A 72,089-nucleotide genomic window follows, 5' to 3' on the forward strand; every position below is an offset into this window, starting at 1 on the left:
AATATATAAACCTGACCTAGAAACCTCTCTTTATGGAAGAGAAACAGTAGCTTGGAAATGACATTTTGGTTGAAATTTCTTTTTCAGGTTGAGTCAGTGTTCATTTGGTGCAGACCTGATGTCACTCCCAGAGAATGGTTCTATAGAACTCTATGGTTTTCTAGACTATTATGGTATGTGTGGAGTTTACATGATAAATGATATGATATATTTTTTTCCTACTGATGTTATGAACATTGTTGTAATTTGTAAACAATTCTACTTCTTCATGTCCACACATCATGCTACAACATGGAATTTCCTCCTCAGTGAAGCATGACACAGGCATTGAAAATTAAATTGGGCTACGTTTATTCGAGCAAGGTCATTTCCAAGAGAAATTACAAATCAAAAAAATTAAATTATAATTCAACAGACATTTCAAGAATCCCATTGACCACAGACAACCTTCATCTCTTTAGCTAAAAGAAAAACAGATGAATAAAGTGGAATTTTTTTTTTACTTCTCAGTCAAAAATACAGTGTTTTCACAATATTGTATCAAAAGTTCCCAAATTGTAGAATCTCCTTCATCAGGTACATTAAGTAAGTAGAACAATTAACAAGAATTGTTCCAGATACAATAAATGCTCTCTTAATGTAAAATTTGCTCCGATATTCACTTGTCAGGATCCATTTTACTAAAATATATCTATAACGAGGAACTATAATACTGTACACTACAGTATGAAATAAATATAATTAGGAAATATAAAATGAGTCACATAAATAAAATGGTAGTTTAAAATAAAAAATAATTGGATTTTGTATTGAACAAAACAAACCATGGTAATACTGACAGATGGTCTTTGAAAAAAACAAAACAAAACAAAACAAAAAAAAACAGAAAATTGCACAAACAATATGTAAACTAGGAAGTCTAGCTATACTAATACTGATGAAGGTAATTCAAATAAGAAGATGAATGTTTGATTTTTTTTCGATGTAATACTTAAGCGGGTGCATGGAGGACACGCACTGACTTTACGGTACACTTTACAAGGATGGCACTTGCAGAAAACACAGGTGAAAGGGTTTGCATATAAGGCTTTTCTCGAACGAAAAACAAAAACAGGGATGCTCGACAAAGCCTCACACAATGGAGCCTTCATCATAACTGCCGTTCTTAGTCCATCTTTTTAAGACTTTGTAATTTGCTTTAGAACCATACAGGTATTATTTAGATAAAGACGCTTCATAAAAAAAGCCATAATGTGATCCAAAATAAAAATGTGGCAGGTCAGGAAAGAAAAGGTAAAAACAAGGATATCACAGTAAGTGATAGACAAAACGTAACACTGACACGCTACTGCGACTTCAAGCGCAGTGTATGTACATATACGCAATGCTTAATCTTTTCTAAATTTTTTTTTTTTACAATTATTATTTAATGTAGTAATTCATCAGAGTGCAATTCGAGGCTTGTGCTGTGACCACAATAAAAACACGGGGGTTATGGAAATAAGCACCACACAGCCTTCATGTTCCACTCTGTACACTTGTGAAACCTTTCCGTTGGTTCTCTTATAATACTGTAGATCATCATCACTTTTGTTTTTGCATAATGTGAACTCTCGAACTGTCCCACCCAGTTTGATGCCTGTTTTTTTGTTTTTTTTTGGACCATGGACCATACCAGTCCGAGTTCTACTCTTTATGTCTTAGAATACAATATTGAATAACCAAGACATGGCAGTGTGGTCACAAAAGTGAATCTGGCTCAAAGTCCCTCAATGCGAGGGAAGGAGCAAACAATACAAGCAAAAAAACAACACAAAAAAAAAACACTGGAAGCTTAATCCAAATCGCAGTAGTTAATCAGCATCCTCATTCTCGCCCTCGCCATCTGTCTTGCTCTCCGCCTTCCTCTCCTCCGAGCTCTCGTCTTCCGTTGCTCCTGATGCATCGTTCTCTTTTTCATCTTTTGCCATACCATCCAGGCTTTGACTCTCCAACCGATCCTCCTCCGTTTCCATTTCTTCCTCCTCCCTGAACATTGCCTCTCGTCTGTCCGTCACTTCCGGGTACACCTTCTCCGCCTCCCTAGCCCTATCCTCTGTGCCATCTCTCAAGATGGTGCTTCCTCGAATCATGTCCTCGCCCTGCTCCTCCGGATCAGAAAATCTCAGTGGTGCAAGTCCCTTTAGGTAAGCGTGGTGCATCAGCAGCTCCGTGGGCTCCAGAAGGCCACCATTCTCGTGGCTCTCTTGCTTGGCAGCCTCACGTTCCTCAGCCTCCCTCTTGCAGTAGGAGTAGCGGTGGTTCATGTGCTGTGAGTATGAACCGGAGTGTGAGAAGCGCTTGCCACACTTGTCGCACTGATAGGGCTTCTCACCCGAATGCAGGCGTGAGTGCTCGATTAGGTGGTGCTTGTGCTTGAAGGCCTTCTTGCAGATCTGGCACTGGTGAGGCCGCTTTCCTGCAGACACAAAAGGAAAGAGACAAACCAACAGGTTAGTGTGCTATCATGGCAGATCAAACATTACAGCAAGTCAGTGTTTCTGAGGTATATTGTTTTGTGGGTAAAACTTGTGTCAATGTGCTATGGTTAAATCCAAAAGAATTAATTTGATGCTATAGAATACAACACCACAATGAAACATTACAAGGATAGAAAGTATTATTACTATATATGACTTTGGTTTTTTTTTTATTAACAGACCCTCCTCTGTGCGACTGACTAGTAAGTGCATGCCAAAAAACGAACATAAATTGGTTTCACTGTGAATACACAACTGGGTTTATTTTTGATTTTATGCCATAAACAGGATAAGGGACTCAAGAGGGAAGCCATGATCCTGATGAGCTATTCTGAGGTTGTATGTGACCTCGCTGAATGCAGCCAAGAAGATCAGGTGATTATCACAGCATACCGCAAAAGGTGAATTCGAGGCAGTCAGCATCCTTGATGGAGCATGCTTTTTATGACATCATGTCTCCAGATTATAAAATGCTTAGGTCAGACAGCTCCCTCGTGATACTGTAATGAGGGCTGGGGGAGGTAGAAACTTCCCCTACACTGTATTCATTCACCAATTCCTTTGGCAGGAGCTGCTGTGCTACTCTTAAGCACAGGGAAATACAGTCAGTCTAATTAATGGCGCAGCATTTGGCATTTTCAGCTGTAACCCCATTTTTTTTTTTTACTTACGCATACACATCCCACGCACACATTCGCTATCGTCTTTGAACACATGTAGCATATACTTGGCCATGGAGAGCACTGGAATGCCTGCAGCACCTTCCATAGCTGCCATGCTTGAGATGACCCCCCCCACCCGCCTTCCCTCATCAAGTTCAAAAATAAACGAGAGAGCAGATTCCCCGCCCTGCGTTCCTGGGGAGGAATGCGAATGAGGTATGATGCAAGCCTGTGAAAGAGAGGAGTCCCCCAGGATGGGAGGTCACACCGTGGCATCGAAATGCCACACACACTTGTATGCACCTGGCTTATCATGGAATGCTAGCATGATTTGTAAACTCTGTACATGACAGGCTTCCATTCCTAACACTGATCAATATATTGCATTTAAGAAATACAGAAGCAATAAGCTGGAATAAATCCCTTGAACGTCTGCTGCTTACCACAGAACATTCAGTTTGCGAAAAGTGTTAACAGCACCTAAGCTAAATCAAACCTTTAATAGAGGCTCAAAGAATCAAGCATTTTATTGGTGGTCATGGATTTAATTGGACAAATAAATAAACAGAAATCAAGATAAAATGGGGGTATAAAAGGAAGTAAATGAGGTAAGAAAGGAGGAAAAAATAAAAAGAGATAACTTGGGGTGAGGGTAAAAAAAAGAATTGTCTAAATGTGATATACCTGTGTGCTCATATTTGTGTCTTAGGAGGGAACTGGTCTTCTGGAATGTTTTGTCGCACAAGTCACACGCGTACATACCACTTTCGGTCTTCTTAATCTTCTTCCGGGCAAGCAGCAACTCACTGTCTGTCAGGTCCTCCAGCCCTGACAAATAGTCTCCTGTGCTGTCCAGCAGCTCTCCCTGAGAGAGAGAGAGAGAGAGAGATTTTAGACTTTTAGCACAGAAATCCATGCCTGCCACCTTAAGAGAGACATGTCTTCTTGAACCCAAGTGTGGGCACAGCTTATTTCTTGAACCTGTGTATGACCTCCAAAAAGGCAACATATGGGCTTTTTTAATGACCATGAAATTAAGTCTGTCATGTTTGACCAACGGATTAGCAGGGGTTACAAAGTACACAAAGACATTATGAGCTATTCACATAATCTCATTTAAATGTATTTATTTATTTACTTGAAGCTGATTCACATATTACAAATTAAAAAAATGACTATACAAGAAAAATATGTTGCAATTATCCTCTGACCTACAGCAATATTAGCAGAAAGTCTAATTTACCTGGAAGCTTGTTTTCCGCTGGTATTTCCGTCGCTGCTGCATCTCAGCAAAGGTGGCTGCCCCTGCAGCATACGTGTAAGCCATGTGTGGAAGGAAGCCCATAGGATCAAGTCCTGGGTAAGGCCTTAGTCCTGGGATGCTGGCCTGTGCTGGGGACATGAATGTAGATGGAGGGAATGCTCCGTGAGGTGGTAGAGGGGTATAAATAGGTCCGCCACTGAAGGGGTTGATGCTAAAGATTGGGCTAGAACTTTTGTCTAGCTGGTTTTCGTTGCCTACATTGTTTGAGCCATTGAACTCCTTCTTGATGTGAGCTAAGTCCAGAGGTTCTGCCCCTTGTTCTCGTATAACATGGTCACCGTCTATGTTGAAACCATTTGGCTTAAGCTTCCTGTCAGATTTGGATAGTTGTTTTGGCAGTGACAGGTCTAGAGGTTCACCATGGGCATCCTCAGAGGTGAGACTTGTAGGAGTATAAGAGCTGCTGTGAGAGTGTTTTGAAGATGTTGAAGAAAGATTCAGGGGTGATGGGGTCTCGCCTCTCAAGTGGTCCACAGAGTCAACTGGTTTTTCATTTATGTGTCTTATGCTTGGTTTGGATAGCCGGTGCCCAGTTTCACCATTGGTAGTACCTTGGAGTTCGGCTGTTGAGTCACTATACTGGCCAATGGAAGCAGGTGATCTTGCAAGTGCTGATTCTCTGGCCAAACCATGGCTGCTGTCCCCACTGCCCCATTCGGGAGGTGGGGATCTTTTCCTGGACATGCCATGGAGAGACTGAGCTTTCCACTGAATAAACCACTCCTTTACAAACTCTTGAGGAAGTCCAACTGCAATGGAGATCTTTCTCAGTTCTTCTGAGCTGGGCTCTGTATTCATGGCAAAATAAGCTTTCAGTACTGACAAGTGATCTTTAAATGGGTTGATTGGGCTAGTTGTATTTCTATCTGGCATAGAAGAGGATACCATAACACTCTGTTGCTCTATGCCAGACACTCCTCTGTGGCTGACAGGTAAGCTTTCATTAGGTTTCAGGACTGCCTTTATCTCTTCGTTCATCTTGCAAAGGTAGCGCTCATGTTGGTGCAAGGGAATAGGGCCGTTGAACGACTCCTTGCAGTATTGGCATGAGAAAGATGTATACTGACCATCCCTCTCCTGGGCCTTCTCATCTGAAATGGCACCAATTATATGACTGTGCCTCTCTTTCTTAATGTCAAGAGCCCTTTTTTCTGTATCTTCAGTTAGGCTCTGTGGGGAAGTTTTGGCCTCGGTGACCTTCTCTAACGTGTAGTCAAGAATGCTCTTGCTAGGACTGTTGTGTCCAACTCCATGAAATCCAGCCTGGGAGGCCAGAGCCAGCTTGTGCTCTTCCTTCATGTAGCCCCTAAGCTTGGAGGTGTCCTCATGGTTGCTGTCCAACTTCTGCCGGCACACAGTGTTGTCGACAATCTGGAGGACCCGCTGAACCTTAGTTAGGTTACTGCTCAAGCCTGGGTAGGCTAATGCATGTGCATCCAGCCTCATAGCCAAGTGCTGCAAAGGGTTCTGTGACGAATTGTGCATCCCTAGGGGGCTCCCACCACGGCCAGTACCATTAAGAAAAGGGCCAGGCCCTCCAAATTCTGGCGGTGAAGCCATCATGAGCCGGCATTCATTGAAGTCCATGGGCTCAGCCTTTATATCAGGGTGGGCTAATGGGTCCTGGAGACCAGTGCACCTGCTGTTTTCCAGTTTGCTCCTTAGCTGAGCCAAGGCAGGGCTGCCTGGCGATGAAGCGGCAGAGTTTGGGGATGAGCCAGGCTTGGTGCCGACCCCATGTCGTACCCGTCCATTTATAGAGATGAGGCCAATGCATTTCTTGCTACTAATGTGTGAACTGTAAGAGCCGGAGTGAGAGAAGCGCTTTTTACAGTTGGAGCATTCATATGGCTTTTCACCTATAAGTAGAGAAACACAGGAAAAAATTAAAACAAAAATCTTAGACTCAAACAAGATCTTCAATTAAGGATGACAAATAAATAAGCCTAGTCGAATAATATGTATATAATAGTAAATAGCCAAAACAGTGGTGATGTAGACATGCAGTACATAATAAAAATAAAAGTTACTTGTTTTGCTGACGTAAAATAGTTGATCATCAAATATCTATTTCAAAACCTAACAAAATGGTGATACTTGGCTACTTACCACTGTGGATGCGGAGGTGCTCCTTCAGATGGTGCTTGTATTTGAAGGCTTTCCCACACTCCGTGCATTTGAACTTGCGGTTTCCAGCCCCTTCATTCAGCACCGGAGGCTACAGGAAAAACAACGAATGAGTGATAAGTACATGAGGAAAACCATTATTTTAGGAAGAACAAGATTAATTGCTTTAGTCATAAATCATTTTTGTTCCTAGATTTAAGCAGCAGACTGTGAGCTGAATCTCAAGCTATCTACTCACTCAAAGTTAATTGTAGGTACTTTCTTCTGAATTTGAAATTAAAATGTGGGCAGACCCTAGATGCACAAGCAAAACAACAGTAATCACTACTGCACCCCACTCACAGATACAAAGGTCTGTGAAAAACATGTAGGAGTCTAGGAGTGTGTATTCTTCAAGCAAAATGTACACAGCACACAGAACACACTTCTCCAAAAGTTCAATGTTAGTGGGAGAGTACAGCTTAAATGACTGTGCTCTGCGAATTACAGCTAATATAAAACATGCACAACAAATGTATACACTACACACTATGTAAAGAAACAACTAGAATTCTTGGTAAACCTGGGAATTAACAGTTGAAAATGTTCAGGAAAATATCCCTAGAGAGTGAATAAACAAACGTTTAATGTAATTTAGGGATTAGGCTAGGCTAGATCTCTGGAAGAAAAACCAGCCATCTGGACATGTTTAAGTTAGTCTGGAAAGGTGTGTGTGCGTGTGTATGAGAGAGATTGAACAAGATTAAGACAGATAAGAAGGCAAGCTGCGTAGTTCACATAGATCGCAACGTGGCTGAATTCGGAGCTTCAAAAGTTTGCCGTTGTGAATGTGAAATATCCTGTTACAATCCAATTAAATGCTTGAGAGCTTTCTTACCACAGACATTTTATCGAAAAGAATAAAGGTGCAATGGGTTTTTTTTTTCTTTCTTTCTTTCTTTCTTTCTTTCTTTTTTTTTTTTTTTTTTTTTAAAAAACAGCCCATATAAGCGCTTTCCAGCCACGCAGGCCTCTTGCTGCCCTGAAACCAGCGAGAAAGACCGAAACGAATGTCAACGTTGGGTGCATGTTTGGAGTTTGATTCCACTCCAACAGCAGCTGAGGCAGAAAGTCTATAGAACTCAATGTGCTAGAACATCCCACACATGCCTTACCGTGGGCAGACGACCGTGCACAGCTGTGGCTCCGGTGTGAGAGATCTGCATTTTAAGGAGGCTCCAGAAAAATGTTTAGTATGTCAAGCCAATAGAGCCAGAATTAACGGAAACCATATATCTATATCTATATCTATAAACAATGGGATGGTTTCAGGAGATTTCTTAATTTTAAGTTTTAAATATAGAGATGGCATTCCTAGTTTTGATTCCAGATACTGATATGCTTTCAATTGTCTATTTGAAGCACTACTTTTAAATTAAATTATAACTATTCCTCTTTTATGTAGACTTAGTTTCTGTTCCTTTATTATTATTTTTTATTTGTTTTATACTTTAAGAAGTACTTTTTTTTACCGTATGTACAATGGTAGCCCTCTCTCTCTCTCTCTCTCTCTCCCTCTCTCTCTCTTTTTTCTTTTTTGTTCAATACCCATCATTGGGCTGAGATAGTACAAAGAGACAGGAGTAGAGGTATAATAATAATAATAAATTCATAAAGTGATGACAAAGATCACTCTGCTCTAGACTCACCTGGTCCCTAGAAGGCCTGTGGGTGGCCATATGGCGATCCAGCTGCGTGCGGTACGCGAAAGTGTCGCTGCAGAGCTGGCAAGAGAAGCTCTCCTCGTTCTTCTCGTGCCGGTACTTGATGTGCTCCTTGAGGGCGGTCAGCCGCTTGTAGCCACGGTCGCAGTAGGGGCAGGTCAACAGTTGAGCAAAGTCATCTGGCGTCCTGAGTGCCAGATCTGTCCAGAAATGTGAGGAAAGTGAGAATTAAAAACGTTGGTTTTTGGATGCTACATTTCTGCATTGTTGATTATAAATAGAAAAGATGTCTTCTTTTGCAAATTTCTTCTAACTGAATTATAAAATGATTTCTGATTTTGATAATGTTACTCAGCTGTTTAAAATAAAATAAAATAAAATAAAATAAAATAAAATAAAATAAAATAAAATAAAATAAAATAAAATAAAATAAAATAAAATAAAAACACTTACCATTCTCATTGTCGTCCTGCCCGTTGGCCTCTGGAGTGCTCAGCCTCGTGCTCTCCTCTGGGTCTTCTGGGTAAATTATGGCCGTGTCTCCTCGTTGCAGGTACTCGGCGATGCTGGCTGGACATCCCTCATTGTCCTCTAGCTTCCTCTTGGCTAAGAAGCTCTCCAGCTCTGCAGTGGCATCAATACCCTTAACTGCACACAGGAAGCATGTGTGGGGGGAAAAAAATAACAAATGGAGCCATTGGTTTACGTTTCTTGTCACTGGAAAAACCCCAGCTGGACATTAGGAAAGCAACTGCTCTAAATGTGATGTAGCTAGGGACAAACCATTAGGAAGCCTTTAAAGGTGGAAGTATTTATTTAAGTTACAGTATAATGGCCACTTCAAAGACGAATAGGAGCCAGCGTGATCATCGAGCACTCTTTAGGCGTCCTCTTGCATGTTGAAAAAGGCTTTAAACATTTGCAGCATCGTGTGTAATTGGTTTATGTGGCAATTAGGTTCACTTGGGTAACCGATCTCACTTTGCACGGCCAATTGTATACTTAAAATCAGACTCCAAATCCAATAATGAGCCATGCGTTATGTATAATTGCACATAGCAGGGATTTTACGATAAACAATAAGATGTAGCGATGATTATCACTGAAAGATAAGTCAGCATTAAAAAGACAAGAAGTGTGAGGTTTAAAATATTCACTGTGTCTTAAAGGTCAACGAGATCACTGGTTCTATGAAAAAGTTACAAAGAAATAAAATAAAATTAATAAAAAAAAAGTTGTGGAAAGTGTCCCAGACTCCTTATTTTCTGACAGGTTTGCTGTAACAGTGAGCTACAACACAGGGACCTAAGAGAAGGCAAATGAAAATTTTATTGTCTCATTGTAAACCAATTGGAAAGTACATGGACAGAACAAATCAGATTTCATCCCAAACTCGATTTGGTCCAAAATGTGATTTGCGGTGCACTTTCTCTCAACTTACAAATGTTTACTTTCCATCTCCTTCTGACACACACGTGAGACAACATTAGCTCAAATGCCTCTCTGAGTGTGTGTGTGTCCTGTGAACGTATGTGTGTGAGACCACGATGACTAGTCTACAATCTTCTGTTAAGCGAACGTTTGAATCCGTGATCAATAAGAAGATAAAATGATGACTCGGATCTAATTTTCCAAAGTGGTGCATTGTAAATGTTTCAATTTCATGACATGCTGAATGGCGAGATGAAAATCTATTCTGCAAATGGTTCATCAGACACAGAAAGTAATAAGGACGGAAAAGAACTTAGTTCCAGGAATAAGCTAAAACCCCCTCTGGAATTAAAAATAGCTCATAGCCACCGAGGCGATGGCACAATCTGAAAAGCACGGTGTGGTGCGTTTCGCTAAAATCAGAAATGTGGGCTCACCTGTACCGTTTCCAGCTCCATGGAGGGAGACGACAGGGCTCAGAGGATTGTATTCATCTTTTCTGTCCTCTGGAGAGAGAGAGTAAGAGAGAGAGAGAGAGAGAGAGAGAGAAGTGAGAAGAGTGAGAGAGAGAGAGAATATTAGCTAATGTTGGGCTTAAGACAAACCACAAAGACGAGCAGCCAAAAAAGAAAGACCACAATGCATGAATCAACAGCATTAAATGTGCTAGCACCAGTCTGCTGGGCTCCTTCATAAACCCCTAAGATGTTCTGTATTTTTTTTTTCATCCTTTGATGACAATTCAACAATAAAACAAGGACAAAGCAACGTGTGTTTGCTGGAACAAACACAAAGAAAAGGTTTTTGGGTTTCGTTGCCTTTTCCCTTGTGCTAAATGACATGAATGGACAGCTCTCAAATCACGGTATATTTCAGCATGGAGTGCTCTGGCTTCTGAAGACGTCTTGCTCATAAACTGAACTTAAAAGTGTATTTGTTCCTCCTGCTCGCGCTCATGTGACCTCTTACCGGCAGTCACAAGTATCAGAAGCTTCCCCTTCAAAAGGAGGATATAGAGCACCTCTACCACAATAAGGAAAACAAGAAGAGTCCATATTCCACACACACACACACACAAGTGCTGTTTAATTTCTGAACTGCTTACAAGTTTCCTTCCTATTATCTGGGCATGACAACCGAAACTCTTTTTTTTTTTTTATTAATCTCACTTCTCCCCTAATTTGACATTTAAGTGCAGCTACTACTGAGAGACTTCTGCAGGACTTGAAAAAGAACAAATGTTTGAGAAAAAAATGAATTTCTTTCTGAAACAATTCATTCGCTAATCAGGGGCCCACTTCAGGGGAATCGGAATGTTCTGCGGATAAATGGTATCCGGAAGTCTGGAGTCGGATCAGAACTTCCCCTGAACTTGAAAAGTAGTGCTATTTTACATGAAGTGTGCTTGCTAAGCTTCTTGACCAAGCTCCTCTTGCTTAGCTAGCATGAGGACATTTCATGATAATGATTTGAACACATCATCATCATCGTCATCATCATCTGTTGGATCTTATAAAACGAATACTCAAACTAGTTTCCTCGAGAGACAAAAACCACCACAATATTGGAGGCTCAGTTCTGCTTGTGGTAGTTGCAGTTCATTTTTCAGTCAAGTATTGCTGTGGTGCTGAGTTTTATTTGACTTTGTTCTCTGTTGTGGTGTGAGAAAAGTAGCTGGTGTTGATGCCACCAAGTTATTTGAGAGAAGCTAGATAAAGAAGGATTAGCATGCTCCAGGTAGTCCACAGCCAACAGCTCTCTTCTTGCATCTTGCGTGAGATGAGATGCAGTGAGATTGTGTGCTGTATTATTTCTAAATACAGATCATCTAACAATAAATTTGGATGAGGAAAACCCGGTGCATAAACACTGTGCTGATGTTTTTACTGGCAAACGTATTGTAAAAAAAAAAAAGAGGAAGTTCTAGCCTGGGTATAGCTGAGCATGATGATTCATGCAACACTCAAAGCTTTCATGCTCACCAGCATGTACACCACTAACCTACAGGATGCTTTTTTGCATCTCAATGCCGAACAAATGTTCAGAAAGATATTCATTCTGGAATGCATTCCACGTTTCACCTGACGTTAGCGTTTCAAAGCTAATCCGAATAAGACCCTGTCCCTGTGCTTGGTTCTGTTTAAGAGCTGCTAATTAGGATGCCGGAGTTTATGTGACATTCAGTAATCCAGGATCGAGTTAGCAAAATGCAACAAAACCTGAGGCTAGTTCTATAGATTGAGTTTCGCTATTGCTATACTAGCAACTTCTGAGTTTAAGAAGAAAAAAAAGCATATGGTTAAGCCATTAGGCAAGACTGATCACTTAAAAAAAAACTCTGGGTGACCCGGTTAGGTTCTCCCTCCACTTCGTAAATGTCAGCACAAGCCTGTGAACTGTGCAGCCATTATGCATGTAAATGGATATCATAATATCATAATGCTAAAAATTTCATTTAATGCTCTTAATGAGGCCTTGGCCATGGCAGGCTTGTGCTAAATAATGTCTCTCAGATCCTAATTAAAAGAATTTGTCTTTTGAGCCTCGCTAGCACGAGCTTCGTCATTTAAGTCGATGGCTTCTGAAACAGAGAGAAAGGGGGATGGAAAGAAGATTTGAAGAAAGAGACAAAAGAAGAGATGTGTAGGAGTGGGAGATGATGCATAAGGTCAGGTGTAAGTAACTTCTAAAGCAGATGACTAAGAGGTGAGTTTTAACTCCACACAAGACGAGAGTCGGTTTCTCAGAGTCACCTCATAGTTAAATGAGGCAATGAGGCAACGAGGCAAAATGATCAGGGGGAAAAACACAAAAATTAATTATTAATCATGACAGAAAATAGATCAGTTTAATTCTACAGATGTGTAGACTTTATTTATTTCTTTTTAAATAAATGTTTCTTTTTTTTTATCATATTACTGGAGATTTTTTTAAGTGTTGAGAATGAATTGATATATTGCTAATAAATCCTACTAATTAAAGAGAATGATATGTTGGGAATTTTTGAGAAGTAGGATTCAGCTTAAGTTTAGCTCTCACCTGCACCATTGAGGTCCGTGTGTTGCCAGATGTCGTGGCTCTCATCCTCCTCGTCCCCCCTGCATGAAAGGAGGGCATGTGCCACTCGGGGTGATGGCTCCAGACTGGGAACACCGACCGGGCTTCCCTCTCCCTCCGAACCCTGCTGTCTGTCCTCTTCATCGGAGCTTAGCACTGCGAAAAAAGAGACAGGAAACCACTGACATTTATCACCAGTCATTCATCATTTCCACAGTTTGGATCTCTCTCCTGGTTTACACACATGGCTCCTGTTCAGGAGGGACAACAAAGCCAGGCATGGGACGGATGGAAATTCCTGTACACGCCAAAACAGTTCGTGTTTGTATGATGGATATGACAGTATGGCTGGTTAGGGAGTCTAAACTAAGCGAGTAAAGCTAAGCGGTCTGTCGAGTCATGTTCTTTTATTACCACCTTTTACACGTGAGTCTCTTGAGACGCATTGGATGATGTCCCAACAATCTGTGGTTTAAAAAAAACGTACAATATGCACCATAGTCAGGTTGTAATGCCTAGCTCACTGTTTGAAATGATACAAAACACGATACAGAAAAAAAGGTAGTTGGGAATAAAACAAATGCAGTGAGGTGTTGCAGTACAAATGGACATGACTTCATGGGAAGCGCCGGGTTGGGAGTTTCTGTCTCTGTACTCGGCAGCACCTTATCAACCTGGCACTCTGCCAACCCCGGCCAGAGTTAGTGGGAAATGGCTCTAATGGCCAAATCTGAGACCTAATTGCTGATGTTTGTCTCGTCCTCGTACGACGCACGGCTTCAAAAACATCACTCTGCCATGTTCATTTTTTCCCAGCTCCCTCGGTCCCACACCCTACCCCCTTAATCTGTCCGCAGGACCCCATTCATTTAACTAAACAGCAATGACCTGGCTTTCTTTTTTCTCCCTCTCGCAGGTTCCCAGGCGGAAAAAAGACGGCCTGTACCTCTAAGGACTCGCTGGGGAAAGGGGGAAGATTAGCCAGCACGTAGCCGATCATAATATGATCTTTGTGTGATTGGCGGCGGCTACATTTGCCAGGGCCAGGACAACTGCGCAACAGGTGCACATTAAAAAGGGGAGCGAGGGATGGGCGCAAAAACGCGCCGGCCGCTGGCTGAATACCAAAAGAGAGGGGAGAGGTGGAATAGAGAAAGAGAGAGAGAAAGAAACAGAGAGAGAGAGGAAGGAGGAGGAGGGGGTTGAGGAGGGGCGTGGGACAAAAAGATTTTTTAGTAAGAGGTGTGACCGGTGGGATTATTTAGCAGAGAGGGGGTAAAGACACCAAAGTCCTCTCCTTACTCAAATGAAAGCGAGAAAGAGAGGCTTTAAAGGAGTAATGGAAAGTAAGACATAAGTAGCTCTGTGTGTGGTCTGTATATACCTTGTACATACTGCAACCTTATATTCCTCTCTCTCTCTCTCTCTCTCTCTCTCTCTTTCTCTCTCTCTCAATCATCTTCCAAGACTTCAGAGCCAGAGAGACTGCTCTCATGTTTCTTAATAGCTCTAAAACTCCCGTTTATCCAGGTATGCAGTTGATGTTACACATAGCCCAAAGTTTCAGAAAAGAAGTTAGTTACATCTCAGTGGCTGGATGGTGGGAGTATAAGTCCAAGGGGAATGAAAGAGAGGGGGAGGGATGAGAAGGGAAGGCCGAGAGAATGAATCCAGAGGTCAGGGAGCTGAATATCAATAATAGGCGACCGCTGAGCTGTTTGAGTTTAAGAGGAACCGTGACACATGCCCACACAAAATACTGAACCAACCATCAGCCCATCCCTTTTACCGCTCAGACGTTTTTTTTTTTTGTTTTTTTTTTTTAAGGGATGAGCTTGTTACAAAGACGCCACATTGCAAATTACATTATAGGAGTGTGTTTTTCTTTTCAGCATTTGAGAAATTGCTCTAATTTCCTTCAGATTTTACCTTCCGGATCTTTCTGCCACAAATAGAACGGGAAAAATGTTTAGGTTTAAAGAATGGCTTCAGGAAGAGAAATATTTTGGACTCATGTCAAATGTCAAATGCACTTCGCTGGCTGTGCACAAGTAAGTGTGTGTGTGTGTGCACAAGCATGTGTGTGTGTTTGTGTGTAGCCATTACCACATGCAAGACACAAAAAGCTTGCAACACAAAAGCAATCCATCACACTGTTTACCTCGGAGGTCAAATGAGTCTGGTGGTGTGGCAGATGGGAATATGAGTGTGAGAGAGAGTGTGTGTGTGTGTGTGTGTTTGTGTGTGTGTGGGTTGGTTTGTGTGTGTATGTGTCTCGACAGACACATTTTAATGAAGCAGCGAGTGAGAAAATTAACAGCTAGACAAACAGCCAATGTCCAAAGACTTTTCTCTCTTCCAATATGACTAGAAGAATATATGAATATAATGCGAGTGGCTAGAAGCTGCCAATCAGATGCGTCCGTGTAATGGCTGCCCCACCCATTTAGCGATCCTATTGGCTGTCAGAGCTATCCTGCTATCCTGCCAGCTGTCCTGCCTTGTAATGTCTGCAGTGAACGGCCCATTGTGCTCGCCCCAGAGACAAAGAGGCCACCTCTCTCTCTCACTCTCTCTCTCTCTCTCTCTCTCTCTCTCATCTTTTTCTCTTTCCCAAACTCCCTCTCCCTCTATCTTCTGCATAGCCCCACCTATCATCTTATCTGTCATCGCTCTTACCCGGTCCTGTTTCTTGAATATTCCGAGGTCCCTGAATTAAGTGAAGATGCTGTACATGTGTTTAAATGCAGAGGAACAAATTTAAAGACTTCATATTTAAACAAAAATACATTGTCTCTTTCCACTGGCCTATGGTGTCACTCCATGGACCTAGATTCACACAATCCATAGCTTCACGCTGTATGTGTGTGTGTGTGTTTCTGTGTGCGCTCATTCCATACTTCCCAGCTGTTTACCCTTCTGACAGGTGTGTCCATGTGTGTGACCTAATGCATTTTTTCAGCATTCCCTCATGTCCATGCATGTTTTCCAAGCGCCAAAAGAAAAAGATCCGTCCTCACCGTCCTCACCTGATCGCCTTCGAACACCATCGCACCATGTGTGGGTTCAATCATATCCAAATTGGGATGGATTCTAGAGAAGCACGTAGGCTCTGAGTGTTTCGTTCAGGATCCAACAAGCTAAGATCACGTTACACCTCCTCGCATTCCACGTTCGAAGGTCATTCGGCCGTTATCCGTCTCCTCGTCATCTTCCTCTCTGTCCATTTCTATTTCGTTCTCCATCAAAGCTCCAAACACACACTAAAAAACGATCAGACGCAGCCCGAGACGAGGCACTTATCCGTATATCAAACGGCAGCCAGGTATGTCTCCTCTTCTCCCCTCGTCCGCTACGGTAATGAAAGCAGCCTGCACAGGCGGTGGAAAATAACCGCTCTCTCTCTCTCTCTCTCTCTCTCTCTCCTGTGCATCACCTGAGCGAGGGAGAGAAAGGAGGGGGGAAGGGAACCAACTAGGTGAGGCAGCGGTGCGTTTGAAAAAAAAAGAAGAAAAAAAGGTCGCTGCCTAGCGGCTACAGCCTGGAAATGATCCACATAAATCAAATCAAGGCAGCAGTAAGAAAAGAAAGTGATGGAGTGGAAAGACTGATGACACACTTTTCAAGCATACTGTGTCTGAGGTAGCTTTTATACACATGTAGTGAAAATCATAAATCTGTCTCTACACATTAGCTGATAGTTATCGAGACTTGTACTCTTAAGTCCTGTACCTGTACCTGTAGATTTGATTAAGCATCGTGCTAAAATATAGAAAGGGATAAAGATAAAAAAAAAGCAACAGTGAAACAACACCAGGGCCTAGTCTTGCATTAAACTGTACTCTTGTACAAAATAGGTGATTTTAAAAGTAGCAAAGCTAACAATAATCATTTTCTACCAGACAGTATGACGCTAGGGCTGCAGGGCTGTTTATTGGGTAATATTCTCATCAAATATAAAACAATTCCTGAAAAAGCTCAGTTTGATCAGGAATTAATCAGGATTTTTTTTTTTCACTTCTGTTGCATGTGTGTGTGTGTGTGTGTGTGTTTTAATGACTGAAACTCCAAAACCCGAAGATTAGACACAACTCTCCACCTCTACAGCTGCTCTGATCACATCCTTTCCCTCTAGTTTTTAAAAGTAAACATTAACAATGAAGGCGTTCGAGGTTCTCTGATATTTTTCATGTTTATGTGATGAGAAATCTTATTATACCTGATGAGAATGTTACGTAACAAACATCCCTAGAAGAGGGCCTAGAACTAGAAGGAGAGGGAAAGGATAGAGGTGGAGCTGTAGAGGTGGAGAGTTCTTGTGTAATCATTGGGTTTTGGAGTTTTAGTCTTGATCCAGTACTCATACAAATCATGGAACGACTTAAAAATAACACCTGTTCATATTCTACTACAGAAACTTCCCCAGATTCAGTCATTAAAACACACACACACACACACACATTTTTGCCTCGCTGATTAATTCGCTGTTTGATGCTTGAGAAGTCTGGCTTTGAGCGATTTAGACGTTCTTTCTGAGCTGAACTGTGTGTGAGGTGAGCGAGAGAGCCGCTGTTTGTTTTAAGGCCAGGCTGGCTGAGAGGTCAGTGGCCCAAGCAGGGGCACAAAGAGAGAGAGAGAGAGAGAGAGAGAGAGAGAATGAGAAAACGAGGAAGGCTTTGGTGCGTTCCACAATCTTCAGTGCAAACTCAACTATGCGTGAACCATTACAGGGAACCTGGACAAGGACGGCGGGTTGGATGCATCAAGGACAGAGAAAGAGTGTGTGTGTGTGTGTGTGTGTGTGTGCAGTGTTCTAGTTTTTGAATATATGTATACACATGCACTGTGTATAAGAAAAGACTCCAATGCTTTTTTTGTGTGTGTGTGTGTGTAGGGGGTTGCCATGCTCCTCAGGCCCAGCAGTGAGGAGGCAACAGTAGCCTGCCCCCTAATTGAATTAAACTCCCATTTGTCTACTGTAGAACCCCTATGCAACAGGCTAGGGAAGAAAAAAAAGGGGAGGAGAGACAGACTGAGGGAGAGAGAGAGAGAGAGAGGAAAAGAGAGATAGGGGCTCCTAAATTCACTCATGCCGCCAGACGGCCCACCTTACCCCCCTCTCCTCCCTCTCGCAGACCCACCATCTGTGCCCACCGCATGCACATGTTACCCCTCGCTCTCTCGACAACTGTTCTGGGCCTCCACCAGCCTCGGTGTGTGTATTTGTGTATCTGTGTGTGTTTGTCTGTGTGTGTGTGTGTGTGTGTATATGTGTGTGTGTGTTCTCTATGGCCTAGGGAGAAATACACAATAGCTTGCTACAGCGAGAATCCGAAAAGGCAGGAAGACGGGAAGAAAATGCACGCTACAGTCAGAAAAATGAAGAAACCTTCTCTTTAATTTCATTTAATCTGTGTATGCTTTAATATTTTCTGAAATGTAATCTGTCACTCTTTTTAATTCCTTGATTTTATTAGAAATAAACCTGCAGTTAAATAAGATAATAGACAATACGTGTCTCTGTATAACGAAGGGCTTATTTCACTGATTCCCCTCGCAAATTGCATTAGAACTCTTTAATGGGTTACTACTGGTGATTTTAGAGTAATGTATGTTTTTATTTTTAATAATAATAATAATAATAATAATAATAAAATCCCAGTTCAAATTTCCTGCTTGCATTTTGTTATTCACTAAAAATTCATCTTCTTGCCCCTACAGAGGATTAAACCAACCACTGATACACACACAACTTTCCAACACAGTAAACCAGGTGAGAGTAAAACTCGGCGGATAAACTAGCAGAGTCTACCATCTTCTTCTTCTTTTTTTTTCAACAGGGAGTTAATATGGGTCAATTAATATGCAAATCTCCCGGCAGATGCTCGGTGGCTCTCAGCGTGCGATCAGCCCTGTCGGTCACTGGCTGTTCAAACAGTTTCACCACTAAAAGCAACACCAGGTTCCCTTCACTGAGGCAAAGCTGCGAGAGCCCTTCCTCTTTTTCTTCCCACTTAACCAAAACTGCTTCATCGCCTCAATGTAAAATTGCTTCTTCTTTTTTTTTTTAGATTCAAAAAATAGCTTCTGCCCAAAAACTCTTTGTTTTCAATTTTTACATCCTTTCTCTCTCGACTTGTCTTTCACTTACCGTGAAAGATTTTTTTTTTTTGAACTTCAAAATCAAAAAATAAAATCGAGCTGAAAAGAAGAGAAAGGGAAAGGCAGAAATGTTAGCTAAAAGGAAGCAGCTTGGGTTGTGTAGAGATTAGGTTTCTCCCTGTGTGCCGCTGCCAGAGGTGCTTGTTGGGTATTTTCTATCAGCTAACAGCTACACGTGGGCCAAGTCAGGCACCTCGGAGTGCGATCTAAATGGAGGTTTGCAAGCAGAAGACAGGTTGCTCATAAAATATTCATGCTAGGAATAGTACTTTCCATCCATGCATCTATCCTCCCATCCTTCTATCCGTCCATCCATCTATCCATCCATCCGAGCCCTCGACAACCCACCCACACCCACACCTCTTCCTCTCCTCTAATCTTCCCCTCCTCTCCTTCTGCCCTGAGAGTAAACGCATGGCCGCATGAACCTGAGCTCCGCGGTCGTGTGGGAACATGCCAAAAAATGGAAATAAATGAAGAAGTTCAATCTGTGCCTTCGGGGCGTTGTGTTGTGTACACAAAACACGCTGTGTTTTTTTGATTTGTAACGTTTCGCACTTCAGCACTTCACTCTGTATGGCTCTCCTGAGGTACCTCGGAAATAGCGGTGTTTTTAATAATCGCCGCAAATGATTGCCGAGTGAGACGAGAGAGAGAGAGAGAGAGAGAGTAGGAGAGCGCTCTCGGCCATGTGATGAGAGGAAAATGATGTTCACTGGTTTTGGGTTGGGCAGCAAGTGCCTCAATTATAGATATCCAACTCCATAGATGACGCACAGGAGAGAGGAAAAAAGCGAGACGAAAGCTTCGCCCAAGCCATATAGCTGTCTGGATGTTTTTTCCCTCTTGGATTTTAACATCACCTCTTATTCATCTGCCCTTTCAAAGTCATTAGGACTTAATTTGCCTCTGTCTTTGATAGCTCTGTCTAAAACACGAAGCATCACGAACGCCTAGAACACTCCACTTCAAGCAGCAGGTGGAGCAACTGACAGCTACACACCTCTTTAGATTTCCATCATCTCTACAACATTCTTAGTAGCATCAATAACACTTGGCTTCAAATGGCTCCCAATAGGGCGAGTGTGTGTGTGTGTGTGTGTGTGTAAACATATATCAGCAATATTAAAGTGAATGTCTTCGACTGTGTATGATCCACATTATATTATATTATCTGCTTTTTACCGGTGTGTGTGTGTGTAGTATCATAGTACGGAGGGAAAAAAAAAACAGCGTTAAGCACATGCAAATTCGAAGGCGTGTAATCAGGGCAAAATTAATTTTGCTGCCTCTGATTAGAAACATTAATTAATCCGTTTGAGGTGCAGACCTAATCTGAGGTCGCATTACACCTCCTGTAAGATTAATTAGGACGTTACAATAACATACGCCGCTGCTGGTGCAGATTAGAGTAAGCCCTGTTTCTTTGACGCGATCTTTGAGCTGCTGAATTACTTTAACAATTAAGGAAGTGGTCGGTTTAGACTGGAGACAGGAGTAATTTACGCTTGATATGCTTTTTTTTAATGATAATTTTACATTTTCAAGTAGATTCATTGAGCTTGTTTATCCCAAACACACATGTAGGCATACGTTTGTGACGCATTGGGAAATAATGCGATGTGGACTGCACAGCAACTGGTAACTCCTCCAGTTACCAGCTGGCAGTGTAGGTGGAAGCCTTCTAAAGAGGTCAGTTCGAGTGTTGGTGTGTGTGTGTGTGTGTGTGCGTGTGTGTGAATGGGGACATCCCACCAAAGAGAAATAGAGCCCCCTTCAATCAGAGCAGCTCTTTGTGATGTTAATAAGGAAGTAAAACACATCTGTTCAGCACTCCCTCCCACACACATCCTCGCACACATGCACGCACACATACACTTGTGTCTGAAGAGACGTCACCTGAATAGCATCCCTGCCAGGTAGTGCACAAGGGAAGGCCTCAGTTCTGGCCTTTAGGTCCCTTTCCTGCCACCCCATGACCTCAAGCCCTGCCCTTTGCCCATTTAGCCACAGGAGGGAAATGAGCCAGAGTGCATCTATTGCGTCCTTTTATACCACGAGCCAGAAGGCGAATGAAGCTGATGAGACTTCCACTGTAGTCTCAGGATAACAGCCGGAATAAAAAGACGGAAACTAACAAACTATCAGCTTTTATATGAAAGCATAATTAGTCATTACGCTTCTTTTAAAGTGACTAATTCACTGTAAACAGATGCTATACATCTGGAATCATGCATTTTATTTATTAATAGCTTTGTTATTAACAAGAGACTGGAACATCTGGAGGTGATCCCTGCCTCACTGCGGGAGGGAGAGGATTAAAAACATCGCCAGGGAGTGAGAAAGCAAGTGTGTGTGTGTGTGTGTGTTACTGTTTACAGGAACACACCTGGGGTAAGGCAAGGTGATAATTAGCTAAAGTGGATAATTAGAATGTAGATTACTGTAATCAAAAGGTACTTTAGCTCTTACAGCTCGCTCCCCCTCCTCCTTAACCAACCTTCAGAAGCACATTCACTTCACACACTCTCTCTTTTCCAAACACACAGGACTTAATGAGGGGAATGAAAAACATTTTTATAATACTACAAGTTCTCACTACAACCAAGAGTACTTAATTTCATAATTACATTTTTCTATCTTGATTAAACAATAAACACACACACACACACAAGCATCTTTTTGGCTCGGAACACTACAAGCCAGACTTGCTTGAGATTTGAGATGCAGTAAATATTGAACAGGCCATTGTTCCTCCACTTCCTCCTGCTTGCTGAGGAGGACTCATCCCCTTGCTGCCTCCTGGGAGCACGCGGCGATCACATTAGCAGCTCCGACGGAAGTCATATTCATTCATTCAGATCTAAAGGCTTTTTCCCAGTACAGGAAAAACCTAGGTTTGAATTAAAGATTTCTGTGCTTGTGAATTATCTGTATAACAACACAGGGAGTGGCAGAGAGACGTGATAATCTATATTGTAGTGTTATACTGTGGGTGAGTGTGTGTCTCTATAGCCTACAGTGTTGTTACAAAACTCCTATACATATATAATATATAGGAGAGATAGAGATAGAGAGATAGAGAGAGATGTATATATATGTCCAAATTCATATATATAAAAACAGATTTTTTTACAGTTTTTTTTTTTACACATATATTTCTTTCACTACACACTCATGCAATCACTTCTGCCGCTCGTGTAAACATTCACCACTGCTATATTTTTTGGAGACAAAGGACAAAAAATAACACGAGGCCTGAGCAGAGGTCATCTCAAACTAGTGGAGCTCTGACCGTCTCCGAGAATGCCATGGAAAGAGAAACCCAGACTGATGCCAAAAAAATATGTTTTCTGAAAACACAAAGGCCCGTGAAACTGTCTGTTTTAGGGAGCTTTGCCATCGATGCAGGTGCCAAGAAAAACCTACTGTCTCGAAAACGTACTATTTAAACAATAGTGAAGGGCCTGTGGTTCATATCCTCCCTGAGGTTGCCTCTCCATTTTTAAGCCCTTGCATGCTGGTAACTCTATACGTTATTTAAAACTTAATCTACATGTACATTTTTTATCCCTAAAAAATACATTTTAAAGAAGTTAAGATGGGAAAATTACCTGATATATTTGAAGCTGTTGCTTCGGACTAATAATAATAATATTAATAATAATAATAATAATAATGATTAAAAAATGGTGCGTCACAAGCAGTTTGTTTTTTTCATGGTTATCAAATTGTCTCTTATCAGCAGCACAGGAGGGGAATAAGGTGTGACAGGCCATGGAGGACAAGTTCCCCTTTCAGAAGTGTGAGCACTGCGGCTGTGTCTTGGTGCTTTAGTGGCGTGTTCACACGGGAGGAACTTAATCAGGCTTTAACACCTTGACATTAGCGCTTCAGAGGCGTTAACCGTAACGTCAACTGCAATAGGCACACCTCTCACATGTGTTCTGGACTTTCTTATTCCTACAAAAAAAACCTCTTTTTTTTTCTGTATTTTCTAATTTTGCCGTATTTGGTTTTACGATTTGACAGAAGAGGTAACATTTCTGCCGAGTTTATTTTCCTTTTTTTCTGAACTGCCTCATAAACCAAGAATACATCCTCACCCACACACATTGCTCGGGCAGAATTTTTTTTTTCTGTGTTAATCAGATATTTTCCATTACCATTGAACACATTGAGAAAGAATTTACCATCTGACCAAGACACTGTGTCACCTGATTTGCACTTCCTCCATACTGAAGGAGATGCAGAAGGGAAGTGGGCAGTTAATAGGGTTATTATTGTCTATTAACATAGAGCTGCTTTGATTCAAAATTACTCCCTTAATGCTCCAAACCCACATCGTTAAAACGGGCACCGCTCTGATGAGTTCGTTTGTCGTGTTGTAAGAATAAAAATATATATTGGAATTTCAGATATTTGCCACAGTTACGGATTTAATGCTCGAGGAAAAAGAGAATACAGTGAGACAATCATTTTCATTTGTTTCTTCTTAAATAATATACCTATTATTTACAGTAATAGGACCAATTACAGTTACATACAGTTTTGTACCTCAATGGTTAACCCTGATGCTGTGTGTGAGTCAGAGTTCTATCTTTGGTGCCTGGGGGCGAGCCATTTAAAATAGTTTATAAAGGATATTTATTATTATCTATCATCGCATTTTGCTCACGTCATTCCTAGTGGTTTGCCTAAAATGACTCCTTCATATGAAAGGAGTTCAAAAACCAGGAGAAGCTGGTTATCAAACACTGACAATACACTGAGCATTTAAATCTGGTTAAAAGGTAAAATAGCACACAAGCTTCACAATCAAGAACCAGGAACATGATACGAGAGAAAATGTTGGTGAGAGAAATCATGATGAGATCGAGAAAAGATACAGACGAAGACATTAAGTGAGAACATGATATAGATGGACATGGTAAGAGAGAAAAACACACAATAAGACACTGAGGAACAACACGATACAGGAGAATACGGTAAAGGAAAAATCTAGTGTTGAAGAGAGGACACGGTGAGGGAGAACGAAATGATATGGGAGAGAACGTGGAAAGGGAGAACGTGATGAGAGAGAACATGATATGAGAGAACACCATAAAAGAGAGAATACTGTGAGGAAGAACATGATATAGCTGAACACCGTTAGACTATAAGGAAAAACGTAGAGTGAAAGAATACTGAGAGAAGACAGTGAGGAAAAAGGTGGTGAAAAATTGAAGTGTGTGAGTGTGTGCATGATATAGAGAGAGAGAGAGAGAGAGAGAGAGAGAGAGAGAATTCATATTATTCACCATCTTATAGTCTCGCCTATTCATTTCCCATGTCTGGCCAGATTTGCCCTTGAATACCACAGAAAATTTGAAAGCTATCTAAAAGTCAATGAAAGCAGTGAAATCCTCTGTTCAGATGCACAGTCTGGACAAATCCATTAAGCCTTATGCCAGTCAGAAGGAAAAAAACAGCAAATTAGTCAAAGCCCAGCAGGAGGTTTAAAAAAATAAAAATAAAGCTAGCACCAGGATGCTTTAGGTGTGTTCATTACGGTTATGTAAAGCGGGCAAACCTGCTCAGTTAATCAGAGAGGGAAATGCAAACCCTCGATCTGTTTGTCTCTGATAAGGCTCTTGCATGCACCGATATCATGTACTGTGTGTGCGTGTTTCTGTGTGTGGTGCAACAGATTGTGTGGGAGTTATGTGTTGTTGAGGTATTTCTTGTCTTTATCCTTTTCCTTAACTGAAACGTATCCACTCATTAGCTCTGCTCTCTCACACGCAGAGCTGGTGTTATTTGTGTATTGCGTTCCTTTCATTTTCATTATGGATATCTTCCCAGTCATCTGTTGTGGCTATTGCATTAATTCACAGCCACCTCATAGGGAGGGTGACACAGTCTAGTAAAATGTAGACTCGTTCTCTCTCTCCTTAACAGCAAGCTGCTACGCTGAAGCTGAAGACGAGCTGAACTCCGCTTTAATTGCATATGCATATACAGCACACTCGTGTAAATGTTGGCAATGATAAAGCTATTTCAGCCCTAGCAGCCTGCTGGCTTCTCATGGGGACTCGAGGCCTACTTCCAAAAAGCATGAATTATTTATCGACCTAGGTGGGAGTGCGACCCCCTTTTCTCAACAAAAGAACGTAACATGTTTAATCTGTAATATTTCCTATTAAACTGAAAATCCACCAGCTTCACACCACCTCAGTGCATGATTTAATAATGAGTTTGCTCACACACACACACTCTTCTCCAACTTGATCTTTGCCAGGTAGGTGAATGTAGCTGTAGGCCCTATGGCCCACACATCCCTCTGTGCTATATGGCAGATGCTGCCAGTTGACCTTTGACCCATAAGAGGGTGACTGGAGGGCACTTTTTTTTGTTTTCCATCCCACTACAGTACAAGTCAAACCTTACTGTAAAAGTCTAATCTCCCTCATTAGCTCCAGTCAGACTTTGGAATACTTTCATCCTCGGCAAATATTTAATAAGTTGTTTACAATTGTATTTATTCATGTTGGCACAAAATATGCCCAGATTGTAGGTTCACCATTTGAGTGTCTCGGTTTTGCATTTCAGAGCCCCAAGGAAATTTTTAAATCAAAGAACATAACAAAACATATTTTAAAATCCCAAATCCTGAAAATCAGCGTCTAATTGCAATGTTTCATGCATGTACCTTGAGAAATTTCGTTGTAGTAACAAAAGCTCAGTCATTCTCAGCCTGTACAGAAATGGCAGACCAATTAATAGACGAAGAGAGACGTTCTGCTGAAACAACAAATCTCCTAAGAGCGTTGTGCCATTCTTCCACCCCATTAGCTAACAAATAAATATTGGATACTGGATATTTGTCTGCTTTAGTGGTTTGGCAGGACAGATCTTTTTCCAATATACTTACAGAGGTACAATATTAATAAACAGCTAACAAATTGAGACTAATTACATTCCATCCCATATATTTTCAGAAACAAGTCTACAAAGGTAAAGAACGCATACGCGGATTACACCATCGAGCGAGAATTCGGGTACTGCTTCACACCCAGACAGGTTCCTCTCTCCTTGACACGTTTAGTATTTCTTGCATGTGACGAAACAGTGGTATTCTAGTCCACCTATTTGTACATTTCCTGAGAGAGACTTTTGCAGTAGTGAAACTTTCTAAGTCAGCAGCTAACAATCAAGTGGTCAGAACTTACCATAACAACTTTTCTCAAGGCGTACCACGCGTCCCGGCTACCAACGTTCGACTGCCGCTGAACAGCACGGTTAGACCCTCACATGATTTAAATGGGTTAAATCCTTCAGGCCGAATCAGTGAAGATGAAACAGCTGTTTGACATTGTGAACATCCAGACCTAAACAATCCAAATGTTCATCAAGGACCATGCTCACTTTAAAGCCAAGTGTTGTCTGATTAAAATTAGTTTTTCCTCAGGGACATATTTGCTCTTCTTTTTTTCTTTTGCTGCTGCATTTTTGGTTTGATCACTTTCACATACCTTAGTCAGTGGTCATTAAAAGACCATGACCATGTTTTCTCAAGATAAGGTGGACTAGCAGTGTAGGTAACTATCCTCTGATAAGAGGTTTGTTTTGACCAGTGAACCATAAACACTGATATGGGTCTCTCGTCACCTATCCTTGAGCCTAATGACTTAGATAAGTCTGCATCACGCAGCAGAACCTAACTCCTTTACAATGTTTTGTTTAGTAATGGAAAAGGGAAGGTTTGCTTGGCTTTGATAAGCCTTGATACTGTATACTGCATCCCAGACTTACCTAGATTGTATGAAAAGCAAACAGGAAGGTGTTCGACTGACTTACATGTAAAACATTTCCCACTTATTCAGCTGGTTTGCCTGATGCTATGACTACTGCTGAGACCTCAAGCGATTGATAAGTCTAAGCCAGTTTAGAGGTACTTCCACATCATGGTGTGAATCGTTTTACAGATCAGAAGATGATCGCTTAGACTATCCAACACTACCTTCAGAGTGACAGATGTATGTCTCCTACATGTGACCTGAGAAAATGACCCCTGAAATCCACCTGCCCCCAGGGCACCTCATGGGTATAATCCCCCCCCATCCAATTCGCCGTTGTGGATGGCAACGGTTGTCTGAAGTAAAAAGAACTGACAGCCGTTCGCTCCCCAGGGCAGAACTTTCCAGTTAAGTGAAGCTGTATGCTGGAGGTAGTGGAGGGAGAGGAAAAAAATCAAATAAATGACTCCTGAGTAGTCATTTGGTCTTCATTACACCCTCCCTTATGGAAGCTAAAAACCAAGGTCTTGCTCGTTCTCTTTTGCTCTGCCACCCACATACGTTTAATGGGCCTCTTAAAGTCTGTTACTTTATTGGCAAGTCATATTATGAAAGAGGCACGAAGAGTTGTAAATCTCCTGCCTTCCCCTTGTGAGAGCTTCAAGGGAAACCCTATAGATGTATAGATCATCACAGGGACAGAGAATTTTTTTTAAAAAGAAATCCAGGTCACAACAGCCAAACACCAATGCAGATTTGTCCAATGGAACGTTCCAGAAAGAAAATGAGGGGGAAAAAACATGCTGTAAATTTCAACCAAGCAATATTTATTGATTTAATCAAGTCCATACCTTGGATTAAGAGAAACAAGGTAACAACATAGAGGTCGGAAAGCTTGTTGGCTGTGGTAGGATAATAGCTCATTATAAATGGATATCTTCTTCTGACAAGTATTAATTTCCAAAGTAATCACATTAATTTTTCATCGTATTAAGATCAGTGAGTACTTAGTGGCTGTAAATTTTCTCAGAATATAAAAAAAAAAAAACTATAAATAATACATAGATATTAGATATAATCTAATCGTTAGAGTGCATAAAGAAAAAACGAAGACGAAATTGTCTTTCTGTGTACAGTTCTCTGCAACCAACAATAGACAAGAGACTGAACCTGTCACAAACTTTAGGAATAGTTACACAACAGATTAGAAAGCAGCAGCTGGAGAGCAAAAAGTGTGCACGGTTCCATCATAGGTGCGGAATGTGACAGTTCATGCTCGTAGCATTTTCCGCAAGGTCCATCGCTTGACTCAACGAATCGCAATAAACTTTTCCTGTCAGCGAGGTGCGTTTTGGAGTGCAGAAAGTCCCACTGGGGGGGAAGAGCCATTCTTGCAAGCTTTTCACACTCGTATTTTATTTCCTTATAGTGTTTGGACTCAGGCCTACAACATCCAGGTGGAGATGATTTCAAGGGCAAGCGCCAGAAATCTGCTATTGTAGCCAGAGATAGACAAGAGCAACTAAGCAAGTTCAACTCTTGGCGCTATACCCTCATTTTTCGTCCAACTTGAAAACATTTTTTCCCCTGTTTTTGGATCATGAGGTTATGTTCGTCTCTCTATTCAGACAATTGCAGGAGACAGTGACATGAAGTTCCCAAGAACAAACAAAAAACATAAATGTAATGCGCTTGTCTACATAACAGACTACAGCTGATAAACTGAAGTAATCAAGCATGACTGGCATTGACAAGGTCATAAACAACCATACTAGTTATGTTGAACAACTTTGCTGCAGCTGAAGCTCGATGTGTCACTTCCTGTTTGGTCATATGATTAGTAAAAAGAGAAGTAATATGAAGTTTAGGCTTTTAATGAAAACATACTTACTGACTTACTTTCAAATGTGTTCAAATGTACTTAATCATTTATACAGTTTATTTGAAGAAGCTTACACATATTATGCAAAATTTACATTTGCATGATGTCAAGGTTCATTTTTAATTCTTCCCCAAAACTTATTGAAAAGAGAAGTATCGACCTGTAGCTGTCTCTCCTGGGAGGAAAGCAGCTAGGTCTAGCAGAAGGCAAGCATTTAAACTTTAGCAAAGCCACTTCTTTAAAAGAGGAAGAACAATCTAAAATGGAGAACCTGCCAAATAAAATGCTGACGCTGCTGATGGTTAGGCTATTCACATTTTTTACACTGCAGCACTTTCCTGCTGAGAACAAAGCACCAATGAAATGTCCTCCTCCAGTGGTGGTGATCTACCTGGCTATTAAGCAGGGACTTCAAATTGCTTGGTGGTAGAGAGTCCAGCCAGGATAAGGCCATCATCAGGAAAGGAGGGCTGGTCAGGGCTTCCTTTAACACAGCAGGGTCTGTTAATAAACGCTCGGCCTTTTGTTCCCAGCACAGTTGGCAGGAGGCAGGCCAACAATACAGCAGCATATAATGCCCTCTCTCAAGGGATGCTAGAGGCTAGTACAGACGATGTTGCATTCACTCTGGGTTTAAAGAAGAGGGTCATGAACTACTTTTAACATCACCTCTAAAGCCATTGTTTTTTTCCAGTTCTTCAGACAAAGTGCCTTTTGACTCTCAAGTGGGTCAGATAGACAGACAGAGAGAGACAGGACCATTTTTCAAGGATCTTGGAAATGTTTGCTACAGGCAAAGGGTATCATTGGTGGGTACTGCATTCTTAACACAAGTCTTATTTTTAGGCATGTCTGAGTGACAGCTATCTTGGGACTGCAACAGAGAGAGGCTTGAAGATCAAAAGGACCACAGCTGCTTGTCCCACAACTCTGGTGATCACCCGCTGCCAAGGCCTTAATTTGCTGATACAATCTGACCATTGACTCCAGTTCCCTGCTGTAGCCAGAGGCTTAAGCCACAGCAGACGCTGAAATGTGATTAAACTTATGCTACAACTTAAGTCTAGACTTCATCCCTGCCCCTCAACCAATGATGACTGACACCGGCGTTATATGGCTCTTGGTTGCCAAGGCTCTCAAGCTGGCACTTGGTTCCCTCTCTCTCTCACTCTCTCTCTCTCTCTCTCTCTCTCTTTCACCATACTAAAGCAGAGTCCAAAGGAGATAAGTGACTTGTCTCAGGTGTTGTTACAGCTGTCAGACACCTTCCCCCTCCAGCACCAACAATAAAATGACTCCATGGGCAGGCTGTGGTTAGAAGCACTAGGAAGTGACCTCTTGATCAAATCCAGATGCCAGTGAAAGAATCTTAGAGAACTCAAGACTACAACTTCTTCAGAAGGTGGGACACAAATGTCAACCCACTACAGAAGAGTCATGCTGCTCCATTTCCTCCTTTAGCAAATTTTAGCCCTGTTTCTAAGGTCCCATTTTCCTAACTATTGTTACTCACTACCTACGATCAAGGAGAAGCAATGTTCCCAAAAGGCTATAGATGTCAGAAATCTGTGGACGAAGAAGAGAAGCCACTTATCTGACTGGTGAAGTCAATGGGCTATTAAACATTTTGAAAATCGAAGCGATCCCTCATCCCATCCATAACCAAAGAAAGAAGCAGACTGGGACTTGTGCCATGGCTGTGTCTTTTGAATCCTGGTGTGACCACTCAAGGTGCCATCTAAAGCAAGTGTGTGTGAGGACACTTCTCCCTCTCCCTTTTCCTTTCTCTTTCTTTCACCCTCCATCCTTCCTCACTCTATTAGACTGTGAGCTCCAATTAGCAATTAGATGGCTCCATTGTTGGAGAAACAATTTGTCACTTAAAACGTGACTCCTTAAGACGCTTGTGGCCTTTTTGGTCTAAAAAAGCGCCATTCGTCTGTGAGAGGCTTATTAGAGGAACCAAAATAGGGATCTTTGTGAGAAGGCCATTTTTCGTCTCACAATTAAGAGGTGGTGTTGAGAGGCCCGAGAAGAATTGTTACTTCCATCTCCAAATGCACCTCACGTTCACATGAGCCCTCTCAACACCACCACCGTATGTACACGGGCACGCACATGCAAGCACACTCTCTGACATTGCAGTCAGCCATGTCTTCACCGGACACCCAAGTGTGTTTCTCTTGTTTAGCAGTTCCTCACACGCTTTTTTAAAATAGCACCCTGTGTCTGCCTCTGTGACAAAGGTGTGTAACTGTCAAGCTTAGGGAGCAATAACAGTAAGCATGGACAAGCAGCTTCAAAAAATAACAAAACTACAGTCCTGGACAAAAAGATGTAAAAATTTACTGAATTCATATTTCTTTCTGATGGCATAAAAGGAAATTTAAATGTTTCCTCTTTGTACTTTAGAAGGAAATTTAAATGCTTTGAATCTCATATACACTCACACACAAACACACACACACACATACACAAACTGTATGCCTAGACACACACTTGCAGAGATGCCTTTCTTAACAAGGCAAAAAAAAAGGAAAAAGTGGTATCCTTGATTTTAGTAAGAAGAATACATGCCCACCCACGCAACAAGGCTTGGAGCTGTGTGCTACATTAAAAAAACAGATTTTGCACAGTAGGGAAAAGGGATTTATCCATTTCCCCGTGTGCAGGGAGATATTGTTGCCTCTCTTCACAGGGGCCTGCGAAGAGCACGCAGCTTTTATTAGAACGGTTAAATATTTGCTGGTTGTGTGAGACGAGCAAAATTTATATCCATACTGCTTTTATTTATGCAGCCATATGCTTCCACCTGTTTGAACACTGAAACTCACTCTCACAATTCAAAAAGCCTTCTTTGTTCTGCTGTTTTAGGAGACTATTCAAGAAATGTGCCATTATGGGGAACTACCACGTCTTGATAAAAAAGAAAGGTATCTCAGAGCGGTTTATTAGAGACGTGATACTACAAATAATGTACCCAGCCGTAAGACTACACAAAATCAAAGGGCTTGCGACAATTACCATGGGTTCAAATGAGAAAGCGCACCAGGTAAAGTACACACTGCCTAGGGTTTCATTATGCTTTCATTAGAAAGTCTTCGACTCGAGTTTTTTTATCCAGGAAGTAATTATTTTAAAACGTAATCACACATAATTAAACACGTGGTCTTACCTGTAACATTGGGAAGATCGAGAGGAGAGCAACATCGGACATCAGTGCCAAGAAAGACAGAAAGAAAAAGAAAAGAAAATTTGTCAGTGATTATTTTAATTTATTATAAAACTGCAGCAGGATCTAATATGATAAAAATCCGTAGCCTAAATATTTTAGTTATACATTGAAATTAAGATTTTCATTCAGGAAATACATTGATATTTTATGCCAGCAAATATACTAATAAGATATTAATGTTTCTAATACATTTTTAATCACTTTGAAATGAAATGGAGTTTTAGTTTACGTCTACAAGGAAGTTGCATGTTTAAATTTAACATTACTTTTGTGTGTGTGTGTGTTTGTGTGTGTATGTCTATGGGAGATTGAGAGGTCGAAAATAATTACTTTTCCTTCAATTCATTTGAATGCTATTTGTAGCCATGGTCAGTTCCTAATGAATTACCTTCTGGTCTAGTGCACATCTTTGCAGCTAACATGTCTGATATTCCTTCAACCAATTTGCATTTAACCCAGATTTTCCCTCCAGAAGGATTAACACATTGTTTATTGCATTGTTAACATGGCAACTTGTGTACGATTCCAAAAAAACTGTCCATTCACATATTTCTTCTTTTCCGTTAAGACTATTTTTTCCAAATCTCCAACACCACACCTGATATCAGTGCTAAGCACATTGAAATAATGATATTCAAATCAAGTTTTTTCCATGATAATAGAGTTCCCGAAAAGAAAACACAACACAGGGTTCTGTGTAGATAATGCCATTGATTTGGGATGGTATATAGAAATGTCAGTCACATCCTTTCCCTGCTTCATTATATATATTAAACCAGGCATATCCCTCCACTCCAAGCTTTCATTCATTCTCCTGTCTGAGACGTGCAAACAAAAGCCCCTCTTAGACAAGAGGTACGACCCCCAGGCGGCCTACTGGGTCACCTATTTCTGCCACGCCATCATCTTTCCCACGCTAACCTTGTGCACTCATTATCGCTCAGTGTCTGCTCGGGGCATTAGTTTCAGGTGTTTCAAGGATTTAGGGTAACTTTACTTGACTCCTACTTTAGTATGATTGGTTTGGGGATGTGGTAGATTAGTGGTTGGCCTACCAATCTTAGGTCCAGCAAACTGGGCCCCTGAGCAAGATCACTGAAGATCCCTCAATTGCTCAGTTTTGTGTAAAAAAAAAAAAAAAAAGAGTCGCTCTGGGTAAGGGCGTCTGCCAAATACTGTAAATGTAAATGCTAAATCACAAATTCATCCAGTTCATTCAGCCTCTCATGTGAGTCAAGGGTGACTCCTGTAAACAAGTCCACACCCATTTAGACACACACCTCATGAGTAACTTCGTGAGCAATATTGTTAGATGAATGACAAACCAAAATATCGGCCACCTGTATCCATTTCTGTTCACTTCAGATTGTAATATTTTGAGGCACTTGAGGTTGAATCAATGCAGCACGAAGCATGCAGAAAAGTCTCGTGTTAGCGGGTGGCTATTTTAGACCTTGCGCTCTCTGTTCAGCGCCTAGTGCAGCTGACGCTCCTCCCCTCTCAGAGTGTTTCGGGCAGGACGTCAGCAGATCTTTTCATCCTTCGCAATGAGGTGCAGTTATCACATAACCTCTGGAAAAGGGTGGGCACCAAGCCCAGCCTCTAATTAAAAGGGACAGTCTGTAAGCAAACTTATTCTCTTAAATGTTTACAGATGGCTCTGTGATGAGAGGTGACTGGATGTTGTGTCTCAAACCTGGCTGGGTGGCACCGACTCGGGTACACAAACTTTTTCATATACACAAAAACGGCAACTAATGAAACGTTTACTAATGGTGTTGCCAAGTAGCATTAGAACATCATCTAACAAACTTATAAACAAACTTAAAATTCTCACACTCTTTGCACATTTTTTCAACCTGCCCCTGTGTCTCTTGAGCCATGGGAAATAATTTTGAACCTCGCTTATTTGGAAGTGTTTATGCAATGCCAATGTGCTTAGGTACAAAGTGAAATAAATAAATTAAAATAAGGCAGTAACAAATTGTAATCTTGCTGAGTAGTAGAAGGTTTGTTCTCAACCCAGATTGAGGTCAGGAAATAAAAGGGATAAATAGTTTAATGAAGACAAATATATAGATAAAAGTCATGCTCGGTGAGGAAGTTGATTAAACCACTCTGACCAACAGCTTTTGTTGGTCATGTAAACTATTCCTTGATTCAGCTAAAATGGGTGATGGCTGGCCTCTCGCTCATTAAGCTGCCCTTACATGACACGGGATCGAGTGCATGAATCCAGCCAGTGGGCCGGAGATCTGTGCGGCCGCTGCAAAAATGCCGGGATGCACTGTGGCGTATTTTTAGGCTGTGCATGGAAAAAAGAAAATGGCAGTGCTTCTCTGTGGTTTCCCAGCGCTGTTTTGGCTGTGGGGACGGCAACCACCCGTTCTGCGGTGAAAACAGCACAGACGACAGGAACGTTTGAAGTTGAAACCCTCTTGGCTGTTGATCAAAAGGTGAAATGTATTAACAAGCATTATTTGCGTTCTCATTGTAAGTCCTGCTAATGCAAGACGAGACCGACCTGAAGAATTTATGAAGTTGTTGCTTCATTGACAAGCTCTTACGTCTGTAGTGCTTCACTGGAACTTTAGGTAATCTCTGTCATCAATCTAGAATGGCTGAATACCACAACTAATGTACCATTGCAATTATTTCCAAACATAATGGATGCAAACAATTCAGCTGCCCCTCCTGCTTCAGCTCTTTGCACACTGCCTGTGACCTTTCCCTGCATCTGCTCCCTTCGCGAGACACACCGAAGGTACACTGACAGAAGGAAAGGCGAAAATTCCTCGTTGATTGTATCTGACTTGGGGTAATAAAGTTACAATGAATTTTAGACCTGGCTCCCTTTGTAGTCACTTCAGCTGCTCTCTTTGGAAAACAAGTCAATCACTGGCCCGGAGTAATCTCGTTACCTGTGAAATGCATGCATGCCAGCTCCATTTGCAGGCCACTTGTGAATCAGGGACTTAACTCAGACAAAAACAAGCGAAGTGACAAATACAGCCACAAATACATCATCAGATCACACTGCTACATTGCTGCTGAGTTTCTCACTTGTTTTAATCATCCATTAACGCTCTCAAGTCCATACAAAATTAAAGGGGCTTCATGGTAAAAAGTCATGTTTTAGTTTCACGAACTGTCAGGATGCTACTTGAGAAGTCGCAGCACACCTTATTAGCACCCTCTACATTTGCCCGGAACAATCTGTCTCACGGGAGCCTACGACATTCTGAAGCACCTTGTCAGATGCCGCCTGACCCGCTTGCTCCGTGCGGCGCCCCCCGGGGGAGAGAAGAAAGAAGAACGAAACAATGACGGAAAAGGGTTGTGTGCAGCCAAGAGGAGAAATGAGGGGAGGGGAGGTGGTGTGTGTCTGTGTGTGTGTGTGTGTATGTGTGTATGTGTGTGTGTGACAGAGACAGAGAAAGAGAATGGGAACGCTTCGACACTAAGCCTACCGTTTCACCGTTTCCACCCCCTCCAAACACACACACACACACACCCAGACCATTGTACACCCAGGGGCTTTGCAGATAAATGGCCGCATGTTAACCACATTTGACGTGCTGCACAAAAGGGGACACCGCGGGTCCCATGACGCAACCTGCAACAACTAAATCCCCCCTTCAACTTCCCCCGCTCTTACCTCCTCCTGCTCTACCCATCCTGAACAAGGGAGGAAAAAAGACATTAGGTACACTGATTGGGTGAAGCTAGGACGTCAAGTGCAAAGAGAGGGACAACAATTTGTCGCTAGGATGTATGGGCACTTTAGCTTTATGCCTGGCTGGACTTTTTGACCTAATTCCAAGTTGACATGTCCCAAAACAGATAAAGTAATGAATCACTGGACCTGTATGAGCTTCATTCTTCCTTGTTTATACAGCTGGTTTCTTAGGAATAAACCAACAATTAATAAACAAACAAAAAAAAACTAATTCCAGTTTCAAAAACTAACAACAGATGATCCATGAAAAACCTCATTGTAACTATTCAACAGATATAAAAGTTCTGTCACTCTTGTTCATGTTTACCAAAGCATGAAGGAAACAAAAAATGTCACTGACACGAGTCTGTTTTATTATTATGACTATTAAAATGTACCTGTATAGCTACCTGTAAGACTGGCACCTGACACATTCTCCATCTGTGAGAAAGTGAGTGTGCTTGTGATATCAGGCACGGTTACGGCGCCAACTTTCTTACTCTCAGAATTAACCATGTAGCCCACTTCGTTTGGAGCCCATTCAGGTACAAAAAAGTGACCTCTGTAACACCAGAGCATGGGAGCCAGGCACCACCCTCTCCCCTGCACCCACTTGCTCAGCCGCTGAGCCAAAAAAATAACAGGGGGACTTGCTTCACAGCGCCAGCACTAACCTTTTCAGCCCCATCACGTCTTTGATGCCTGACGGCCTGTACAAAAGCACCTGCTCCATCCCTGGAGAGCTCCTCTGGTCCCCCCCTGCTCCAACCCCTGCTGACCTCACTGGCATTCCATGCCTTTGGGGGGGCCCTTCCCATGGCTACCTCTCTCCCTCAGCTGCCTGCGAAGCCTCCCACGGCTCAGTCCTCCACCTTCCCCCACCCCCTTTGCCTCATAATCCCATAGTAAACACCTCGGCAGATCTGGGCGGCGTGAGGATGCACGAGACTTCTCAGCAAGCTCTGGAGAAAGGTGCTGAGCTGATAGGACCATGATGCGTGGGAACAAGGGAGGAGGGCTACGGGCAGAACACCTCATTGAGATGCAAGGGGGTCACTGGCAGAGTGAAAACCTCATAAAGTGACAAAGGCTTCCACAGGTTGATGTGGAAATGGAGTAAACTCTTGAGCTAAATAAAATCCTGATGCTGCATTTTAACTTGATAACTTACTACTTACTATATGTATATATCTTTTTATGTCTCTTGCTTCCTTAAACGAAACTGCACTGTCATTCTACTAAACATGTCTGTGTTTTTTGTGTACGTGTTTAAGTGAGAAAGAGGGAGAGAGAGAGAGAGAGAGAGAGAGTGAGTGAGAGTGAGAAAGATATATATGTATGCAAGTGGGTGGACAGCTGTGCTCTTTTCAGATAAACTTACAATTAGAGACGGGTTTCCCCTCTCTCCTTTAAGCTACTCCTGGCATAATATGACAAGAGGCATCTCCATTACAACACATATTCCATTCACACCGATGGCCACAATGTGATTAGTGTCTAATGCCCATGTGAAATGCGCAGATTAAAACCGAATGATACCCCTTGAACGCGCATGCACCTGCACAAAATACAGAAGTCGCCCCTCTCAAATCCCAACACTCCCCGGCAAATATAAGCATTAATACTTATTACCAAGTCAATACGATGTAGCTTTACACTTATTTTACATAACAAGAGTTCAGTGAATTAGAAGTGGGTGGAATCCATAAGCAATGCCTATTATTTATCGCGCTGGGCCGATTCTACCCCTTCATGCCATTTTGGTGTAAGACACCTTCAGCCCTTCCTTATCCCTAATATCCTCCTCTCAACCCTCCTTCTGTCTCCACCTCCTCACCGCTCAGTCTGCCCAGTCGCCACTGGAAGATAGTGCACTAATTGCAGGCATGCCAGGCTAGCACCATAATAAGGCTGGAGTGGGGTGGGTTGGTTTGGTAGGATGGGTGGGGGAGACATTAAGCGTGGCTTGCTCATTTGTGAGGACGGCTAAGGAAGGTGCCACACATGAATATTTCATTAGCTTTAATTGCTGAGGAACACTTTCTTTATGGCAGTCTCGCCAAAGAGGCCGCCAGCGGTAATAACGAGGCTTGGCCCATTGTAAAACTTGAAAAGCTGATGGCATCAAGACCTGTGATTTTGCCTGCCTGAAAAGGTAGATTCACATGTGCCATCTGGATCCATGGCACACATGGCAATTCAGTCTCAGTGCTGCTTAGAAGAGAATAAAGACCTCATAACATTTCTCATAGCTGCAGATTGCTGTAGGCTGTTCTTGCACCTTAAAATAGGATTACACCTTTAGTTCGTTGCAAAAAAAAACCCCAACATATTACAGAACCTTGCATGACATCCACATCTCAGGCAATCCATAGACCCTCCTGTGCCTTCTAGACATTCCGCAACACTCTCAAATATCGTATTAAAGCTCAGGTTTCACTTCAGCTCAGGTTAAGTGCAGCAGCAAATGTGAAGCTTTGCACAAGTTTAAGGAAGCTCAGCCTGCACTCTCATCTTCCACTGAGCTACTGTATTATAGCTTTGACATGGCCGTCAGATCCAATCCTCCTGAGCTGTAGTGCTTACACTAAGGAAGGGGATCATTTAGCTCAGGAATGTAAAGCACAGGACATCCTCCCTGATAAGGGCCATGCATGCTTTTGCCTGAGGTTGTGGGCCAGGACTTATCGACTCGGCAGGCAGCGAGTCAGCACTACGCTCAGGCCCTGGCTTCCGTGAGCAGAGAACCTCCTCATTACTTTAATTGCTAGACCTATAACCCAAAAAATAGTGCCCTGTAATCTCTAGATCCAAGCACCCTGTTGGTGGGCAATTTGCTGAAAATGCATGGAGCAACAGGAGCATAAAAAAAAAGATGAGGCCAGAGCTCGACACTGAATTGAGGATGTTTGCTGCCTGAAAGGTTGGTTAACGGAGAGCTCAATCCTCTGCACTAGCACTAGTGATATTAAGTTTGCCCATTAGGCAGCAGCCAAGGCGGAATTTTGTCACTAAGACTAACACGTCTCCCTTACCATTTGCCAGGTTTATTTCAGAGAAGAGTCATGCCCATATTCCTTTCACACTCCTCACATCCTACATGGAAAAGCAATCATAACAGGCCGACATAAATGAAAAGACGGGTGAATCTAATCCAAGCACTGAACAATTCCTGGGATTCGGGGGCCAAAGATGAAAGAGCCTGTTACACTCTGTAATCTCTGCAAGCAACGTATTCCAATTACTTATCCACACTATCACAGGGCTGGATCTGCAGATTCTCTGCAGCTGTGTGAAGGGAAACTTGTGAATGCATGCAGGTGACTGGGCAGCTTGGGGACATATTGGCAGTCTTTCAGGCTAAGATATAGATCTGGCACTAGGTAGGGAGCGCTGTTATCAGTGCTAGTTTTAAGAGGCACTCACCCATGCACAAAAGGTCTGAACCCGCAGATGTCATGACACCTTAATCCACCGATCCGTTATTGATTGTTCCATGTGGCGGCAACCTTGCCGGAGGTGTTCCACTAATCAAACGGAAGTGTGCAGTGGGAAAGAACATCTGAAAAAGTAGGCTAAATCCATACCTTTGATAGTCATGAATTTTAAGCATAAGTATGACATAAAGGTATATAATGCATGAAAAGAAGCCTGTGATTATTCCCAGGAAGTGGATCAAAAAAGCTGTGTTCCACTTTATTTTTACTTTGCAACTATTGCTAACTACCCCCCCCCCCCCCACACACACACACACCATTACTGATGGAACCTTATTTCTATTCATTATCACCAGGGCTGTTGTTTCTGCAGCCTGCAGTGACATACCTCATTATTGACCTTGGTAAATCCTCACTGTTTAGGCTAACGGCGGTGTGGCGCCACAAAATGTCACGCCGCTACACTGTACTCGCTCATGAAGAAAATGTGCACATGGTTACATGCAGGGAGGGAGAGAGGGGAAAGAAAAATCACAACAAACTCCTGTCAGTCACCTTGAACCACACGCACAAACCGTCAACAACAGAACACCTCCAACCAAACAGCTGATAAAGCCAGAGCAGGCACCAAGAACCCTTGAAACATTACATTCAGAGTTGACTAGATGAGGAGAAAGTGTGGGCGTTTGGGCCCGGCTCATCACACCAAACACAGGAGCAGCCTTTGTCCGCACAGAAACAAACGCTTCTGCATTTGCAGCTGTATCATCTCGAAGGGAGTGGGAGGGCAAGAGAACGGTGGAGGGGGTCGGACCCATGACTGTAAATTGCTCATTCTGGTTAGTCACAAGTGACACAGGACTAACAGGGCCTTGGGTGGCATTCTCCTGTCGCTCTCAGCAGTGACAGATGTTACGAGGACAGGGGAGGATAAAGCTCTCTCTCTCTGTCTTTACATCAACTCTAAGGGGGATGGGCTTGATGATGCTTAACTTGGAGCTACACATCCCATGTAAAGTGTTATGCACAGGTTTTCTAAGTGCACCAATCTCTGAGGCCAAGGATCGACTCTTAGGGTGTAAAAAGGAGGCGCATATCTTTTGCTAATGTAGGTCCCCTCGTCGTTGGTAGATAGCCAGTTACTTTAGCTTTAACCAGGCTCCCTAGGCCACCACGCTACTTAATGCGATAATGCGGCCGCCCGGTTCAGCTTTAGGCCTCCTGCACCCCAGCAAACAAAGGGCTCCCTCTTTCCAAACGGAGCCCCGTCCCCTCCCCAGTTGTCCATAGGTGTTTGCTGAAGTAAATCGGCCTAAATCCTGCACAGCTTGGCCCAGATGAAAAGGGAGGGGGGATCTGAATGAAGGTGTACAGATAATCTCCTTTTCTTTACAACAACAGAAAAAAAAGTTGAAGGGAGTGGGGGCGAAACAGATAAAATTAGGAATTCATATCACATGGTTCATTTGAGTGCTCCTGCATCCTCCCCTTTCTCTCTCTCTCTCTCTTTTAGTAGGCCTGTAGATTTGCATTTGTGATCCCTGACCTATTGAGGTGCAAGGGGGACAGGCGAGTGAAAAGCTGGCACAATAAGCAGTGTCTCGTTTGTCAGTGAAAAGGCGCAGGCTTTTAGCCCCTGACAGGACATTCTGTCTCGTTCACTAAAAGAGATGTGGCTGAAGAAAGTCAGTGACTTGAGAGTGACATCTGTCTGGCAACAGATACAGAGCCTAGTGCATGAATCAGTGTCCAAGGAGGCAGCTGATCAAGCCTCAGGCTCATAATCAGTAAAAATTAAATACCTCTCAGAAGTACACCTTAAGTCTAACAGAAGAAGAACACGCTCAGCAGGAATCTGTTGCTTTCTCTAAGCCTTGTATCCTTCTTACTTTGTTGTTCTGTCTCTGTTAATAGTTCAGGAATGGCATACAGTAACACTATCTGTGCCATTAGTAAAACAGCCCAGACTCTGAGTTTAGGCGACAGTCTATTGTGGGCTGCGTAACCAGGGGAAGTTTAACAATCGTGTAGAGACACCAAAGTTATGTCACTCTCTACCTCTCCACCTCCTGTTCTTCTCTTTGCCAGGCATAATTTCTACTTTTCTGCCTCTTTCCTCTCGCTTTCCCTTTTCTCTCTCTCGTGCGCAGTCTTTTCATCTCAGGCTTTGGGATGCTGAAAGCGAGAGAGTGGCCTAGCAGCAGTGAAAGGGCTGAATTGTGATTAAGAAGGAGGAGAGGAGCTCCTTTTCTTTGTTCTACCCTCGGGGGTGTTTACTGAGGGGGAGTGTGGCGGAGGAGGGAAAGAGGGAGCGAGGGAAAGGGTGAAAAAGGGATAGAGACTTGGTGGGGGGGTGGCTGAAACATGGCAGAGCAGATATGAAAGGCATTCAGGTCAGGGCGGATGGGAGAAGAAGTGGTGACAGTAACGGTGACGGCATGTGTGTGTGTGTGTGTGTGTGTGTATGAATGTAAATACGGGTGCAGGGTGACTAGGGTAAAAGTTGTAATATTATCTAATTAATTTTTCTCAATTACAAGCTGCACTCTACCACTAAGAGAAAGCGTTTATTTCATGGAAACGAGGAAAGGACGGAGTGAAAGGTGTCTCACGCAGCTGCCAGGACAATGGCCTAGTTGTGCGAGAGACGGTACACTGGGCTCCCTGGCACTGCTGATTATAAGAGCATGCCAATGAGATGCCCAGATGACAAGCCATTGTCTTAGCCCTTTGTTTTGGGTGAACCTGCTAACCTCGTTGAAACGGTCTCAAATCAAACACCGGACAGTGTTTCTTTTCAGAGGAGCAAGTGATTTAATCTGAACAGTGTGACTAAATCAGGGAGGAGAGGGATAAAATTGGCAATATATTTCAACTAAAGAGATGAAGTGTGTGCCATGACAAATATTTAGAAGAATTATACATTTCCTAGAGATGAGGAAAAAAAATCAACTGACAAAAAACCTTCTTTAACCTAAAAAAAATAAAGTATGACACCACATCATTCGTCATTAGAGCTGAAGTACGGTACTAATAAACTTGTAAAAGTTAAGGGAGGGATAAGTGTGTATTGCTGACAGTTTAGTCAGTAACAGCTGAACGCTATGCATTTACATGCACACGGATTAAGTTACACACTCAGGCTCTAAACTGAACTCCCATTGGGCACTACAAAACAAGAAGGTGTGGCCAGACACACAGACACAGGGTCGAGAGCAGGGTCCTAAACCATACTTATTATACTGTTATACTAAATAATACACCAAAAAAAGCACAATAATTGCAGCAACTAAAGCAACAGTGGCTAGACAATTTCTAGACATTCGAACAGGAGACAAAGCTTGAACCATTCATTTTGACCATTTCAAAAATTTATTCAAACTTACAAAAAATTATATATATATATATATATATATATATATATATATATATATTATATATTTTAATGTTTCTATTTCATTATAGGCTGAAACACGTGTTGTTTTGCTCAAAGATCATGCACGATCAGGATAAAAATGTACAGGGAGGGTTGTTTTATTTAAGCCAAAATCAAACTAAATTCTCTTGTCTTTATTTAATCATAGCTAAACATAGCTGATTACCAGTGTAACCAGTGTAAAACATTTTATAATAAGAATAAATTTTTAACGAGAAAAGACAAATGATAGTCCTGTCCATTTTGACGTTGTCAAATTCAGTCTTATTTTTTAACCCTATTTTCTATTTTCTGTCTGTGTCCAAACACCAACCGGCGTAACAGACTTTAACAGGCTCTCAAAACACTCGAGAATGAGACTGTTATTATTACTATTATTATTATTATTATTATTATTATTATTATTATTATTTACAAAAACAAAGCTCCAGGACTCCTCACGTTAATGCATCACAATTCAGCATGATTTTTGTCATGCATGATCACATCACCAGGACACATCACCGAGCCAAAACAAGCACATGGCTGATTACTCCTGTCGTCTCTAACCCCTTCATCACCCCCATGTTACACTATTTCACACCACTGACTTTGTCCTGGTTCATGAAACAAGCCTGGAGCTGTATTTAGGGTTCACATCGATTTTTCTTTCCCTCCCTGAAGTAATCAATACAGGGCAATTAATAGTTGGATTAAAAGTTTATTCAGAAATAAAGTATCTGAGATTAAATTTTGGGACAGAGTATGTCCTTTTAATGAATCTCTCTCTCTCTCTCTCTCTCTCTCTCTCTCTCTCTCTCTCTCACACACACACACACACACACTCCATGTTTTTGATTATTGGATTAAAATCGGCTTTTAGGTTACACCACCCAGCTCTTGTTGCACATGCACAGTGAACTATACTGAAAGACATGATTTTAGTTTCAGTGTCACCCTTCATAATTTTATACTTTTCGACTGTACCTACTCACACACCGACACTCATGACTATTTGATTCATAATCAATTACTTAAGGCGAAACTAAGAGAAGAGAAGAGAAGAGAAGAGAAGAGAAGAGAAGAGAAGAGAAGAGAAGAGAAGAGAGTGACTCGTGTTTGTAAACTTCTCACCAAGTGAGTGCGAGAAGAATGAATTCAGTTTCCGTTTTTTCACCACATTCAACTCGCCTAAATAACCGTTTAAGACAAATTTACTAAATAATAATAAAAACAAAAACAGTATTAACGTGATACACAATCTCACATGGTGCGCGCGCCTCACTCTGTCTGTCTGTCTGCCTATCTGTCTGTTTCTCGCACACGCACGCGGGTGCGCGCACTCACATAACGGTTTTGTGCTCATGGGATAAGCAGGACCGCTACTCAGCTTCCCTGTCTCACTGACTAAACTTCTCAACTTCCATACACACACACACACACACAGTGTGTGACACTAAACCATCATATCCACCACTGACATGCCATAACATGAAGTCTCCACAAGTCCATCATCACTTATTTAACCACTTTCTTTTATTTTTTATTTTTGACAACGCCAGTCCGATTCAGAGTCAAACATTCGCTCACTCATACACACACATCAAACACTAGACGTTGTCCCCTCACAAGCAGCACCGGTTCGTAAAGTTCACAAACAGTTGTCTAAAAAAGATTCTTTCCTTACCGTTCTTCCTCCTTGGGTTGGCTTGTTTTCGCCTCTTGCAGCGCGGCCCCTCCGCCATGATCTCCGGCTTCATTGATAAGAGGCGCTCAGCAACTCCATCCAGTATCTAAACCACACCAAAACACAACGACGCCAACAGTTTGGGCTCACTTGGGTTGTTGTTTTTTTGTCTTGTTTGTTGTGATTATTGTTTTTTCTGAGTTACAAAGCAAGTCTCGTTCGCGACACGAAGGGAAAACGAAATATTTCTGTGAAAAGGAGAAAGGACCAAAAAGAATTGGAAAGTCCCAAAATGAAGTTTTGTTGCGCGCTGAGAGGGAGCGCCGTGCGTCGCCTGATCTTTTGAAGTGTCTGATCGGACAGCAGAAGGGGAGAGAGAGAGAGAGAGAGAGAGAGAGAGAGAGGAGGCGGAGAGGTGGGGGGGACAGGCACAGGAAAAAAAGGAGATACACTACACACACTTACACACACCTTCTTTACAAGTTTTCACACAACACGTCCAGCTCTCTAGCTTACTAAAAAAAATCATGTAGGTTAATCATATCTCTCACTAATGAGTATAAATAAAGAGGAAGAAGCTCAGTGTGTGTGTGTGTGTGTGTGTGCGCGTGTGTGCGTGTGTGTGTGTGCGTGCGTGCGTGTGTGTGTGTGTGTGTGTGTGAGAGAGAGAGAGAGAGAGAGAGAGAGAGAGAATGATCACTGCGCATCAGGTTTTAGTCGAGCTTTTCCTTTTTCTTGTGGCAACAATGCGAACGCAGTTTATAGTCCTTATATTTCAATTCATTTAAGTCTGTGGCGCTTTAACTATCACACATCAGTTTGGCTCATTTAACATTTTTGATAGACACACACACACAGAGAGAGAGAGAGAGAGAGAGAGAGAGAGAGAGAGAGAGAGAGAGAGGGAAGAGGGAGGTTTTTTTGTGGTTTGCTCCATCATAACGCCAAATTTTGTTTTGGAAATAATGGAAAGAGATGAAAGGAAATAGCTTATTTACTTCTGAGCTATTAGACCTGTTGGCTTATTCACAGCTGAAGTGTAACAGATCTAATAGACGGAGTAGAGCATTATAAACATTAACATTATTAACGTATTTTAAGAGTAACGCTAACCATAGACATCCTATTTAAATGTTAGTAGTAGTAGTAGTAGTAATAATAATAATAATAATAATAATAATAATAATAATAATAATAGTCAGCTATAAATATAGAAACATGAATATTTAAAGTCTAAGTAAATTTCAGTTAATAAATCAGTTTTCGTTTCCTTTTCGTTTAAAATAATCAACTGACACTTCTGCATATGACACATCATATGTACCTGCACGCGCACTCACACACACAGAGAGAGAGAGAGAGAGAGAGAGAGAGAGGGAGAGAGAGAGAATTGACAGTTTGTAAAAAAAATGTAAACAAAAAAAAATTACCTGTCATATTAATAATAAAACAATAAAATAAATCCGATCAGAACTGTTTTAAACTGTAAACTGAACGGACCGCTTATAACGGGAAAGCGCGCGCGTTCCCGGGAGCGCCGGTGTCCTGAGCTCGAAGCCGCACAGACTCTCATTAACGCGAGCGCGCTCCTTTTTTTCTCTCTCTCCCTCTCTCCTTCACTCTCACCTGCGCAGGTGAGTGGACGATGCCAAGATCTCTTATTCCCGGGGAGGGTGAAAAAAACCCAAACAAAACCAGATATAACTCAGTCGGGGTGCAAAGCGTCATCTACGAGGGCCTGATTAGATACAAAAACAAACAAACCTACCGGACTGTGTAGGAAACCTCCCGAATCGGGCTGGAAGGGAGGAAGGAAAATGCTGAGGAAAGGTTTGGAAGGCGAAGGCGAGTGACGGACGGAGCCACAGGCGCGAGCGTGTGCACCATTCACTTCACGTGAGGGACCGTTATTCCTGATGGACAGGTTAGGAGTTAAGATCTGGAGGAGCTGACGTGATGTTACGCCTCTTCTTGATAATTTTCCTCTCTCTCTCTCTCTCTCTCTCTCTTTACTTTATTTGCGCTACACCGAGGCGCGACACGCGCCACCTATCTTTACGCAGAGGAATGTAAAGAAAAGCGCACGTGACGGAGGTCCTTTTTGGGGTAAAAATTTTAAGAGCAGGCAAACTGAGAGCTTCTACTTTGGATGTGACAGGTAGCGTACCTGTAGTGGCGCATGCGCAATTGAAGTCCCCACTCATTCGGCGCAACAGATAGATTCTTTTTTTGTTTGTTTGTTTGTTTGTTTTTTTTTACATACAAGTGAGTGCTATGGAGACTTAGCTCTCCAATGGGATGTCGTGATCACGATCACGGACTTCTCCTGAGTTGTATATTTTGTTTTAGCTATAAAAAAAGGTGTTAGGGATCCGTGTTTCTGTCGGTATGTTGGTCAAGTCCGTAGTTCTCAGCACACAATAGTTTCTTTTATTTAATCCATTGTGCACTCGTGTCATCCCGCTATATTTATCTTTTCACCCAATACTGCACACACACATGGCTCCCTCCTCCGTTATTAAACGCGTCTCTGGTTGGTAGAAGGGCTGTTCCTTCCCTGAAGCTTTAATTCTCGGTGGAGTTCAGATACTAATTGACCAATAAAATGCCAGAGTGGTTTTGTGTTCTTATTCCAGACAAATAGAGTTTCAATCTGCATCATTCATGAAAATATAGAATGGCACAAAAAAGAGCAGTTAATGCATGTCTAAATAACTGTTATTATTATTATTATTATTATTATTATTATTATTATTATTATTATTATTATTATTATAGTAGTAGTAATACTATTAGTAGTAATTAATAATAATAATAATAATAATAAATATTTTTTCCTCAAGAGACCACTGTTATCTCTCTCTCTCTCTCTCTCTCTGTGTGTGTGTGTGTGTGTGTGTGCGTACGTCGTCTTCTCGAGTATTGAGTGTAGCATGAAATTGGATTACAGTGGAGAGTGAATAAAATCCTCACCTAGGAATTTATTTGCACTGATTTTTTTTTCTCTTGTTGCCAAACTATGACCCATTTATTTGTGCATTTATTTATTTTTCTGAGATGTGACGGTGCTCTAAGTTATTGTGTACAACGCTTTTAGGAGTTCGGGGTAGAGAAAGGGATGAAAACCCTCGGCACATATTCGTTTTCTCTCTCTAACAAATGTGGGACTTCGGCTTAAGACGAAAAACTGTAGCGCCCTGTCGCGCATGCGCAAGACATGTTACTCGCACGGCCAAGTTCCCACCGATTTTATTGACTCGGGTATTACAAGAAATGTACTTATGCGCTTCGTCTTCTGAGAAATTATTATTTTTTTCTCCTGTCTTATGATTTAAACATTTAGATCTTACGAATTCACAATAAAACCTTACTGTCTGCTACATCCTGGAAGACAAATAGGAAAGAAATGACATATAACTGTTTATGTGGGTGAATATGAAGATCTCATGTTTTGCTTTAGAAAATACTGTCAAATCTAATTGTCTTTTTTAGCTGATCTGTAAAATACGCTCAAAAGCAAACGTTTAAAGGCTGGAAGCCTGTATGTAAATTTGTAAATAGTAGTAGTTTCTGATGTACATCAAATGATGGCACCAGAAATAATCAGAAATGTCCTTCTCAAAATGTAGAAGTAAAAATACGTACTATTATATATACTTTTACACTCTTATAAACCAAATCCTAAATAACATTTTAGTGCAAAGGTATTTCACAATGAAAATGATCTCTTGTTAACCTTTCCTGATGAAGGAAAGGGAGTTAAGTGTGATGTCCTAAGTCAATGGAAGTCAGTGAGTTATTGGAAAGGAGAAGTGAGAGAGCTAGTCATCAAGAACCTGGGGAAAGGTTGACCACAATGCAACCATGTGAGTTCTTACACTCACATACACCCGTACATGTACACACAGACACACACTTGTTGCATGATCACACTTCTTGCGACATTGCTAGAAACACAGCTCTGTAAATAATCCACTGAAGAAGGTGAGAGAGGGTAGAAGAGGAGAAGTAGTTGAGCAAGGACACAGAAAACAGCCTGGTTTCTCTCTTAACCTGTTCATCAGGCACAAAAACACACAATGATGACATGACAGCATTTCTGTAAGACACATTAAAGACTAGAGTGTGTAAGCATGTCTTTCAGGGTTGTTACTCTTTATTTTGAATAGAATCAGGTTTTAAGGCCTCATTTATCAATTTTCAAGTTAGGTGTCTAAAAACCTAAAATATAAAACTGAAAGTGCAAAATGAGGACAAATTCTGAAAGTAAATGAATGTCTCAGAGGCAGAACTGGAAGTTGCCTTGACTTATGGTTAGACCTGTTATAAACTGTTAATTATCAACATAACAGCACCTGAAAATCTACGTAAGACAAATTATAGAAAAGATGAAGCAGATCTGAAAAGAAAATGGTTTAATATCATAATGGAGGAGAAAAAAGTGATCACGGTCACCAAGCTCATCACACAGTGAAACTATTAATGAACTCCTTAATTGTTTTAAGTCTCTCACTCCTACATACGCTTCCATTTCGCATGTTTATCACGCTGTCCCTGAAGAAAAGCTGAAGGATTTGTGTGATGTACATGGTACACAGCACTAAAAGGAGTCTGTAGCAACTTGCAGATTGAAACATATCAGATCAGTCACTTATCGGTCACTTAGTCCCGGCTCTTGTGTTGCAGAGCATTAAAAGGAGACGCAAACAGCATTTGAGCATCCTTTTTTTTCTACAGAGACATTTCTTTGCTCTTAACTGAACGAATCTCTCAATTGAATTCAATTACGGCTCAGCTTGCTTTCTTTAATTATTATCTATCCAACCATGTTTAATATTTATTTAATAATTCCATTAATATGAACCAACTGGGATTCAAAACACTTTCATTCATTTTAAACTTAACTATGTAAACTCTACCACATTTGATGTGAAGCTGATACATTGAGGTTCACATGATCTTTTAACTTTGTACAAATCTTTTGTAGAATATTAATGTTTTTCTCAACTAACAGGGACTTTTGTGGATGTGTAAGCCATAAAAATGTCTCTTTACATGTTCTCTGTGTAGTATGTAACAAACAGAGATTTCTAGATAATTCTTAAATGCATCAAACAAGACTCATTGTACAGTTTATTCTCCAGGAAGTCAAAAAAAAAAAAATAATAATAAGGACATTGCAATTAGGTTGACCATAACAGGCCCAAAAGTACATTCATCCATTGAAAGGGGTATTGAATTAAAATAAATATACACATGCATACTAATATTGCTTTTATTTTTGGGGGCTATTTTCACTATCAGGACATCATTACACAGGCTAACCCCTTTAACCTTAATATCAGCTCACAAAAATAAATAAGGATTCCGGTTCTTCCAAGATGAAAAAAAAAAAAAGAATAATTAATACAAAGGAACAAAGTGTCATGCGTTCCTATCTTTTTCAGAAAAAAGGCCACCCCCAACCCCCCCACACAACTATGCCTCATGCAGGATCTAATCCAGCATCAGCACAGCAGCTGTCAACACAAACACATCACTAATCTACTGAAATAATACCATCGTTAGTGGAAAAGATACAGAGCAAGAGACAGTGGGAGAACAGGGATGGGATGGACATGGGTCACACTTTCCACTAATCTGTGGAGAAAAGCACAGCTTAATACCAAGGCCTTGGAAATATGACACCATTTTGGGGAGGGGAAGCCAAGACCAAGTTCCACCCCAAACCCGAATGAGTGATATTTTGCGGCATATGGTTACTGTATCAGCTTACAACATACAGGAGGATTTGTGCTTCTGGACGAGAATCCACAGGGGTGATTATATTGGTGTCTGGGGAAAGACTCTGTTTCAGAGGGACCTGATGGTGAACCAGCTGATGTAATGTTTTATCCGGGAAATTTAGCGCTTATAAGGTTTGAAACAAGCATTAGTCCACTTATCATACAACAAGTTATATTCTATATCTAGACTCTCAGAATCAATATTATTTTATTTTTCCACTATTTAAACTTGTTAAAAGAATATAGATTAATTTAACTGGGGGATGACCTGCTGACCTGAACTCTGCCCTCAAATCCCTTTGTGAGGCTCTAAGAGTGTAGACACGCTGTAGGGTTCCAGCTCAAAGTCAAGGTAAATGTCTGACTTTTACTAAAGGATCAAACCATTTGTTCTGTTTTAGGCTCTAGTATTGTCTTTCTTCCTGAACTTTGTAGTACATCATTCCATCATATGTCTTCTGTAGCACTCGGAAAGGCAAGATATAAGAAAAAATTTCATTATAAGGTCAAATTCAAATAAGCTAAGACTCTTTGCTTTACAGCACTTATTCCTTCACTTAAACATACTCAATTCATCCTGATCAGCATTCTGGTGGAACCAGGACAGGATCCAGGAGAGGACAGTCCATTTCAGGGCACACATATTCACACCCAGAGGTGAGAACAAAACCAGTCCACCTACTAGAATGTTTCCGGGAGGTGGAACGATAACAGGGAACAAGAACATGAGAAAAACATGCAAAACCCAGCACAGAAGTTGGAACCTCACCGAAATGAGAACCTTGGAGTTTCACCATTTTCAGTAAGCATTGGATCCAGTGCCAATCACAGGAAGTCTGGGCATGAGGTCGGAATACACCCTGAATGGGATGCCTGGGAATCACCTAGGCCCATAGATTTGGACTCCACAAACCATAAATATGTCCTTGCACACACCATGGCTGGCCAGTGCTTTGAAGAAAGTAGCCTTTTCTGATTCTGAAGCCATCCACTCAGATACCTTTTCTTATCACTGGTGCAGATTACCTTGCAGGTACATAAATATTTCAATCATTGCTTGGGGATTAGTATATAGCTTTTAGAGATCATGGACTGCCGAGAAGCTCTGTGATTCATGCCAGTGTCATGTGCTTCCAAGGTTTAACTGGGCCAGAAACTCAAACTTCAGCACCTGTTAGAGAGTCTAGGGTGTTTGCCGTACTCCCACACACCAATTGTGATCCTATCACAGAGTGATTCACACCAGGTGGTGACACTCTGCAACACACACACACACACACACACACATTCTTACAATCCCATGACAAGAAGCACATGGCAGTAAATCCTTGCCATCACACACCTTGGCTTGTTTTTTGAGAGAATGAAGACGCACAGCACACAGAAGATATCAAGCCAGGGCTAGACAAAATGTTGTATCTGGTCCAAAAGGATCATTTAAATTAGCCTAAAAACCAAAGCGATGTGGCTTGATTCATGCTTATTTAACTATGGTGGCTGCTATTATGGGACATCATTGTGGTCAATACTGGCATGACATTCTCATGCACTATTGTAAAAATAGCTTATGGAAGTTTTTTGATGGTTTTGTGCAGCACTGGCTTGAAGCCTTTAGATAGGGTGGAGTTTTGTTCACCCTCAATGAATCCTAAAGCTTCACTCACAGTTCTTTGTAGTCTGAAGAGCCGTGCTTGTAATGATAGTAATGAAATACTGAAGTGGCTTATATCCATAACCACAAGGCGACAGCTTGAGATTCCCAGATGGTGCCTCACAGATCCTTGAAGAAGACTGAAGTCCTGGTTTTTACCTGAGCTTTATTTCATTTTTACTTCAAAATAATCAACGTCCCACTCACAATTGAAGTTGTTTTGTTGATGTAAGGGATCCTTGAACATCTCAACCATTGAGGTCGTTTTATTTCTGTGAATCTCTCATTAAAATGTTTACGAAGCCCACCAATAAATATTCCTTGGAAGTTGTTGACAAAACCTCTAAAATGCAGTGGGTTGTAATCAACACTGCCTGTTTTGGCTAGTGACTAATCTTTCCCCAGCTCTCCAAGCCAACTATAAAACAACAAAGGACACTCCGTCAACCGCAGAAATGAACCAAACACTTGACAAGGGTGGAAAAACAAGCAAATAACACAGCCCACGAGCGCAATGGTACGTTCCACCACCTCAGTACTTCTGAAGAGTATGAAGAAGCCTCGTTCTTACTCATAACAGCACAAGCACTTCACCTGAAGTGTAGTAGTAAGTCGCCACTTGACTCAGTGGCAAGGCAGCCTTTGTATGGCTAGCGTTCACTTCTAAATCACATTAAAGCAAGAAGTGGGCGTCACAGGTCATGCTTAGGCAGGGTTGCAAGTGAAAGCTCTGCACATTCAGCAAAAGCAGAATGAGGACCTCAAGCTACATGCAGAAAAAAACAAAGCTGCAGAAATGTACTGGATCGACACATTTCACGTTTCTTGTCTGATTACATAACATTGTAAATTTACTTTAATACCAAGATTAATTGTAATAGCAGCATGTTATTAGTAATAGCAAATATGAAAACAGAAGTTATTGTCATGTTGAAACATTGTGATTCAATATAAAATGCATCAGAGTTTCACTTCTAATGCACATGGTATCTACTGTAAAGTTGCAGAAAACTGCAGAAGTACACTTTCAGCTTTCGTGGGAAACTTCCTAAAAGTCATAATTGGAAACAGTAACCTGTTTCCAACCACAAGGGGGGAAAACTGGTAAGGTTTATGTTCTCTCTGGTAAAGTTTATGCTATGTTGGTGTATTTACAGATCGAAGGTGTTAGGGAAAATAACAGACAATGCACGCAGTAAGGCCTGGACCTTAATCAATCGGGTCCAGAGCGATGAGTCAAGCTGCCATCAGGCCGACTGAGAGACAGGCTGTCAGCTGAAGAGGGAAATTTACTGACAGGGCGGTCTTGGGTGCTTCCTCAGGCTTGTCAAAGCTGCCCTAAGGTTTACCGATAAAGCATGCCGGATGTACGAGTGTCATGACAAGCCTGACAAATGCAAGGAACTCAGTGTTGGAGTGTGTGTGTGTGTGTGTGTGTGTGTGTGTGTGTGCATGGTGTCCCTGAGTACTAGCACAAAGTGCCACAGGATATCTGCTCCCACCAGATGTACACTGAAGTGCAGCAGGCTAGCTGTCCTGCACCAAAAGGTAATAATTATGGAAAAATAACAGGAATTAGATTTAGCATACAGCACCAGAAGGATGCATATAATATAATAGTTAGTGAAACTATTATATGTAAATTTCTGATCAAGTACCTGAGAGATTTTTGATTCCTATCCATACCTCAGATAATAACCTTATTTAAAAGTTAGAAGAGCTCTATATGAATAAAAGACCAGAGAGACTATTGACAAACACTGACTGCAGGTGTTCAAATATTGGTCTGTTAAGACCAAAATGATGTGTTAAACCAGAGCTGCAGTCAAGCAATACTGACTCAGTTAGCCCTCTTAATCGCTCTTCAGGAAACAGGACAGCTAATCTAGAGAAGGAAACCGAGAGGTGAGGCCTGATGGGCCTGAGAGGGAAGTCAGCAGGATGTGACTGGCCTGTGATTACTGTACACACTCCTGTCAGAGCCGTCAGCACCTCCCACGCTCCCCTGTATGTGTGTGTGGAGACGCTGTATATGGCGAGGTATGAAGGTCATTATCAGAGAAACTTGCTCAAGACGGAAGCACGTTTAAGGCACGATAGCCAAACACAGTGGGTTGTATCAGCAGAGGCTGAGAGCAAAGGAATGTGACACAGTCAGTTTGACCACGGAAGCGATGTGCTGCGCTAGGCTGTGTTCAGGAATACAGTCAAGCTTATTTTCTTTCATGGAAAATAAACCAAACAGACTATTTAATTTGTGGTAGAATCGACAGTGAGTTGAAAGATTATTATTTAAACATTATTTATTACTCTTTATATTCATTCATTTGAAATTCGGTAATCTTCGGAAACCACTTTATCCTGGGTCGGGGATGCCTTATCCCAGGAACACCGGATGTGAAAATTCCAGTGGGATGGGATGCCAATATAATACAGGACACACCCTTGTTCACACGTGTTGGCACTTTAGTGACGCTAGACATTTTCGGGAACCCGAAGATCATGTGAAACAGACAATTTCAATAGCTCAGGTTTCGAACCAGGACTCTGGAGCCATGAGGTGATGCTCTCCTCTGCACCACGATGCCACCTTGTTGTCATAGTTAATATGAATGCTTAATATTATTATTATTATTATTATTAGAATAATTCTTAAAGCCTAAAGTTTTTATGTGCTCATTTGATCATTCTTTAGTATCTCGCTTGTCAACATTGCTTGATTTTATAATTGTGAAATAAGGAAATACATTGCTATGTCAATTACTGTCCAAGGTTCTTGCAGTCTTGCTGAGCAAACACACACACCACCAGTGGTCTGTTACACTCCTACACACACTAGGCCGGCAGTATGAACAAAACATCCTGCTACACCGAATAGATGATCCCACAGTACGACACAGTGCAGACAGACAGAGTGAGAGAAATAGAGAGGGAGATGGCCGGCGGGGAGGATTAGACGTACCTGTGAGAGGCCTGTCAGGTAGATTTAACAGCAGAGATGATAAGTGAGGGAGTGAGTAGGAGGAGGAGAACAGCACTGAATGGGCTTTTCACAGTGCTTTCGGGCAGCTGGAGAAATAAGGTGCTATTTCTAACAACATCAGGTTAGTTAGTCACAGAGAAGTGCAGCTGAGTTTAACAGCATGTCATGTTAACAGTGATGTGTGTGTGTTTGTGTGTGTGTGTGTGTGTTTTTGAGGGGTTATGCAGTCCTTAAACCCAACACAACTTATATATTATGTGAAGGAAAATGTGCTACTGGCTACTTATGCAAAACATGGCTAGCATAAACCTATTACAAAATTCAAGCCCTAGCACTGACATTGTTGGGCCCTTGAGCAAAGCCCTTAACGCTCTCTGCTCCTGGGGCGGTATCATGACCGTGTGCTCTGACCCCTACTTTCTAACAAGAATCCCACATGAACCTGAGGAGAAAAACTCCCCAAAGACAGTAACCTTAAAGACAAAATCCTGGAGCTTTAAGGCAGCAAGTCTATTTGCTGTGCCACCATATGACCTTTGGTTCTTTATGTTAAAACAATAATGTATGTATAACACTAATTTTGCAATTTTCATCCTTTTCTTTTTTTGCCTCCCTTATTTGGTCATCACCAATTTCCATCCTCCAGCCAAGTCTCCCTCATCATATGACAAATACCAGCTCAGCATTGTGAGTGGTACACTTCCTTTGATAAACAGGAAGCTGGCCAAATCCATTTTTTTACTGCTGTTCATGTTGCATCACAGGGCAGCGTTACACACTCAGAGCAAAGCATTATCCTCCATCTTCTACATACATCTGCTCATGATGCCTATGATTGCATCACTGTGATTAACACAGGAGAGAGAGAGAGAAAGAATGCCATGTCTCCCATGGACAGCATGGCAGTTTTTTCTCTTGGATCCAGGAAAGACTGATATCATCTTCATTACAACTTGATTTCTGGTCAGAATAGATGAACGCTTTTCTGTTGAGCCACTCATGAGCCCCAGTAAGGTATAAGGTAAATAATGCTCTTAAAGTATGTTCAAACCATGCAACAAAACAAGGACAAAATTTAAACACTTAAATCCAACACTGATTATGTCAACATGAAGAAAAAAAACAAGCAACTGATGCACAACCAGTGAGCCATGAAACCAGTATCCTTGGCCTGCTGGTGGATTGTCCCAGTGAGAGTTACATTACAGTCTATGCCAGGTCAGGTGTCCCATTTTAACTTCAGATCCTGCTGACAGAGCCAAAATAAACCGGAGTTGAAATGGGCAAGAGCCAGGATAGCGACGGTGGGAGGCAAGAAAAGACGGAAGGAGACCAGGCCTCTATGACTTATTTTTCCTATATGAATTTCTTATTACAGTACATCTTATTATTTACCCATAAAGAATTCACCTTTCCACAGGAAATATATTCACCACATTCCAGCTATAAGCGTATTGTGTTAATAGCTTGATTTAAAGAAAGAAATTCCACTTCTGTATCAGATGCATAGTTATATTTATATGGATGTAATAAGAATGGCTGTTACATTCAACTATAGATGATCAGGAATTCCTTCTGACCCCAAAATTCCTCAGTTCTCACTAACTCTCACTTTTCTGTTAGAAAAATATACCATCCTCTGAAATTGAAACTATGTCTAAATGAATTTAAATAGCAGTGTAGAACCAACTTGACTTTAATCTTTAGTTTAAACTTCAGTTGCTGAAAACACAAATACATTCAGTATCATAGAAAGTGACACTTTTCCTATAGCATCCATTCTAACCTCATGCTACGATTTAACCGAAATCCATTCTTCACACATATTGTTACCCAGAAATAGGAGTTGGGATAAAGCATGCTATCAGGGTCATATTCTCAGTGCTCTGTTGTTCTTGGATGGCTTCCTATAGAGGCCTCTCTGCCTTGTGTCCTTTCCATGTAAGAGTGCCACATGCTTGAAAGAACAAGTAATGCCAGGTGTAAATTCGACCCCCACCACAACGGACGGCTAATAAACCTTGTGGATAGACACGGAGTGGTAGAAGCGCTTCAAACTCTGTCCACGTTCTTGCTTTTGCTTTTCCTCTTAAATGAACCTTTCACTCTTTGTCATGGAAACGTGCGTGTCAGCATTATCCGGGATTTTCTTGCAAGTGAAAAAAGACAGAAGTAGCTCTGCTGCATTTAGTTCATCAGTTTAGTGTGTGAATTTAAGTCGTAAACAGTAATGAAGGTGGGGGACGAGGGGAGTGGTGGCTGTATTCTGCGTTTATTAGGCGTACTGATCTCGTGTTGTTCATTCGTTGGACTCGTGGGGAGTAACTGTATCTATTTTTTCATCAGAGTCACAATGTTTTTGTTTCCTCAAATTTCTATGGAGACACTATTCTTGGAACTTTTATTTGTCTAAAAGGAGAAGTAAAAAAGGAAGCTTCCCTTCCAGAGAGCTGGCATATGAGAAGGTGGCTGGGTGAAAAGAGGGGGCACTAGTTTGTTGAATGATTGTGGTTTGTATTGGCTCTAGGGATGACCAAAAAAAATAAAAAATCCAGCAGGATCGGTGAACAAATCAAAGCCAGCTATATCTGTACATCTCATTCCTCAACACTCATGGTCCAGGGCTTTCTTAACAGCTCATGCTTGATTGTTGACTGAGCGGCTACTTTGAAATCCAGATTTTGCTCCACATTTTATCTGTGGAAAAAGGTAGAGGCTTCTGAGTTATGACCAAATGTGTTTAGCTTGGGCGTGAGCCTCTTTGGTACGGTGGATTTAGTGTCCGACGTGTGATAGTGGGAAATGGTCCTTTTGTTATTCTTCTCCCTTGTAAGAGACGCCATCGCCATTGGTGGTTAATGGAGTCAGGCTCAGCGAGTGGTGTAATAATTTTGGATCATATTTATTATTGGATCTTAAAGATAGAAAAGACCGGGATGGGAAAGAAATGTGAGAGGTTCTGAGAAGTTGTTGTTATCTTGGCAGTGTTCACAATGGTCACATTCTTAGATTTCCTACTGATGGTGAAAGCCACAGTCCCATGATGTCACAGTGTGGATCACTCTGCGGTTTGCAGGATTAGCGATTATAATTTCGCTGTGTTATTAGCTGTAAGGTAAACCAGAACTTCTACAAACACCATTTCCAGCAGCATGGCATTTAGAGGAAGATATCCAAAAATGTCGTTCCCGAGACTTCTCTCGTCACGGGAACGTTGGATTTCCTTTTGAAACAAGCAGGAATGGAATGTCTAACTGGTCCCAGATCTACAGCAACCAATCACATCAAACACAACCCCTGACAGTAATGGTCTAGCTATTTCCCTTCACTCAAAGAGGGCACATTTTAGGCAATAGTTATAGCTGTGAAAACTTGCCACTCAGAGAGGCGCCTTGACTTCATGCCAGGGTAATCCTTTCTATATGGGAAGTCTACAATGGACCAGGAGCCCATGTGAGCACTAGCCAAGCGGCTGAAGAAGGGAAACGATTACTGTTTTCTTTTGCTGAGATGAAAGCGATAAAACCGGAAGTAGACATCATAAATTCTTTGCTTAATAGGTGTTTCTCGGTTGCCCACGCCAGCGAAAACTCTTTAATCTCTGTTTTTTTAATACAAAGGGAGAAAAAGAATCAACAAAAAAGCATCTCATTGATTTAAAGTAACAGGAAATAAAACAAAGGCAAAACTCTTGCATTATTACTAACACTCTTCTACAGTACCTCTGTTTATTGAGATCGGGCTAATAGGGAATAAACACAGAAAAAAGTGGGCTTCCTAGTTTCCTGCTACTGCACCATTAATTGTCATTGTTATGCGTCAGAGCTTAATCATGTAGGTGGTTAAAATTACGTTATTTATTTGAAGATTTTTCCACATACAATACAAAAAAAGGAATTCACTGACAAAAGTTCATCATATCATGAATATAAACCTTCATGCTATGAGTCAGATATATAGTCTGCTAGACAGGAAATCACCGTCTAAACTTATTTGCCCTTTAAAGCAAAATAACCCAAGATGATGCGCATCTACACAATGGGCAATAGATTGTGGTTTGAACAGCTTCATCTTGTCTCTTAACCAAACACTTTCTCTTCTTATACAGATGAAATGACTGGAAATCTACGAAGAATGACTAATTTGTACATGTATAATACACAGTCAGCAATTTTGATATTTCAAAAATAAAAGTATAAAACTTTGCAACTTTGGGTAGATTTTAGCTCCCTAAATGTGTCTAGCTGGAATGCTCTCTAATCAGGAAAAACTCTTCTGGAAGTTTCTATGTACATCTTTAAAGAAACTGAAGGCTGCTAAAGATTCTTGCATAACCTTTTTTTCTACAAAATGCTAGTGCAAGAGGAGGAAATTTCAGATGCTTAGCCTTCCTTATCCTGATGTTGGAGGTCTGTATTGTTTGGATGTTCCTTCTTCATAGAGTTCCAGAGTTTGTCACCTGAGCAGATATATCACTGACATGTTTAAAAGGATGTTACAGAAATAGTTCTTACAGAAATAATTCTTATAGAAAACCTCTGATCTTGTGAAAATATACTGTATATCCTTCAGTCACTGGTTTTGAGTAACCTGAGCAAGATGGGGGTTTATATGGAGGCTTTCTGAAAAGTGTGTGAGGTAAAAATATAATTATTTTACTGAAAAAAAAACATATTTTGGAAATCAGCAATCATCCAACTGACGTGTGATTCGAATTAACGAAGCTTCAGTGAATGTAATGTTGCATATGTGAGTGTGCAGAAGAAAAACAGTTGTTTGGTGTCATATGTCATGTGACATGCTTAGAAACATTACAATGAAGGCATATCTGTCATTAATAGATGTTAATGTCAGTGAACATGCTGGAAGAGTTTTATTTATTCAGGCTGTATATATATATATATATACTTCATATATATATATGAAGTATGCTTTCTTGCAAAGATTGCAGAAATTTTCCAAAAGTAAGAATATATTCCAAAAGATTCACCTCAAAACAATAGAACACAAAGCAAATACTAAGCGGCCTTTGTGAAAAGGTAAGTGTTTCAACAGCGATCAGCTCTTGTGCTTCCTTCGTTTCGTAACTCCGAGACCGGCTTGTTTGAAAGCCCACAGCTAAATACATATTGGCCAAGATGTGTGCTTGTCTACCTACAGTGTCACATGAAAGCTTGTTGTTTTAAAACTAGACAACGCTCTGCAGGAGCTCTTAACTCAACAGGACGTTGCCCCATAGGTGACCACATGTAAAAGTGGGCGACAGCAGGTTGTGTGTTCCCAGGTGTGGTTTGCTCAAAACAGGAACTTCTTAGAGTAAATAATTACAATGAAGCACACAGTTCTTGAGAAGCAAAATGGTGAACACTGATCCACAAAACTCGCACATAGCATTCACAAAAAAACAACAACCCTGTACCAGTAGAAATACATATTCAAACGAAATATCGTTAGAAAATAGGTCAAGTTAGTGGCTCCTGCTTTAATACTTTTATTTTGAGTGTCATTTTTAGCTACACAGGCCTTTCTTCTTCTGCTTCTTCTTCTTCTTCTTCTTCATATTCAGAGGTTGATGTTAATATATGTTGCATACAGTATATAGTGAACACTAACTGCGCCATGTAACAGCCCTGAATATATATTTTTTTAAAAAATAAAATGTGGTAGTGGATAGAATATAGTAAAGATTTAAAGGACTGGACATTAAATTTAAAAATAAATTGTTGAAACATCTTATTGAACCAAGTCTCGAATTGCTTGCTTTTCCCAAGTTGGACACGTTGCATGTTTTGACTTGCAGACTTTGAGTGGGAGGTCAAAAAATTTACCACCACGTAATCACTGGCACTCTTCTATTGTTTTTTTTTTTTTACTTTGAAAGAAGACAGCACAGATGACCCAATTATTTTGCTGATTTTCTCTCGGCTCACATTTCCGTACCTTTTTTTTTTTTTTATTAATAAATTCGACACTGAAAGAAATTGTGCAAGAAGCAAGTTCCTTCTTCTTCTTCTTTTTAAATTTGATTGGCTTTTTCTCACCAAGCAAATATTATTCACGTTAGGTCTTGTGTTTAATAAAAGGAAAGAATAAAACTTTATGAACGTATTTTTTTTTTAAATATCTATTTGGTGAAGTTTATTAGAAGATTCTGTGTAGATAGAATAAGAAATAGAGAATAGAGGTGGAAAAAAAGTGAAAGATTCAGATCGTGTACACTTCAGGAAGTAAGCTGATGTCAGAGCAGTGTCTATTTTGGTATTTTAGGTGTCAATTCTGGCTCTTCCTATAAACATCAAGCAAAAACAGTGCCAGAATTGGAGCAAAGGAGCAAATTTCTTTACAACCTGACATAATGATGCCGGCCCAATGGCTGCCATTCTGCTTTACAGTCAGCATCAGGTGTTGAAACACCATTTCTCACATTTGCCATCCTGTTCTGGTCATATTACCTAACCCCGTTCTCAGAATCCACTAAAAACACATGCAGTGTTTTAGCCACTAAATAACGTCTCAGGACCTTGAAATGACTCATACAGATGATGACTTAGCACTATCTGCTGCTGTTGCTCTTCTTCTGAATCTCACGGTAATCCCTGGTTGATTTCAGATCCAGAGAATAAACATGTAGCAGAACTAAAAAAGTATAACTGAATCCACATAATAAAGTACATGTAGCCTGTAAGCACCTTGAAGTTCTGCTCCACACTGTACATTCTGCCACATTTTATCCATATAATATACATCGATCAGACATAACATTATGACCACCTGCCTAATATTGTGTTGGTCCCCCTTTTGCTGCCAAAACAGCCCTGACCCGTCGAGGCATGGACTCCACTAGATCCTTGAAGTTGTGCTGTGTGGCACCAAGATATTAGCAGCAATTTACAGGAATTAAAGGATACATAAAGGACCTAAAGGATACTTTTGATAGATACTGACTACTGCAGACCAGGAACACCCCACAAGAGCTGCAGTTTTGGAGATGTTCTGATCCAGTCATCTAGCCATCACAATTTGGCTTTTTGTCAAACTCCTTACGCTTGCCCATTTTTCCTGCTTCCAGATTGCCATATCTATCTATCTATCTATCTATCTATCTATCTATCTATCTATCTATCTATCTATCTATCTATCTATCTATCTATCTATCTATCTATCTATCTATAGTATATGTGTATGTATGTGTATATACTATCTGTACATACACTGTATATTATCTATATTACTGATGAACATAATGAATACATATTGCACTAATATATATAATTATATTTCTTCTTTACAATTTGTATGCTGTAAATACAACTTGCACATGCCTTTATATGCACATACTACCTGACATAGCCTTATTTATTGATGTAAATAAATTTACATATTTGCTTTTTTTGCAATTTCCACTATTTGCACTTCATTGACAATAAATTTCAAAGTTACTTTAAAAGGATTTCATTTTGTTTTTCTTTTCAACTTTAGTTTTTTTTTGGTTCCAGCTGTGATCCTATTAGGTGATGTAGGCACCTGGTACAAAGATAAACATGTTCTGGGAGTTCATTATAGCTCAGATTACATGGAAATCTCCTTTCTTTTATATTTGACACACAAGAAATAGCTTTTTTTTGTTGCCAAACTTTACTAAAGGAATTGATTTGCTATTTAAATAATAAAGATGAATTATTCTTTATTATATTCTATATGCAGTCTATATATATATATATATATATATATATATATATATATATATATTGCATACAATTGCATACAATTAAATTTTGGAAGTTACTAAAGGCTAAAAAAAAGAAAGAAAAAGAAAAAGCACATATTTAGTATAGAAGCAGGAAATCCCTTGTTTGGTATTTCACGTGAAACTAACCCATCCACGAACTCTTAACTCTCAGGGAGTTATTTAGCACTAATAAAAAACCCATGCACACTTACTCTGAGCTAATTAATCACCTTCTACACTGCAGCTTTGTGTTAAAAAAATCCCTTTGCTCAAACTAATATGAGGAATAAACCATTCCCTTTAGTGCTTACACATGCAGATACAATTAATTATAAAAAATAAATAAATAGATAAATCATTTGAGAAAAACAGTGTCATGCTTATTATCAGTTAAAAAAAGTTACTTTATCAAATATTTGGTAGATAAACAGAAGACAGTATTACTACAAATAAAAAAATCAGTCAAATGTGGCTTAATCTTTTTACTCAGATATTGCATAGCAGCCAGTAACTATTGTAAAGACTATAAAGATTTAGCAATAAGGAAAAGAGTTCAAGAGGTTAAACATGTCGTTTAATGTGTTAAGCCATTTACAAACAACTGTCTTTTTCTCTAAACATTTAATTAAGGGGTATGATAATAAATTACAGCATGCCTAGTGCATTACACTTCATGCTCCTGCCAAACGTTAGTGCTGCTGCTTGTTTTTGGGGACTGGTGAGTAAGCGACTGAGTGAGACAGAGGAAATTTCTGACTTAAACTGTGGCAAAGGTGACCTGGGCTACACGAGCACTGACAGCTTTATGGGCTGCAGGCCCTGGCTGAACTCCCAGCCTCTCTCAGGTACTCACAGAATACAAGTGGCTATGGATCAGCCCTCTTCAAGCCCACTGAGATGCTTTTTCAGAAGGCCACGCTGCCAATTACTACATGGCTATTTAATATGACACCGAGTGAGAGCAAATACGCTGGAGTGGATACAGATGACGTCACAAACCAACCAAAAATATAAATACATTTGGGGGATTGTAGTGATTTTATTTTGGTCTTTCTAAAACAAATGCAATCTTCGTTCATAAAAAGGTTGAGATGCTGAAAGATAAACATCAAAAACGGAGAAAGTTTGGAGAACAGTGAGCTTTTACGTGTCCCAAATCACATACTAATTCCATTTTGTAGTGTAAATAATAGTGTAAAAAATTCCAAGGAGGACAAGAAGAAGAAGAAATGCACTTCAAGTATGATTCACTTATTCAACTAATAAAAAATGTTTGTAATGTTAGACTTTTTTGTAGCAGAAGCGGCGGGGCTACCAGGCGCTGACGCTGGATCACATTCAAGTGCAGAGGTGATTTTATTTTGGTCTTTCTAAAACGAATGCAATCTTTGTTCAATGAGAAGTTGAGGTGATGAAAGATAAACATCAAACTATAGAGAACAATGATGAGGTGTGATACCAACATGGAGTGGAATGGTCAGAGCTCACAGAAAGGTCATAGTAGCTCCAGTAAACACACTTTAAGTTAAGTTGTCACATATACATTACTGCACAGTGAAATTATTTCTTTGCATATCCCATCCCTGGAGGTTGGAGTCAGAGCACAGGGTCAGTCATGATGCAGCACCCCTGGAGCAGGGTGGGTTGGGGGCCTTGCTCAAGGGCCCAATAGTGGCAGCTTGGCGGTGCTGTGGCTTGAACCCTGATCTTCCAAGCCCAAACCACTTGAGCTTCCACCACTCCCTTTACAGCACCCTTTACAACTGTGGTGAGCAGAAAAGCATCTCAAATGGTACAACACCTCGATCATCAGAAGGGCACAAGAATCAGGGGCTACAGTAGGAAAAAAGAATCACCAAAACTAGACAGTTGAAAATTGAAAAGAAAAAAAAAAACACCAGGTTTTTTCCCAATTTTAGCTAGCTAGTTTCTATTAGCATCCACACAATGTGCTGGCGTATTATGTCATCTCAGCTGTTTTTAAAAAAACTGCTTGAAATTCAGCGTCTTTATTTTGTTTTAAACATGGATAAATAAGAAGGTCAAAATTCTTTATGATCCCCAAAATATGCTTTATGTTTTAAGCTTAGTAGATTTGCCAAGCGTGGATTTTTAAGCAACTTCATCTTTCTGAATGATGGACTTACCCCTGCCTTCCCCTTGATTCTTTCAGTAGTTTGTTTTCTCTGTCAGGCCTCGTTCACTGGCGCATTCCCAGCCTGTGGGTTTTGTCCCCTGGCAGTGAGACGAGCTGGCTACAGTGAAACCTCACCCTCATAGAGTTTCATCATCGGCGTCTTTCTCTTGGGACGCTCTGTGGCATGAGGTAAGAGGGCTGGCCACAGCTGTGAGCAGTTCCACCTTTAGCTAATGGAAACCGGGAAAGCGAACTTGGCCTTAAAAGTTATGAGTGGGGTCATCTTATTCTTATTCTTCCAAAAAAATAAAAATAAAGAGAAATATTTCCCATTGCCATGGAGTAGTGGTTTGACAGAATTATATCATGAGACATGTAGGGAAACTAGAAAACCACAGTGATATATACTCAGAGACACACTAAGCAGAATTTTCCATCAAAACTTCATGAAGAGAAAAAGAAATATTCCGTAATGAGAAAGAGTCAGGGCATAACGAGCAAGGAATCGTATTCGAGGTATGTGGATGTAATCATGAGCTTCGTCTAATTGACAAGCAGAACCGTGGTCGAAGCTGGTCAGTGGTCAAACAATCAGGCAGACAGAGCAATAGAGGGAAAACTGGACCAAAAATATAGAAGAACACAAAACCAGGTAACAGAAAACATGGAAAAAACTGAGGAGTTAAAATAGACAGAGTGATTAGGATAAAACAGGAAGTAGGTGTGGTGGAAGCGCTCAGGCGAGTGAACGTGATTTTATCAATAAGGGGCATTATACTGGAGCAAAGAATCCTAATTTAATATTTCCTGCACCTTTAAAGCTTCATGTTTGGTTTTCAGAACAACATCTTTTACTAAACCATCTCAAATCATTTGTTTAATTTATATTTAAAGCCTCAGAGTGCAACATTATCGGAATTTCTCCCTTTCTGGTAGAAAAATGCTATTAAAGATAATGTTGTATTATTTTCACTACATGGACTGTGCTGTGTTTTTTTTCACTCAATGGGAATTCAGGGACGCTTCAGAAATGACATTCTGTGCCCTAACTAGGATTCCTAAATACTAGAGATACCACTGATGTACTGGTACTCTAGTAATATAGTAGTATGTTATTTGTCCCAAACCTGTATGTATAATTATGTGTCATATTTTTGATGCATCAGAAATATTACAGCAGTAGTAGTGTAAAAAAAATTTCAAAAAATGTTTATTTCAAGAAATACACTTCAAGTACATGGATGATGCGGTTATTCAACTAAAACCAAATAAATAAATAAATAAAAATTTGTAATGTTAGACACTTTTTAGTAGTTTTTTGTGGCAGAAGAGGGGCCAGGCTACCATGCTCTGACTCTGAATAAGAAAATTTTCAAGATGGCTGACACCACTCTGATTTACACAACGTCAAAGACAAAGGTCTTTTAAATTAGCTCAGGTTGAGTGATTAATTAAAAATTACACTTGTTTGTCATATGCTATCAGCTGGTATTGGAAACCGCGTATACTACTGGTTATTAAAAAAAACATTAGTCTTAGATGATAACGAGCTTCTAAATTTCATACCCTAGACTGTAGAGTGCATAGTGTCAGTGTGTAGAATGTCATTTCTACAACAACTATTGTAAATAACAGACTTGATTGCTGATGCCATGATAAATCTGTTCTAGCAGCTAAAACACTAGGAAAAGTGCTTTGTTAGGTTATGAACCACCAACCTGCTGGTCAGGAAAGTCTAAGAGAGTTCACAAGCTGACTGAATGGCTCCATATGTCTTGGCAGTTGATTATGATAAGAAATCTGTCTGAAAGACAGCTGGAAAGGGGAAAAGCTTCACTGTTAAGGTGGCTAGATACCTGAAGTAGGATGCATCTGAACTAGTGCACATGAAATATCTTGACAGTGAATTACTTTTGAGTTCCTGTCCCTTTCCTCAAAAATCCTTTCCTTTCAGGAATGTATTCTAAGATCTCATAAAGGTGCCTTTTATGTAATTGTCCAAGAGATTAATAACTCTTTCAGTATTTCAAGCTAATAGCAGCTGAAGACACCCAAAAAGCCAACGTGACATGGGAATTGAATGAATTTCGATGAAAAGAGCAGCGTGTTTAGTGTACAGGACATGCCCTGGAGCCAGGAGGCTAATTTGAAATAAGTATTAATGATAACCCTGGCTTACATCATTCCAGTTCTCAGAATACCACATACAAGGGCATCTTTGTTCATGCAGATCGCCAGACTGAAGTCCAGACAATGTCTGAATTAGGCAAAAACATCAACAGCGCTCTTCACAGTTCTCCTCTTATAGGCAGCAGGTATGTGGCCTTGTTGTTGTCATCGTTGTTGTTTAAAGCTGATTAAGAGTCAGTTTGTGTTCTTATACACAACTGTACAAGGAATCATTTGACAATTTGGAAAAAAATAATTTAATTTAAATTATTGCTTAGGCTCAGCAGAACAGATTCAGAAAGAGAAAAAAAAATAGAAATCACGTAGAAATAATTCTCAACAGAAAACTTCTGAGTTATGTGCTTTGTCTAAACAGACAGAGAGGTCTCATTATTTAAAGGCATGTGTGACCAATATTTTACTATTTATGGATGACAAAGAGAAAAGAAATCGGAGCTTAAGGGTGTACATAATGTCTTTTCCTTTCCTTCCCTTTGCACCGTGTTTATGGTTTATTCACAGGAGAGATAGATGCCTGAAATCCTATTACAGCATAGTTTCCTCAAAACAATGCACCGTTGTGTAAGACCGTCTTCATCTCTCCGGAATGAACTGAGCATTGTAAACGTCTCGAGTTCTAGGTCTCATTTCTATGCTGTTATAAATTCTAGGTGATTATATTGTGGTTATATGAACTAGGTTTCTGGTTATCCGCATGTATCCCTATAAGCGCTGTTGTTTAATGTAGTGCAAATGCTTTAAATTTCTCTGTAGGGTGCATTGCTTAAAGTTTACAAGCAACTAAAACACTATTAAAAACTAAAATTAAAAATGAATTTGGTACAAGTCTAGCGCTTGTGCCTAATTTGCTGGATAAATTTTTCATGGCTTTGTTCAGACAACACAAAAATGTTAAGCACTCTTAATGTGTTATAAACTAAAGCTAAAGCCAGTTCATGAATATTCCTCTTGGGAATATGATTCGGTTTTTAAAATCATGGCAGCACTTATGCACAAAGTTGCTGCTGGCATGGCTGATGACAAAGATTAAGACATCAAATTAAATCCTTGTGCTGGAAAAGTTTATTTTTTGGTATTTTGCAAGGCCATGTTGAATGACTGAGTAGAAGCACAACAATATGATTTAAGTATTTTTGTTACATAAAATCCGTTTTTAGTGTTGGAAACAAATTTGATGTATGATCCTAACCTTTGGCCTAATACAGAGAATGGTGCAGTATCAATAGGTTTATCATATCAATATATATCTCAGCATATCTCACCTAGACTTTTTAATTTTGCCTCACTATAATAATAGTTTCGCTCCAAATATCTTTTATTCATTGGTTATAGCTTTGCTGGTAGAGTTCAGGCTTTTTAATCAAGTCAATTTATGCTCCAATTTCTTGAGTTGCATCTTCTTTCCCCCGACACATATACTGTAGTTTATTCCTAGATAGCCCCATAGATAGATCCAGGACTGTACCATTCATCTGATATCCAATTTGGTCCTTACAGCACCAACATTTCTAGAATTACCTGGTTCAATTTCCTGAAAGTTCTCCTGTAATTCTGTATCACATACTACTGTCCCTAATCCAAAAGGTAATAACTGATGTTGACAGTAGTATAAATTGTAGTCACAGTCCAAGGACATTCTCTGGTTGTCTAGAGGATCTGTGGTCAGTTCTCAGACAGGGAACCATCCCAACCATTGGAGGTTGCACAAACCAGTGAACTGTCAATCCTAAAACTGGAGGGTTGTGTCAGGATGGGCATCCAGCATAAAACCTGTCCTGAATCAAATACATGGATTAGGCAAAGAACAACTAGTCATAGTCCAAAGCAGACCTTAGAACACAGGTATACAGCAGGTATGTTAGTGTAGATGAAATAATTATCATCATCATTCAGACTGACTGGCAGAGATGGTAGAAAATACAAATACAAAATACAAAGTGAAGTGAAGATCTTCAAACCTGCAAGAAATTTTGATTAGCCAACCCATTTACTGGTGTGTTCTTGGGAAGAAACCAAAAACAGAGAAGAAACCCAGATGGATATTGGAAGAACATGCCATTTTAAATCAGATTAAAAATAGAAGAACAAGGGGAACATGAAGAAGGATAATGATAAATCCAGAAACAGGACTGGTGTCTTAAATGGAGGACAGCATTCATACACTGTACATTAGCTTTGTTGAGTATATTCTTCTTCCATGTCCATGTATGGAAAGCTTTCTAACTTTGTACTGAGAACTATTTCCAGTAACAAAACACTCCATAGAACGATTCCCCAGAGTGCCAAGTCAAAGTACTTTTAAGAGTATATTACATGTTTGTTGGTTTTCATCTAAAATTTCAAATGTATTTTCGAAAGTAGTTTGGTGAACCAGGTAGTGTCCAGTGTCACCCAAATGAAGATGAGGTTCCCTTCTGAGCCTGGTTCCTCTCAAGGTTTCTTCCTCATATCATCTAAGGGAGTTTTCCTCACCACCATTGCCTCACGCTTGCTAATTAGGGATAAATATCAATTTAACTTTAAACTTATTCTATGTTTCTATATCTCTGTAAAGCTGCTATATTTGTTACAAATGAAATAAATCGAAATTGAACCAGACAAGAACAGCCAATGATTTTAAAACCAAGTGCCCATTTTATTAGGTTTCCTTTCAGTTTGACACTTTGGGCAAAGCAATAAAGGTTCTACTGTATGTATAAAAATACAAGGAAATGTTTTTTTATTTAGAAAGCCAGGAATATTTAACTGTATCCAAACTTGAACATTTGAGATATTTTAAAATGCATTCCAGTGCGATTAAGCTACTCCCATTAAAAATATCTGTAGTATGAGAAAAAGTTAGGAAACGTTGTTAACACCCTACTCCACATGTAATGACTCCTTAACTGTTTTTTTTTTTTTTTACAGTTCATCAGAGTGAATATCAATCTAGCATGTGCTATGACGTCCCACAGAGACAATGCGTTCCACTCAGGTCAGTCATTTGACCGGATTCCATGTACAACATGTAAGCACCTAATTCGTAAGAACGTCACACAGAGTAAAGATCTGTACTTGTTCATTCAGTCACTCAAACACACACACACACACACACACACAGAAACACATGAACACAGGGCAGGAATTCTTGGGGAATTTCTACGCTACCTCGCAGGCAAATAAAATTAGCGGATGGTGACGATGGTGACAGAGTGTCCATTGTGGCGATCACACAATGTGGTGCTTCATGTGGTTCTCGCTTTGTGTTTGAGTCTGGACTAGCTTGCCTGAAGGGATGTGTTCGTTCTTCTTTCTCTTTCCCCAAGACACGACGAAATGGCAACAAGAAGCAATGATTAACTGATTACAATAAAAAAGCGGCATGTTCCTCTTTAAATATGAAATTTCTTTATTCACTTGACACTCACAATGATAACAATGATCTCTCTTTTGTCTGTTGGCTTTGGTGAAAGAAATACCAAATACCAAATGTGAAATTAACAGTATACTATAACAGGCATAGAAAGACAAGTTAAAAAAAAACAGATTCGCCAGTCGTTCTTACATGACTGAACAAACAAACAAAAAAAATAATAATAATTTGTCATTGTCTTTGACACCAATTACGATGACTGCAGAAAATTGGAACAGCATTTTTTCCCCCTTTAACATAAGAATAAGTCAATGATTGTTGAAATGCATTATATTTGTTTGAATGTAGATAGCGTAGATGTACTTTAGTGTTTAATCTGCATTACTGAATAATGAAGTCCAAAAGTAAGCCGTGGTGTCGTTTTCCAACTCGCCTTCACCAGATTACTGCATTAAACCCGCCATTTCAAGCTGTCTAGATCCTGCCACGTTTCTAAAGACGCGTCAGATTGTCGACGTTCCCCGGTTCGGAACAAAGCCGAGCTCGGATTTTGCGTCGTAGCAACCCGTGGGCAGATGAATTCTCATTGTGAGGACAGTATTCTATAAATATGTGCTGCACTGTCACCCGTTAGATGAGCTCTTTGTGGATGGCAGTCTGTCATACATTCCTCAGCACAATTACACTTCGCCTCATGCTCCATGAACAGAGGTGGCTTTATAAGAGCTGCAAACTTACAAATTTAGCTTTAAACTATAAACCGAGATCACAGAAATGATGGATGATGCAGTCCTAAAATAAGTGGAGAATGACTTGAGATAAGTCCACGTGCTTAAATAAGAATTTGTAATCTGTTATTATTATCAGTTAGAGAATTCCCCTCGGTACATAGCGGCAAGTTGTTTTCGGTGCAAAGAAACGCTGTCTTTGTCTCACCATAGTCCAGCATTCTGTTGCCTCAGGGGTCAATTTGCCTCCTGTTTCTGGTCTTTATTGAGGTCTGTACAGACGTCCATGCTCATCTGAACAGATCTCCTTGTACCAGTTGTCCTCTTTACACCAGGATCCTCCAGACAGTAACTGCTTTAGAAAAGAATCCTGATGAATCTCTCATTACTGGCCAGTGCATGACTATAAGAGACGGACATGCATTCACACATACGTACATTCTAAATGAAATAAAGCAAACGAAGGAATCATTGTTCCATTTATTATTTACCATTGTAGTTGATCTGACCAGTTTTACACATGCCCACGGTTTATAAATGAAACATTACTGCCTTTTTTACTCTAATGCTAATATTCCGAACATGTTCACACTCAAATCATTTTCTTTCTGATTTGAATTTGGAATGTTGATTCCAAACATTTGTGCAGTAGGAATAATGTTGTTTGTTTCTACATTAATACAAATGAATACACACAGAATCACAAGGATCTTTCCTTTAACCCTCCTATTATCCTTGGAGTCAGTTTCGATGTTTAATGTCTCTAAATATATGTTTGACATTTTTGTTTGTTTGTTTCATATTAAATAAGTTTTTTGGGGACAATCAGGTTAACTTAAAATGATCATGATAATATGTTTTCAGTGTCCTGTACACATTTTGTTGAATCAGTGTTCCTTTGGGGTGAATTTGACCCCAGGCTGGTTTAGCTGTATAAAACACATAAAAAATAAATTCATCTGCTTTGGTTGTTTTGGATAATATTGAGGTCACTATAACAATCAATTTTATAATTGGCCCTAACCTAACAAACATACCTATGGTATTGCGAGACGTACTGAGAGTTCACACGACATGGTGGAGAGGAAAACATTATTTCTCAGAGACCCAGAGGGAAAATACTACTATCCTTGATAACAGAAACTTTCCAAAAATAACAAAAATCTGTACGTAGAAATACCATTTAATACCATGCACTTAAAAACCATTTAAAACAAACAAACAAAAAAAGATCTCTCTGTCCAATTTGATGTCAGTTACTAAGATTTCATGGTGATTTGTAAATTTCACAAATTAGTGCAAAATTAGTTCAAATTAGTCACACAATAGAAATTCTGGGTTTCAGGAGAATAGGTTATGGGTAATAGGTAATAGGAATGGTTGGAAATATGTTTTA

General features: G+C 40.6%; 1 protein-coding gene across 2 annotated transcripts; it reads right to left on the reverse strand.

Annotated features, from left to right (window-relative positions):
- Window positions 1-334: 334 nt before the first annotated feature.
- zeb2a (zinc finger E-box binding homeobox 2a) lies at window positions 335-45,885 on the reverse strand. Of its 2 annotated transcripts, none has more exons than XM_058391361.1 (10): window positions 45,764-45,885; window positions 44,138-44,243; window positions 12,806-12,979; window positions 10,204-10,272; window positions 8,789-8,983; window positions 8,321-8,535; window positions 6,615-6,723; window positions 4,425-6,364; window positions 3,944-4,046; window positions 335-2,458 (listed from the first exon to the last, which is right to left on the reverse strand). In XM_058391361.1, the coding sequence occupies exons 1-10, from the start codon at window positions 45,863-45,865 to the stop codon at window positions 1,854-1,856; spliced, it is 3,618 nt and encodes a 1,205-aa protein (XP_058247344.1). In that variant the 5' UTR covers window positions 45,866-45,885; the 3' UTR covers window positions 335-1,853. The 2 variants fall into 2 exon arrangements, with proteins under 2 accessions (XP_058247344.1, XP_058247343.1); XM_058391360.1 differs by having other exon boundaries at window positions 3,866-4,046.
- Window positions 45,886-72,089: the final 26,204 nt, after the last annotated feature.

The sequence above is a fragment of the Hemibagrus wyckioides genome, linkage group LG06, assembly GCF_019097595.1.
Source record: "Hemibagrus wyckioides isolate EC202008001 linkage group LG06, SWU_Hwy_1.0, whole genome shotgun sequence".
NCBI classification, from domain to species: domain Eukaryota; kingdom Metazoa; phylum Chordata; class Actinopteri; order Siluriformes; family Bagridae; genus Hemibagrus; species Hemibagrus wyckioides.

Coding starts and splice junctions, on each gene's coding strand:
- zeb2a (XM_058391360.1), bottom strand. CDS start 45,865: ATGACGCTTTGCACCCCGACTGAGTTATATCTGGTTTTGTTTGGGTTT. Junction 44,244..45,763: donor TCGTCCACTCACCTGCGCAG/GTGAGAGTGAAG, acceptor GGTGTGGTTTAG/ATACTGGATGGAGTTGCTGA. Junction 8,536..8,788: donor GCAGGACGACAATGAGAATG/GTAAGTGTTTTT, acceptor ATTTCTGGACAG/ATCTGGCACTCAGGACGCCA.